The sequence below is a fragment of the Thermobia domestica genome, chromosome 18 (genome assembly GCF_964235325.1).
Source record: "Thermobia domestica chromosome 18, izTheDome1.hap1.1, whole genome shotgun sequence".
NCBI lineage: Eukaryota > Metazoa > Arthropoda > Insecta > Zygentoma > Lepismatidae > Thermobia > Thermobia domestica.
In genome coordinates, this window is record NC_137471.1 from 178,869,071 (window position 1) to 178,941,159 (window position 72,089).

The window sequence follows — 72,089 nt, forward strand, 5'->3', positions numbered from 1 at the left end:
ACTAACTACGCTTATTATTAAAAAGCACTTTTTCATAGACAATATACATATTGTCGAATGTCATTTTTATTCGCTATCAAAGTTACATAATGAAAATACTAAAAGTGATAAGGATAAGCACCAATGATGTTGGAGTTAGTTGAACTATTTCTTTATAGTGTAACTACCGCTTTACCTTCCTTTGTGCCTTGAACAGGCATTGCAAGTCACCACCGCACAGCGTTGCCAACACATTAAAAAAAGACAACCATAATAACAAGGGTTGCGTCAACTTATAGTGCATGGGGCCTTATTTCATTTCAGACAAGAGTGCCTGGGAAAAATTAAAATGGAACGGGAGTGAGGGGGGGATACACGCTCACAACTTCCGTTTGGTAGATGAAAATAATCTACAGTTAATGAGTGGTCTTATTTCTTCAGGTGACAAGGATACAGCTTTTGCTTGAGGTTGCCCGGACGGAGAAGAAATACTCGCACAATTTGACACATTCGTTAAGGAAGGGCTTGGAACATGTTGGACAACCACACGCGAAGAGGCTTCTTCGTAAATAATATTAGAATCGGCATAACCAGTTTCAGAGATATAATGTTCTGATGTAACTACCTTAGTTGAACAACCAGCTTGATCAAATGGAGAGTTGTTGCTTCAGATTGCTGGAGTTGATTCTAGAAGCTGGTCATCTGTGAATATGTCCTCATTCAGAGGCACTAACCCAAAAACCACAAACCCTTTCTTGATATTCTGTGGAGTGAATGCCTTGTCATAAGCCTTGTAATCGTTATTTACGTCGTGGTTCGGAACAACCTTTATTTCTCATATATTCCCCCTTTTCTTAGTTATGTTTCCCAGTCACGCCATGACGTATACGACTACTGCCCATGCCTACAGTTCCATTTACGATGACTGGGGATATGGTAAATGAAAATGTAAGCAACGTAAAGTTTGTTGTTTAGCTCCACATACAAAGAAAATTAAGTACTAAACATGTAACAAATGATAAAGTCACTTTTCGATAAAAGAAATATAATGTTACTATGAGAGCACAAATACTACATGCTTTTATATTTCCAATATGTTCACCATTAACAATTTAATACTATTGATACGATGGTGGCTTGGCTTTAATAATAAACGACGTGGTGGCTTAAATGTTAGTAAACTCACGTGTTTCTTCGGCTAGCATGTCGATGTTGCGCCTCCGCTGTCCTGTATTCGAATATATGCGTAGTTTTGAAGTTGAAGTCCTAAGGTTGACTTTCGACCGCTGCTTCCTCAGTGAGAGTTCCAAATAGATGTGATGATTGTGAGTCCTGTTCCCTAAGGTTGTTATCGACCATCAGACAATTTCACTCATGTAAATATTATATCAGACAATTTCACTCATGTAACTATTGCATCGGACAATTTCACTCATGTGAATATTACCATACGAAAATACGAACTGCCACTGTCATATCCAGAAAAATTCGTTTATTCTGGCTTAACACTGAGCGCGTCGACAGAACATTTATACGTATACAACTATCTAGTAGTATTATAGTTATAGGCAGCTTAAGCGCTGCTCTTAGAAAAAAAGAGAAGGCGCGCCGTGCGCGAGTAAGTGTCGACGAGTCCTCCGTCGATTGTACGCCGAGCAACTGCGCCTTTTCAATTTGCTGTTGCGTATATGTCCTCCGGGCTGAGACCCTCCGGTGATGACGTATGATGACAAGTTTACACTCTTTGGCTGAAGAAGTGCGGACATTTTAAATAATCAAATCAACGTTGAGCAATGACAAGAAGTAAAGTGTTTTTGCGACTTTCCCGTTCCTTTCGGGACTGAGAGCGTTCACAAAGGAAATCACTGTCTCTGCAACGTATGTCCATACATGGTTACGAAATCTAACGGAAGTCTACTAACACAGATGAAAAGACATTCCAAAGCGATGACAAAATGTTTCTAGAACACTTCGAAATATACGAGGGTTGGTTATTAAAATTCAGGACGGGTCCATTTTTCCTATATTTCTTTTAAATTTGTCAAAAATGAGCTGTAGGGCGGTGACAACCTATTGGGGCCCGAGCAAATTGTTTCAATTTGTGAAGAGATCCCTGGCCGTTGAAGGGTTAATAGTCCATACTGGAATGTCACTTAATGGTCATTGTATTTTGGGAACGTCCTGTATATAAATCAACTGTCACTGGAAATTCTCCATAAAGATTCAGTATATCGGGACTACACTGTGTACAATAAACTTCACTGGTTCACGAAGTGTTAATAGAAAATCACTATATTATGGAACATTCTGTATATAAATTGAAAATCGTTGGGGACTCACTATGAAAATTCGACATATTAGGACTGCACTGTATATTTTGCACTTCACTTATTAACTGTGAGATTGTTCACCCTGTATGACAACAAGCCACCTTTGTTAAAGCCACCTATTATGTTCTTTAAAGTCACCTTTGATTTATATGAAGCCACCTTTAAGTCCGAATTAAGCCACCTTTTGTTTAAACAAAGCCACCATTAATAAATTGTTCATTTTTTTCAGTTTATAGTCTCTTTTATTTATTTATCTATTTACTTCCAATAACTGGTTTCTCACCATAATTAAATGTACTTTAGTTTACTTTTCAATTATTTTTTACTAAACCCATGATATATTCAAACATGTTAAACCAAATAAATGTGCAAGTAAACATTAATATTGAAAATACTTAACTACTAAACAATAATGACAATGTGTATATCAATTTCGAAAGTGTAGCCTAACAACGTAAAGAACGGTAATATCGGAATTCCTAATATGTAGTTTGTGTAGTGTAATGTGTATATATGCACCTTTTTACAACAAACTTAATTAATATTTAACTTTTCTAAAATAACATCAGAATGACTATATCAACTAATATGTATATTGATACATGTAAAGTATTAATAATCCCAAAAGAATTTTCAAAACAAGAATTCACAAAATAGTTATAATGTCAATCACATATTCATTATTCAAAATACTATATTTTCAATTTACTAAAAATCAAAATTACTAAAAGAAATTCAAAATCAAATATACTATCAAGTTTCAATAATCGTATTGCTCAAACAACAAACAAGAGATTCATCGAATTGTTTCAAATAAATTTAGAATCACATATCAACTCACTTTTTTTTAATTATCAGCATTACTCACAACAAACGTAAACTTTTATTTTACTTATTTATTTATTGCAATAAGTATGCGGGCATCAACACTAGTGCACGGACCTTGTGTAACATTGGCGAACATATAACTTTTGGCTGATAAATCATTTTCTACTCTCATTTTCAACAGACATCTTACTGGCAATGGCGAAATCAAATCTACCAACACATTGACGGGCATTAATCGCAAACACATGTAACAAGAGGGATATACAATCCACCTCTAAACGCATTAAACACTTAGAAAAGACATTCCCTACTCGTCTAGGAACAAGCTAGGTATTCGGGAAATAATAAGGAGTATCCATCTCCGAACGTGAGTCGCCCTTTAATGGCCTTTGACATCACGTCAAAATACGCGTACATAATAGCAATAAATTCATACGAGGATGCCGCTCTATACAGCCTTTGGCATCTCAAAAATAGCCCTAACTTACTCGTAATGCTCGATTGCCATTCGGTTGAAAAACGTATACAGCTCAAAAAGCCTTCACATTCAGTCATTTTGTTCGCTCGATAACCATTATAAGTATCAACGTGACTAACAGATTTAACCCTGATTGCCTCAGCATACTATAAACAATGGAATCTATTAATTACTTTTAAATCGTACAACAAACCAAGTTCTTTCCATTATTATTATTATTATTATTATTTTCAAATTCTCAACCCTCAAAATTCAATCTAAATTTTCATTACAATCGTGTGAGTTTATTGACAAGTGCTGATTCGAAACGGTATTTTCTCTCCTTGCAAGCTTTCGAACATAAGAATAATCGGTTAAACAACAAAATAATTCGGTAAGCGTGATCACTTTATCCAAATAAACCATGTACCGAAAGCTTCAACTAATACTTTCCTCATATCGAAATGAATAAAACTCTAATAAAGTGAATTGAACTAAATTTTTCCACCTGTATGAATTATTGAAGACAAAAGAAAACAAAATTAGGTATTCTCTCCTTTGTGTGAGTCGTTGAGCAATAGATAAACTTGTGAAAATTATAAAAGCAAACTTTTTTTAATATGTTTTCCACATTAAAACTACATCTTCATTTCTAAATGTCTGTTTTCCAGAATAATAATTAAAATTATACGAATATACTATGTAAATATAGTACGATATATGAACAAAGTTCAAATTCTAGTAATACTTTCTCACTAAATATGCAAAATCTATTCATAAAACTGGTAAAGTTCAAACTGAACAAAATCTACTTATATACTAACATTTTTACGTATTGTATCATAATATACAAAACAATTAAAATATCAATCTCTATACTTACGTTACATAACATAATCAAAATCTTTTAAACATTTCAATATATAAATGAGTTAAACAGCGGTTAAGCCTGTCGAGGCGCCATCCTGCGTGCCATTAATTGACAAAGCAGGTCGTAAGTCATAAATTAAACAAAAATAGGTTAATGAGTTGATCCCGAAGATCAATGAGCGCTGACTTACTATTTTCCTCTTACAGCTCGAAGTGTGCGGGATCGCCAACCTTCCCGACGATTTGGATAAAATCGCTTCTGCACGAAATCCTAATTCCTCCCAGCAGAATGCTTCAAGCATTGCAGCTATGTCATAATCGGGTAAAATTTTCCAACCCCAATTGGGCTGCCAGTATCTAGACCTGCAGAAGGTATTGAAAAAAAATATATGAAAAGGACAAGAAGAATACCCTGGGGAGGGGAAGTTCGATACTACAGCCCTGCACCTCAATATCATCAATCACTCAATAATTATTAATTGTTTTAGGCCCGCTCATACCTACAAAATTAGTAGGTTTACAATTGCATCCATTAAAAGAACGCCAGCAGATTCGAAATGTGCGGCCTACTGGCAAAAATGCACTTATCAACATCAGTAATATCGTCACATCCGGGAGTAAATCACATCCGAGAATAGATCATTACATTGGACCGTATCACTTACGATCGAGAGTCATATTCGTTATTCAATTAATTTCTCCTTATAACATTTATTATTCACATTTCCTCGATTTCTAAAATATGCTCATTTCAAAAATTTAAAACAATGTTTATCAAATTTTGTCCAAAATCAAACCGATAATGTTAATGAATTCAAAATCGATGATGAATTTAATTATCAAATTTCCATAATGTTTATAACTTGTTCATTAAACATTAATACAATTTAGCATCTACTGTTACGCAATAAAGTTGATGTATTCTCGTAACTTTAATTCTGAAAAAAACATTGCTTGAAATCCCAACTTAACGTCTTAAGTTTACTTATTTATTTTATTTTAACCTGGCTATAACAATTTATTAACAAAAATTTTGTGATGGACGTTTAATGGCAACTAACTGGGTTATGGGAACCTGCAAAACTGAGCTAAAATAATTCATATTGCGGTTGTCTTTAAAAAGACAATTTACACAGCATAAGAGGGATAAATTCACCTCAAAACATGGGCGTTTCTAGAAATATCTTCTGAGCATTCACAACATCGAACATAAAGGGGATATACATATCAACCTTATGGACCATTGTTATTTAATAATATAAACACACAAAAATATAGGCTTCTTGCCTCTTTCAGCACCCTTGGCTGGGAACTTAACAACGAGGGAAACATCAATCTCGAAAAACACAGATGCGGCCTTTCATTGCCCTTTGCATCGTGTACACTTCGCAATATACATAATTCATGGTCCTCAATACAAGCGTCTGCCTCTCTATAGGCCTTATACGCTATGATCGCTCTGTATGCGAATATCATTGCTAACATCCTGAAATTCAACATCGGTGTCGCTCTTCAATTAGCCTTTGACACCGGCATTAACCCTCAACATGGAAGCTACTTATTAGCCCCTTTTAATCCATTCCTGCCCAATTATAGTTCTTAAATTACAACTGGCCTGTTGCCTTGCATATCCCAGTTACTCACTGCCACTATACGTTCTCTCTCTTTTTTTTTCAAAACGTTTCAAACTGAACAAAACTGATTTCGAAAACATTTCACTAAGCTAAAAGTGGTTTCTGATGCAAACTTGAACAAATAACGAGAATACTTCAACATTGAATTCTTTATGATGCAAAACATTATTCACTTTTAATAAAATATTTCACTTTTAAATATACCAAATATCAAATACCTAAACAATCAAAAGTCGAAATAGAATTTTGAAGTGTGTGTATATAATTGCCAAACTCACACACTAGCTGAGGCCCAATCGGACGCTACCCCGATTTCGTCACTGTAATTTTGAATAAAAATAGTGACGCCTCTAAGGGTTGAATTATAATTTTCAACCTTTTACCTCTTCTTAACTTGTAGATCGATTATTTCTAAATTCAATTAAATTTGAAACTTCATTAACATCATGGCAAATACCCACTGACTTTACATAACGAACATTATATGTGAATGGATTCATAAACAGATTTGTTAAATTCGACAATATTTTCAATTACTTTCAAAATCATAGTAAATAATACTTAGTTTTCAATGTTTCGACGCCTAACCAATTTTATGTTACAAATTCAATATGTTCTTACGCTTACTTAATAAGAAAGTCAGATGCAGATTCATTAACCAAGGAACACTTTTTTTTTCAAAAATCCAAATTTCATAATTAATTGTGGTATTCATCAGTATTTCTCTAATTGAATTTTCAGATATCTCTAATTGCCTAACATTTTTCTAAATGCCTAATGGTATGGGGACAGCTAAATGTTTATATAAACATACAAGGTAAATGAATAAAAACTCGAAAAATAGAATGGTAAAATTTTATTAATGACACTTGGTTCCCAAGACTGGAGGCACCTAAAAAGAAATAAGACATACAAAACATAAACATCCTAACAAAATTTGATACAGAAGTTCTGTATCCAAAACAGGATAGCCATAATTTTCAAAAGTGGTGGGGCCTTGTTAAAATTTCAAAGTCCGAGATCGCGATCTAAATTGATTACCTATTTAAAATTTCCAATACTGTCATTCCTCTGCTTTTCACATTCGTCTCTCATCTCCAAAAACTGTAAAGAAACAATAAAACATGATATTTAAATGAACGTACCTGATTATAAATGGATACTGGTGGTTCCTCTAGATGGGCGCGTCGGTGACGTTATGCACACACTTGAGGCTGAAAAACAAATTCCTAACTTTCGAAATTCGATGGGGAATTGTTAAAATAAATAGATATCAATCTTTATTTTCATTCTCTATAAAAGCTTAAAAGTCATATTCGGTATTTGGTTTTTCGTCTCTTCCGGGATTTAGTCTAAATTTGGGCAAAGTTCACGCCTTAATCGCGCTAAAATTTTAATTTTCCACCGATGTCGATTACACTTGTATGCCTTTAATTTCATACGCTTACGAGTACTTTTCCAGTTAGTTTTTCTGATTTGCAAGGCATACAAGTGGTATCCTTCCTACAACGTGTGTACTAAATTTCCACGCAATGATACGTCTTCGTTTACGGTGATCGGATTTGCGATGCATCACGATGCCTTGCATAGATTGCTCTTCGCGTTTGCGTTTCTTAAAATTCCTCTGAATCGGTGTTTTCAGAATTTGCATATTTAGTTCAAAATAATCTCGCCTACATTTTAACTTTGATTTATATCTAGTTCGTCTACGGTCACGTTTAACTTGTTTCGGATTACGCTTAATAGAGCACTTTTCATTTATTCGCAACTCACTATCCAACATACGTTTGACATTTGTTCCCCTGCATTGCGCGTACATTCTAAGATTAAGTTGACGAATATTAGAGTTGCCAAGAGCGATCAGCTATTTCGCCTTCCGACTACTTGCACAATCGAGTTTTTCCTTTTTACACGTTCGCAATGGTGGGACACTAATTTTAAAATTTGCATGCGCGAAAGAATCAAAGTTACTACACTCATGACACACTTGTCTATCGCTACTTTTACGTCTATGAACCTTGACCTTGCTAGCTATGCGTCGTGACATCCTTTTATTTCGAGCTACTATGCTGTGGAAAAATTGCCTGACCATTTCGAACTGCCTTATCTTTTCTTTGTGTCTTATTCTTACATTTTAATTTCTTCGCTAGTGTATGTTTACTCTTCGGCCTACATTCTTGTCTGGTTACGGGTAGTAGTCCTGACCAATTAATCACGCAAGAACTATTGACTACGTAAAACACAACTCTCTTTGCAGGCTTACATTTTAAACTCTTTACTTGAAGTCGTTGACCTATGCCACTATGCTCAAAGTCGATACGGACAGAATCGAATTGCAATATAAAGACGTAACTAATACTGAACGACATGTACGGTACTACAGACGCATATGTAGTTGTGAAATCGCGCAAAGCAACTTGCTCGCGATACAAATGCAACAGCATCAAATTCTCAATATCGCACAAAAATAATAACTCTCAAGCCTTCCCTGGCTTCTCCGAGAGCAGGGGTACGCGCTACCACTGCGCTACCATTCATTTCATACAATTCATCGGCATCTCTCGCCGGCACTGCAACTACATTTAAAACATGTCTGTCTACGGATACTCGCATCAAGCCATTTATAATTACTGTCTCGGTATTGCCTATTTCTTTTCCCTGAATGCTAACATCCTCTTGGTTTACTCTACATGTATTTACCATCGACTTTCCTTCAAGCATTTTACACGACACATCAAGTTCCTGTTCGAACTTACAAAACAATTCATCCGCAACTACACAAAGTTGTTTACCAAAGTCATAGTCAATAGTCTCACTAACATTGCTTTTCCTTGCTACTATTCCCGGTGAAAACGAACAAATATCTTCAAATACGACATGATTATCAAGTAACTCAAAATTCTCCTCCGTAACCTGCGCTTGTACGTATTCAAAGGTTTTTTCGATCTCTAATGAGCCTTGCACTTCGTATGCTACACTTGGAATTACGCTGACACTAGCCTGATGTACTATTAAAGGTGGTAATTCGCAACTAACACATTCAGATCGGATATTATTGATGCAAATTTCCTTCATTTCATAGCTAATTAAAGGTGTCGGTACTTCAAACGCTTCCTGATGGATGTCAACTATGCTTACTTCTTGAAATTCTACTTTGATCTCACTAACACTAGACTGATGTAAAACTAATGGTGGTGGTTCAATAACTACAGGTGTAGAAATCTGATATCGTTCTGTACATTCATTTTCTACAATGGTGACGTTAGCTCGCGCCTGCTCTACATGATTTTCCACTAAATTATTTTGACTTTCTAAACATTCAAATTCGATTGGCCTGATTTCACAGCTATCCGGCTGTTTGACACTCGACGGTGGTAACTGAATTTCAGCGGGAGGTAAAATATCATATGTTTCCTGACATAAATTGTCTACTATAACTATACGTGCATACTGTGGTTCAACTTTCGACGATGATTTTAATTCCACGCATTTTTCAAAATTTACATATTCAAAATCATGAAACGCGTGTTTATTCCAGGTTTTCAATTTACTTAAAGCTATGTAACGAGTAGGTGATGCTGACCTGCACAACAGCTGCTTGCCTGAATCTACTTCGGATGTATCAGCTGATTTCTTATTCTTAGCTTTGTGTTTCCTACGTTTGCCGGGTTCACTTTCGAGTTCTCTTACAATTTGTTCATGCAAGTATTCATCATACCTTGAGTCTCCTGTTTTCTGATACTTTTCTAAAATAGATTGCAACTCTTGCATTATACGTCTACCTATGACTATAATTGGTCGTCTGTCATCTGTGCGCACTTCTGCCGTAACGTCAAATGTAAATGGCCAAGTTTTTACGGTGAAAGTAACTTCTTTCGGAATGTTCAAATTTTTATCTCTATCTGGTGAATCAAAACATTCTAATTGATTAACCCTACGCCAAGTAATATAATTTGTTTCTTCACTCTTATCTAAATATATGTCGAAAAAATGTCCGTCTATAGTTACTTTAAACGGCCTCATCATGTTTTTTTTTTTTTTTTTAAACAAGAGCTCGAAACAAAACTCTGGAATATTCTAAGTGTTTAACATTAATTTCCACAAAGTATTGTTTTCTAAGTTTCGTCTAATCTGTGCTAACTGGTCCTTTGACCATGTTTGAAGTTGTTCTAAAATACTAAAATCCATGTTTACTAAAGTCACAAGTATTCAACTCACATTATAAAACATGCAAAAATAAACACTTGAGTTCACCGACAAAATGTAAACAAACACCTTTCTGAAACTATTTCATCATTTCAATTACACAAAATTGTTATTTTGTTTTAAAATTTCATTTTGTAAAATGTTTCGATACACAGTTAACATAAACAAACAAATTATTATTCATTCATTATTCTCTAAGGTGCATATGTGACTATGAGTGTGTATGTGTGTTCGGCTAGAATCAGCTGTTCTGTGCTTTCGTACTGTGAAAAGTTAGCGGAAGAAAAATTCGCGAATGGACAAAACGTTTTAATCTCGCCCGAAACAAATTATGCTACTAATATTTCTGTGGTAGTTGAATTTACTTTCTGTTTTCAAACACTACCTTTTATTTTTTTTCCTCTTGCTCTTTTCTTTTCACGAGTTAAAATGATCTGCGCATGATTCTACGCCCAGTTGCCTGCTTGCAACTACGTGATTCAAATATTTACTATTATCGTATTTTAATAAATGAACTTTGAAATAATTAAATGCAGTTCTATCCGAAGATTAAAGTGTGTCTTGTCACGGTTCAGCCATTTAGGGTGTAATCGTTATTTACGTCGTGGTTCGGAACAACCTTTATTTCTCATATATTCCCCCTTTTCTTAGTTATGTTTCCCAGTCACGCCATGACGTATACGACTACTGCCCATGCCTACAGTTCCACTTACGATGACTGGGGATATGGTAAATGAAAATGTAAGCAACGTAAAGTTTGTTGTTTAGCTCCACATACAAAGAAAATTAAGTACTAAACATGTAACAAATGATAAAGTCACTTTTCGATAAAAGAAATATAATGTTACTATGAGAGCACAAATACTACATGCTTTTATATTTCCAATATGTTCACCATTAACAATTTAATACTATTGATACGATGGTGGCTTGGCTTTAATAATAAACGACGTGGTGGCTTAAATGTTAGTAAACTCACGTGTTTCTTCGGCTAGCCTGTCGATGTTGCGCCTCCGCTGTCCTGTATTCGAATATATGCGTAGTTTTGAAGTTGAAGTCCTATGGTTGACTCTCGACCGCTGCTTCCTCAGTGAGAGTTCCAAATAGATGTGATGTTTGTGAGTCCTGTTCCCTAAGGTTGTTATCGACCATCAGACAATTTCACTCATGTAAATATTATATCAGACAATTTCACTCATGTAACTATTGCATCGGACAACTTCACTCATGTGAATATTACCATACGAAAATACGAACTGCCACTGTCATATCCAGAAAACTTCGTTTATTCTGGCTTAACACTGAGCGCGTCGACAGAACATTTATACGTATACAACTATCTAGTAGTATTATAGTTATAGGCAGCTTAAGCGCTGCTCTTAGGAAAAAAAAGAGAAGGCGCGCCATGCGCGAGTAAGTGTCGACGAGTCCTCCGTCGATTGTACGCCGAGCAACTGCGCCTTTTCAATTTGCTGTTGCGTATATGTCCTCCGGGCTGAGACCCTCCGGTGATGACGTATGATGACAAGTTTACACTCTTTGGCTGAAGAAGTGCGGACATTTTAAATAATCAAATCAACGTTGAGCAATGACAAGAAGTAAAGTGTTTTTGCGACTTTCCCGTTCCTTTCGGGCGTTCACAAAGGAAATCTCTGTCTCTGCAACGTATGTCCATACATGGTTACGAAATCTAACGGAAGTCTACTAACACAGATGAGAAGACATTCCAAAGCGATGACAAAAAGTTTCTAGAACACTTGGAAATATACGAGGGTTGGTTATTAAAATTCAGGACGGGTCCATTTTTCCTATATTTCTTTTAAATTCGTCAAAAATGAGCTGTAGGGCGGTGACAGCCTTACCAGCAAGTTCAGCCACATCATATATCGTGATTCTCTTATATGCAGAGGAAGATGTCCCGGGAGAGGTAGAAGACATTGAAAGCATAAACTCGTCTGCTACTTTTTTGTAAAAGGTTTTAAACGGTCCAAATATTGTTCTGTCCATAGGCTGCATTTTGTGTGTTGTGTGTGTGTGGAATGTAATTAATATCATTCCAGCATCTTTTGCTCTAGATATTACAGAAACTGAAAGCTGGTTTCGTGGTTGTCTAGAAAAACAATAACTGGATTTTCTTTCGTCGGCTTTTCATGATCAATAAAGTGATTCAGAAACTTGAGGAAAATATCACCGTTTGACCACTCAGATACATTTGCTGCTCCAATAGCTCCCGTAGGTGCTCCTCATCATTGTCGATTCAACGAAGTTGATCCTGTATAATACAAATAAGGGTGAACACTATTTTCTATAGCATTAACGCATGCGATCATTGTGGTGTTGGGCCCTCTTTCACCTGATGTGATGCTACCAAGCTGTTTTTCTGCTCTGGGTACAACAATTTTGGGTGGGTTGTGTACAGTTGAAAGTCCTGTCTCATCAACGTTGTAGATTCAACTAGGAGAAAACTTCTTACGTTGCAAAACTTCTTTGTAAATGGCGAAGAACGTCCTAACATTTTCTCTTGTAAACGACAGCGTTTTAGCAACACTTGTTGGTTCTGGTTTTGAACAGCGATATTTTAGTAGAATGCCTCTCTTGAAAGCGTCGCAGCCAACCTTCACCAGCTTCTTTATTTTCTTCCCATTTGGTCAGAATTTCTTATTATTGCATTTCGCAAATTGAAATGCTAACTTCTTTATTTTTTCTCTCGTTAAGCCAAACGTGCACTTACTTTAAGTACTCCACTAACTCTAATTCTTCATCCGCAGTAAAAAGTTTCTTGCAGTTATATTTGGGTTATTATACGAACTTATTCAACCTTACAGCTTTGGACACTTCGACGTGGCGGAAAACGGATGTCTTCGGAAAGTCATATTTTTTGGCAGCAGATCTTATTCTTAACTTCAAATCAAGTACTTCTTGGACGCCTGCTACTACTGAATCATTCTGAGGGCCAGGGCGTTTAAAACCAGTAGAACTTCAAGGAATTTTCCAAATCTGTAAATGAAAACAATAATATAACATTCGTGCTGTACCTTGGGACATGTCCCAAGGTACTCTGTTCTATGGTACATCACCCAGTCTTATTTTACGTTTCTGCTTTTAACATTCCCAACGATACGACTGAAGATTGGTTGATCTTACAGTTTACAGAAGAATCATTTATTATAGGTAGGGCTATAGTACAAAATAAAGAAAAACAATGAATTTAGGAAAAATATTTAAAAAAGTATATATTCAGAAAATACCAACCTGAATTCGTCAAAAAATCGTTTTTCTTCCTCTGTTCGTGCACAACAAATCATTTCATTTTCATTTCATTTCATTTTATTTATCCTCCATTCTGTACAAACTTGGAAATAATTTTCCGATATACATGGGTTTCTTCATGGTTAATTGCTGCAGTACATATATATTAGACGCATTTGTTAAACATAATTCATACATTTATACATTACAGTAATTTGAAATATCATTAAGTGGTAGAGCGTTCACCTCTGGTGCTTGGGGTCCCTGGTTCGATCCCAGCCCCCGCCAAGTGAACTTTGTGGTGGACAAACACCGTGTGCGTGGGTTTTCTCGGGATTCTCCCGTTTCCTCCCACTTTCTTCATTCCACCATTTCATTCATTACTCATCATCACCGTCTCCTTTAGCCTAACCGGCATAACCGTGGGACGTAAAACTCAAAGATTTCATTTCATTTCATTTTTGAAATATCATTATACCAATACTACAGCATACCTTATACATAAATGAACCTATTTTGTTACTTTGCTACTACTATTTACATTGTGGCTATTTAATTGATTACATTCATCTGTTTTATAGAAGCAATGTGACAATAGGTATTCTTTTAATTTTCTTTTGAATGTAACATTAGACTTGATTACCTTTAATTTGTTTGGTAACTTATTGTATAGCATAATACCAGCATATTTTACTCCCTTTTCGTACATTGCTGTTCTATGGTTTGGTGGATGAAAATGAGTCTTATTTCTTGTGTTGTATCCATGCACGTCACTGTTTGTTGAGTACTCATTTATGTTGGATCTTACAAATTGTATTAAGCAATATATATACAAACATGGTAAAGGTAGTATAGCTAGTTCTTTAAAATATTTCCTACAGGACTCTCGGGGTTCTACACCAGCTAGGATTCGTACAACTCCTTTTTGAAGAACAAAAATATCTCTACTTTTTACAGTATTTCCCCAAAATATTAATCCATATCTTAATATAGATTCAAATGAGCAGTAATATAATATTTTTGCTGTATTTCGTTTTATAGTATTTTTGATGGTTTGTACGTTAAAACACATTTTTCTTAACCTATTTGCAATTTTTTTCTATATGAAAATCCCATTTTAAATCTGCTGATATATGTACACCTAAAAATTTTACAGAACTAACTTGTTTTATTTCGTTTTATCCTATTTTCATGTACAAACTTTCTATGTATGAAATGGCGCATGTCAAGATCAGTGATATCAGCAGGAAGACAAACATAAATATTTCTTAATGTAGAAAATATCTCAATATGTCAAACGTCCCAAGGTACAGCATCTTCCCCTATACTGTAATAAAAAAAAAAAAAACGAATTTAACTTTGAAATTATACTATAGTAATAAAATTCAATTTTCTTTGTGATTGTACAGAAATTCCCAGAAACTTCAAATTCTTGGGAATCTTCCCGGGAATATTCCCGAAAAATATCTTCCCTGGAATTTACCCATCACTAGCACCAACTAATGTTCCTGAGGAAAGCGGCACAGTGACGATCCGCCCTATCCAGAGTCGTTTTGAAGTATGATTAAAGTCACACTAAAATCTGACTACTACAGGAACCTTATGTTAGTCGAATTCTTTAGTATGGTGCTAATCAAGCGCCAAAATGAGTCTGCATACGACCCGATATGTTTAACTTCTGGTGTGCTGTTATTCCCCCCCCCTGTGTATTCAAGGGTTAATATTAACCTATAAAAGATGAAGAATTTGTATAATTACGCTAGAAGTATAGTTGTCCTCTAATTTTATGTTATAATAGTATTCGAATTTATTTATCTTTGTCCCAATTAGGAAGCTTGCTTTCTTCTAACCACATTGGCTATTCTGTGCTATTGAGTTTAGTCACTTTCTGGTTGGATGTTGGCAGCAATAGATACTAATTAATTGCTCGTTTAGCATTTGAGCGTTGAACTGTAACACGTCACTGTTGATTAAAATAATAATAATAATAATAATAATAATAATAATAATAATAATAATAATAATAATAATAATGATAACTTTTAGGCTAGATTTGGATCTGTCAAAGTGCGTAACCTACGAGAGTGAAAACTGCCCCTAATGTAGAGCGTGGGGTTTTACAGTATATCAAAGTGGTGCTGGTTTTTACATTTGTCCCCCAAATTTTGGAACATTTTCATATAAAATTCAATGCTTTGCATGAAAAGACGGTGTATGTTTAGTACAAGGGGTCCAGAAGCACGTAAAAAACAGAAAATTTACGGGAGAAATGAGTGATGCAAGTACTTAGACGTTACATAACGTAACCAAGTGTAACGTAACCTAACATAAACTAACGTAAGCTAACCTGAAAAAATCTAAACTAATAATATTAGTAGAAATAAGCGAAATTATATAATTTTTTGGAAATTTATGCGATACTCCTACACTAATATAACATAAACTAAACTAACCTAACGAAACCCAAACTAGCCTAACCTAACTTAAACTAACTAACCCTATCCTAAACTAACCGAATGTGAACAGAAAATACCAAAATTGTAACATTTTTTAGAGAAAAGAGCTGGACCCCTTCTGTTAAATATAGGCCCCAGACATTTACGAAGAAAAAAAAATGTGCAAGCGATAGAACTAAATACAAAGTAATAGCTACATATGTATTTTATGTTTACAATTGTAAAATCATTACAAGTGTTTCATGATGAATAAACTGAGTGAGTGCATATGAAAAAATGAATACGTACTAGAAACTGTTTTCTACCGTGCTGCACTCTTGTAAAGTGTACACAAGCTGTATTCTATGCTTACAAGTGCAGCGCTACTACTGTAAAACCATGATAAGTGCTGTTGAAACTCTTATCAATTCAAATATCCACTGGTTTCCACTACCCTTGCTTACTTGTATACCCAGCTTCGTGGCAACCTTAGGGCGCACCCGATCGCAACGCTCGGAACCACAGCTGCGCCCTACACGGACTCGGTTAGATGTCATTCGCACGTTTTAGTGGCCACCTAGACAGATTATTATATGTATACATACATATATATATATATATATATATATATATATATATATATACATATATATATATATATATATATATATATATATATATATATATATATATATATATATATATATATATATATATATATATATTGTACTGGAGGTGTTATCCCATACATCCGCATGGTATATTTATCCACAAATCGCATAAGAATTGTAATTTTATCAAAATTGCTTATGATGGCCCACTTGGATTTTATTTATGTAATGTGAGATGTTTTCATGTCTGTCAGTTTAAGTGATTTAGGAAATAACAAGGGAATTAGTGAAAAATCCCATTTTTCAACAATTATTAAAGTGGTGCGCCCAAACTAAACCTGTACGATCAAGGGTTTCCCTGTGCTATCCTATTTATTTTAACCATTCATTAAAAAGAAAGGAAAAAATCTAGTCAGAAATCCACTCTTGCTTATCTTCTTAATGGAGATTGCATGTTTGGTTCATATTGGACTTTCGGATTGTAGAGCTTCACCATGCGAAAATCGAGGAAAAAGGTACAAAAAGTACTAAATTTGGGTAGATTGCATTTTTTACGTTGGACTAGGTTAGTTTAAGTTACAAATCAGTTACTTTGAAAAGACAGGCGAGCAAACAGTTACACTTTGCAATAGAAAATCGGCTATGTTCAGCACAACGGGTCTAAAACCAGGGGGAAAAAAAGGAAAATTATAGAAGAAATGAGTTAAAAAAAGCAATAGTAACTAATTTATGTCACTTTAGGAATATGATGAAAATGCATTTTGCATCTACGTACTAGAAGACGTCAAGGAAATATGAATACGATTTAAGTAGTTGATCGTTCTAAGATAAGGCGGGCTCGTGTATCGCATGTGATTTTTCAAACTTTGTACACAGTTACGTTGGTAATGAAGACTAAATAATAAGGTTGTACATAGACACGGACTATTGATAAGAGGACGTAATGTGGACAGTGCACTAGAGATTTGACAGTAAAGATAATGCAAGTAGTTAACACGAACTTTCTAAACTGAACCAAACAAACCTATCCGAATCTAACGTAACCTAAATAGCACAGTATGAACATAACTTATCGAAATTATACCATTTTTTACCTAACGTAATCTGACCTCAACTAACCTAAGTAAAGTAAACTAAGGTAAACAAACTCAACCTGATATAAACTACCCTAATATGAACAGAAATCTGCACGATTGAAATTTTTTTAAACGAACGCAATTTAACTTAACCTAATATAACATAACCTGAACTAAAGTAAACTAACCTAATGTAAACAAAAGATCATGTTTTTTGCTGTATTTTTTTAAGAAAAATGGCTGCGTCGCTTCTGCTTAACATACGCCTAGCAAATTACCACTTACAAGTAAATACTACAATTGGATGAATAATACATACAGTTAAAAGAAACCAACCTGTGCTAGGTGGTCATTAAATGGCACGAATAATTAAATAGCTACATTCTTTAGGCTGTCATTAAATGGCTACATTACCGAGTCACGGCAGTGCGAAGCTTGTAAACTTACATGATATAGCAGGCGTGCGTTCGGAAAGAACAGCCTCGTCACTTACGGTAGACTTTGGCAGTGATAGGAATATCAATAGCACATTTCATGGTTTCTTTCTAGTCACGCTTCACTTCTTGACAGTACTACTGTCTTTCAGACGATTTCAGCAACTCACCCTCGTCATTTTTGTATTAATGTATAAAAGTAAAACACGTTATGTCACAGTCTTGACGTGCTCATCATTTACACACTGCCTTTCCCTCCATTAAATCATAAAATGTGTAGTTCCGCTCGAAATGGTCCCATCCTTCTCCACATACGGTGCTGCTTAGAACGTGAAAAACAGCCTATAAAAAAAAAACTTTCTTATCTTCAATTTCTCATTCTCTTTGACTTTCAATCAATTACCCTGACAAATGAAAACAAATTTTCCAATTCAGCCAGTGAATTTCTTAAAATTTTTCCGACGATACAACACTTAACCCCATACTGACTTTGAAAAGGTGACTATAAACACAAGCTGCGGAAGGTTAACATAAAGATATCAATGCATTAAACAAGAACGAACTTCTGCTTGGTAGCCACTGCAAAGCTCAAATTTTATCAAACTGAGTCACGGTAGGAACGTCGTAACAGGGATGTATCCATAGCGAGAGGCTGTGTGAGCGACGCTTGATATACGAAGTAACGAGAATTTTGAAAAGCACTTCACAAGGCATAAAAGCACGTCTCTTGCCGGTGACACAGCTTGTGTATACTTCTTCAATCACTTTCTGCACTGTTTACAAGTATCACATCTCATCATTCTCTTTTTATGCAGTATATCATAGCAAAGAGCACACATTTATTTTAGTATTTCTACCTAATTATACATGTGAGAGGAAATAATTCCATATATTTTCATTACTTACACAACACTATTGTGAAACAAGGTAATAAATTTCTTTCAGAGAGTTTGCCCTCGTAAACTGTGATAGTTGCCTCTTCTACCATCTCTGCTTTAGTGGTTAATTTCCATCACTGGCATGTCTTCTCTTTTTTGCTGACGTATTATTGCTTTATCCTGCAGCTTCCTCTGCTCTTTATTTACACTTCGTGGTTTTAGCAGACACCCAGCACATTTTGGTTAGGGTTTTTTAAGTCGTTTCTGGTATATCGTGTTGCCATATTTGTACATTCAATAGCTGAGGCCTCATTAACTGAATTTTCACCTAGGAATGCAACCCCTTGCTTATGAAATTATATTTCTACATCCTAAAATTATGTTGTGTAAATTAAAGACTAAACACAGCTTTGCATAAATTATAGTTCGACAACAGAAATGGTCTTATAGATTAAATTTCCAAAATTACTACCAGACTTCCGTGCATAATTTCTAATAAGTGACTTGTGTATAACATCTATTTAAATACAGTAAATGAATAAACCAAATAACAGCAATAATTAATATAGCTGAAGGTCTAACCAAAGTGATATAAAGATGAAAAAGAAATATAATAGAGTAGTAAGTGCAGCATTATTTAAAAAAATAAAAAAATGAAACTTTAATAAGCAAGTATAAAACAGAAACCACCGTATGTAGTATCCATTAACGAAATCTTATAAGGCGCATGATTACACTAATATGAAGTTTCTGTCTTTGTCCCCCAGAGGAGTACAATGGTGTTGATTTACATATTATATATAAAATTTAAACAATCTTTCTTTATTTCCTTTTTTTTCTTGATTGGGTGAAATAAGACACAAAGGCTTACGTAACTGTGCTTCTCTCAACTCGAATTTAGATATTGTTACTCGAATTAATTCTTGAGTAGGTTAGGATTCATCTCTTGAAATTTATTTTTACGCTATATATGTTACTACTATGTTCCTAGGGTACCGCGAGTATTTTACTAATGTGACTTAGTTTTACAGAGATTTCCAGCAGCCAATATGAAGTGAATATTTTATTGGTGTCAGTGGTGAATATTTTCTCCCATCCTTAATACTGAAGATAAAAGCTCGAAATTTTGTTCATATATTTTGAACACATCTTGCTGTTTTCCAGTTGATTTTGAAAGCTGTGGGTTAGCACAGGAAAAGTCGAGATTGCCTCAGTTTTTTTAAAAAAAAAATTTAAATACTGTTTTCTGTAAAAATTTGCCTCCTCAAGGACTTCATAGGATAATGGAAATGGTTGATAGGCTGTTGTATTCTGAAGAGAATGAAGTACATGCCATGATACTAGAATAAATAGTAGCTGCTTGACTGAAGATCTATAATATATATATATATATAAAGCCATAATTTAATTTTTTTTAAAATACATACTCATAACCTTGCTGCTGAATAAATCATAGTTCTATTTGAAATATTCTTTGGCAGCAGAAAGTTTTATATGAAACCGCCTTACAAGTTTTCAGTTTAAAAGGAAATTCTCAGTACTTATCAAGTTTTATATCTTACCTCTCACCTCTTTTTTTTTTTTTTTTTTTTTTTTTAATCCTGATTCCAATTCACAATAGAAAATGAGAAAAACATATGCAATTCTCGTAAATAAATGGTAAAAGGTAATTTAATGAAAATGAATCGTTCTCAATTTTAGATACTTAATTCCAAAACAAGTTGAGATAGTTAAACTTTTCATTAGAGCATTTTTACTATTATCTTTACTTGCCAAATGGTTACCCTAAAACACAATGAAATAACATAGCTAAACAAACCCTTCCAAAATCATCATTTTTACTTAGGAAATTATAAACGCTTTCAACAATTTCACTTATTTGTAATACTTGTTTGAATAGCGAAAATGTGAAATCAATAAGGAATTTTCCGATCATATTGTGATTCCACATAAGGAAAATTCAAACTCCAGACGTCTCATAATTCTTACTGTCTCGTACTACGATTTTATGACTGTTCTTGATAACTCTTACATTTTGCACGCACACATTACGTTACGTACTCAAAAGGGAAATACCCGAACAACGTTTAGGGAGGTGGAAGTGAACCAATGGATTTAGGTCGTCCGAGCACCAGCGGAACCTGTCTTGAGGTTCAGTTGCTGAAATAATTATAGAAGACACTCTTAGAGGGTTAAAACATTTTATCATGGATGCCACTGTAATTTGTTACTATTTGCAATACAAATTTGACACTTACAATAATTAATCGTAATAAATCCAAGATTCACGTGGGTACTAACATCTTTTAATTCTATAATTCCAACGACTATCATTCATTTTGATGCGATCACCTTAATCCTTATTTTTTTTTTCTTTCGTATCTATAGATCTGAGTTTGCTGCTAATGAAGACAACGTTTCCATTAGGGAAACTAAGATTCATCTGGTAGTATCCGTTTACTTTAATTTCCTTATTTCTACAGTTGAGGTATGGCATATCATGCTCAAATACATTTATATAAAGCTTTGGCTAACACTCTTAACTTGTTATACAAACCTGCGATATAATTGTATATATATACATTATTTGTTAAAAGGGGCCGCGGTGGGTCAGTGGTAGAGCGTTTACTTCTGGTGCTAGGGGTCTCGGGTTCAAACCCTGCTCCCGCCAAGTGAACTTTGTGGTGGACAAACACCGTGTGCGTCGGTTTTCTCGGGGTTCTCCCGTTTCCTCCCACTTTCTTCATTCCACCATTTCATTCATTACTCATTATCACCGTCTCCTTTAGCCTAACCGGCATAACCGTGGGACGTAAAACTAAAATTTCATTTCATTTCATTTCATTATTTGTTAGAAACAATAAGGTTGGCTTTATTATACTCAAAGCCAAAATATCAATTCAAGAATTGAAAAAGTGTCAATTCCATATGCTGAATGCAAAATATTACTTTTATTATAACCTATCTGGAAATTACATAAATCCATTGATTACATGCAATTTCGTGATTATGTTTTAATTTTTCTCGTGATATTTATTTAGTGTTGTTTTAGTGTACTTTTCTTTTATTTTTCTAGCTTCTTTGGAGAGTAGTGCGTTTTCTTTAATTAAATTGGAAAGAGAACTTGGATGTTTCTAATCTTGATTTGAGTAGTAAATATTATAATATAGTTTCGTCTTGTGCGTGGCGCACTTATAATGAAAGTACTTTTTATCCTTTGTCATGATGGAGAAAAAAACTGGTACAAAATGCGAAGTATCTCCTGTGGAATCTATTTTCATAAAAGCTGAACCTAGCCATTCTTATTTCGTTGAAGGTGATCAACTGACACAAGCGAAAAAAGAATTGAAGTTACCAGTACTCACCCAAGAAAATGGAACTTTGTTGGAAACATCACAGTGTACATTAACTTGTAATTCAGATTATTTATTTAAGCAAGAGCCTGACTCTCAAGACGAGGATGCACTTTTTACAACATGCGATGAGAAACTGAAGAACGAAAGATCTGAAACGCTTCCAGATACATCTGAACCCTTCTCAAGAAATGTGGAATATATAATACCTAACCGAAATTGTAGTAAAAACTACAGGTAAAATTTCAGTTTTTACCAAGTTCTAGTTATTGATTATAATGGTTCGTTTTCATGTTAAAAGGATTTTTTTTTCTCCTTTAAATTCAATTATTTCTTTATATACTTCATAAACCTAATGAAAATGTATGGAGTTCACAAGATATTTCACGCACCACGTGTTGCCGTTCGCAATCACTTCTTTTTTTAAAAAAAAAAAAACGTCCTTTCTCATTCTTTTCTCTAATTTGATTTTATGTTAGATAGTGGGTTATTTTAGTGGTATTCCGTGTGCAATTTAATGGTAGAGTATTGTGGATGGTATCATTTTGTTCCTTTAAGGTAGGGAATGAGAAAAGTGATGGTGGACATGTCAGACCCGCTACTGGGAGAGGGTGGGGGGAAATAATGAATCATCGTTCGCTTAACTACTTATAATGTCGCTCCTAATTATTCGATTTTAACTTCCTTTTTTAAAAAAGAAAGAGATAAGTACGTTCTATATATTATGTTAGTAGCATGTTTTACGTAAATGTAGACGTATTGGTTAAAATTTCACAGCAAAACTTTTCCTAAGAAAAAGTATTTCATTTCACAAATCAATCATTTTTTTTGTATTATTTATTTACGCCAAATAGCTAAATTTATAAAAAGAGCATGGAATGTGGACACATATTTATTTTCAAAATCGTTGTTATATGAAACGTAAGAAAAGAACTGGATACAAAATCCAATATTTCACTTAAGCAATTAATATTTTTTTTATTATCATTACAACTATTCCTACAATTATATTATGTAATCCATATTAATGTTAATTCTGTAGATGTCCATAAGTATTTTAGAGTGCATGTATTATTACTTGCAAACAGTGCATGTAATATGACTTTTGTATCAGCCTCTTGTTCTGTTGTTACTAGAGAGTCGACACATTGGTTAGTAGTAAGAGCCTGATTCCGATAGGATACTAACATATTTTTGCCATTAGTCGAGATGGTTTTCATTAGAGAAGTACTGGAAACCTCCCTTTGTCTGTCCTTGCTTTGTCAGGAGAAAGAAGTTTTTAAAATGATTTTTTAAGTTATGTTTATGCGGGATTATATCTTGCTCATAACAGAAGCACTACCTTATTTTATTCGATCTTTTATTACTTTTTAATAGAATTATCTACGTATGTGTCAAAGAAAACATGAGTCTCAGAAAAAACAGCATATTTTGAAAAATGCAGAACTAATTTGTCAATTGTCTCCTTTTCTGCTTCCAGTTTGTGGATTTCTGTCATTCCTTCAACAACTTCGACTGAATATATTTTTCCTTCACCTTGAGTTGAACTAGCCAGATTTATATTGAAGCTCTAGTAACAACACAAGAAAGGTGATACAGAAATCATATTACATACACCCTTCGCAAGTTTAAATAGAGCACAATTCTAAGAATATTTGCTGATACTGATATTCTAGTACTAGTTGTTGTCTCAGGAGCTAAAACACGCGAGCGTTCTGTTTGTATGATATATATATTAAGGTTAAGTCACAAAGGAGCCGATGCATTGATTAGGTTGTATTCTCTCTCAGGGACAGACATCACAAATCGTTTTATTATAAAACGAAACAATCTTCTTTCATCCATTTATGGACGCCGATGAGACAGTTCTTGCCGCTTTGTCATCACTGGGAAAAGATACTTTTAATAAAGGAAAGTTCCGAGTTCTGGAGGCATTTATACACAGTATATTTAAGAATCCTAAAGATAACATCCCTGAAACAATTGCAGTGCTGGCTTTTCATTGAATCTCAAGTCTATGGACCAAGCATGTCTCCAACACAAGATACTCTGAGTCCGGCCAAAAAAGCACATTTTGAAGCCATAATATGGCGTATCCTGAATTACCTACAGTAATTGACTGGGGTTGGACTGCTAATGGCAAAGGGCAAAACGAACCAATAATGTGTGATAATCCTTGTGGAACTAAAGAGCTTCCCTCAGCGATGAGCTTGAATCATGGTTATGAGATGGGTGCCTCGAAGCGGACTACGAAGCGCAGATAGGGAATATGTTACTAGGATAATGCGAAGGAAATAATCTCGCGAAACAAGAAATTAACTGAGCATTGTCATAGTTCGATAAAGCGAATAATTTTTATGTGACTTCTTATTCTGTTCTTTCATGAACCGGCACGTTTCTCTTTCAACCTGCTGCCTATCTCTTGAACAGCGTAAAATCCCTGCGACGTAAAGGAATGGATATCATGAAGTGTTTGTTTCTTTCCTTTGTCCCCCTTTTAACCATTTCTTGTTTCTTCTTAGTGGATTCTGAATGTGGTATCATAGTGTAGTGTAGTATATATTAAACTATTAACAAGAATTAATGTTATGAAGATTGAGGTAAGAATGACTTCTTATTCTGAAAGTGTCCCGATGACTAACGTGTGGATTCAAACCAGAAGAAGAGTATCGTTTATTTCTCAGTAAATGAATATAATAAGAAAACACATAATTGGAGTACTTATTCCATGATAATTAGAATATATTTCTAAAATATTTATGAACATTCACAGAATTAGTATTAATATGGATCACGTAATATAATAAATTGTAGGAATAGTTGTAATGATAATTTAAAAGAAGAAATATTAATTGCTTAAGTGAAATATTAGATTTCGTATACAGTTCTTTTTCTTACGTTTTACATAACAACGATTTTGAAAGTAAATATGTATTCGTATTTGGTTCTCTTTTTATAAACTTAGCTATTTGGCATAAATGAATAATACAAAAATGATTATTTTGTTCATCCAAATATTTTTTTCTTAGGGAAAATCCTTTTTTTGACATTTTAATCAAAACGGCTCCATTTGCTAATAACATGATGTGCAGAACGTACTTAGAGCTTTCTTTTTCAAAAAAAGAAAAATAAAATCGAATAATAAGCAACGAAGTTATATGGTGTTAAGCGAACGATCATTCATCATTCAGCACTTCCTTCCCTCTCCTAGTCGCGGATCTGACATGTCCACCATCACTCTTCTTATTCCCTACCTTATAAGGAACAAAGTGATACCATCCACAATACTCTACCATTAGATTGCAGACGGGATGAAAAAAGTGACCACTAGAAACCTGAGTAGAAGTATCTTCTACAGCATTAGTGTCTTCTTTTGGCATAGTATCAAATTTCTGCTCACATTCTACTTCATCTTCTGTAGTTTTGCTGAAAGGGTTTTCTTTATGGCCATTACTTTCCGTAGCAACTTCTCTTATAAAGTTTATTCTTCTTAGTTGTGAACACGATCATTTTATTTTCCGTTTTTCCAGATTTCATTTTCAATTCATATATAAAATTTTCCACTTTTTCTAAAATCTTGCTCTTACTTGTGATATCTGTCCTAACTTCAGTAACATATTCATTTATCCATCTGCTTCCTCTTTCTGCTCAATTTCGTTTCTGTCTGCATAGTTTTCATCTCTTCTTTTAATTCAAGATGTTCTTCTGTTTGTGCTTTACAGTCATAAAATTTCTGGAAATTTATTTTAAATTCATTATCGTACGTACTTATATCACAATCTCTTGGAAATGACTATTTTATTATTGTTCTGAAATTTAGATTTGTATACGTTTATTTTTTTCACTTTGGATTTCGTCATTTCCATTAATGTCACTTCCGAAATAAAAACAACTTTAAACGTAGCCTCATCCTCATTTTGTCCTCGTTCATCTTTTCTTCTCTATTTTTTGTTTTTTCCATTCAGTCCTCTAACATTTTTCTTTTGCATTTGGTTCTGTGGTTATGGTGGCTCAGTGGTAGATCGTTCATCTCTGATTCATGGGATCCTTGGTTCGATCCCTACTTGCGCCAAGTGTACTTTGTTCCGGACTAACAGGGTGTGTGGGTTTGCTTGGCGTTCTCCCGTTTCCTTTCATTTTCTTCATATAACATTTAATTCGTTTCCTATCTTCATGTCTCGTTAAGCTAACCGACATAAACCTGGGATGTAAAACTTACTATTTTTTATTTTATTTTCTCTCATTTCATGCTACTTACTGTGTACTTCACCATACATTTTCATTTAGTTTTTCTTTACTATATTGTGTTCTAGAACAGTGTATACAATAGCAACCGGTAATGGACGTACTTAAAATATCGCAAAATTGTTAGTGAACATATTTCCTTGTCATGACATGAAAATATCTGATGAACATTTTTTTTTTTTTTTTTTTTTTGTAATTTGTTGATTACCATTTATTTGCTCCAAAAAATATGAGTGCAATTATTTGTTTCCTTTCGACTTTTTATTTTTACTAGTTAAATCTATTTTAGGCGGCTTCAGGAAAGTGCTTTTGATAAGTCTAGGTAGGTATTGCTTGTAATTTATTATGTGAATAACTTGCCATTCCCGCAGAAAATCGGATTTATTGTAAACACTATCCTTTATTGATATTTTGCTATTTACCTTAGTTATAACATACAAAAATTGATCTTTTTCTGTATATTTACGAGCGCTATATAATGGAGTTTCTTCTTCTATACAGCAGGAGCATGTAGCAACATGTAATTCATATCTAGATTCTGTGGCTGCATATTTAGATTTTCATTCTTTTAACATTTTTTTTTATTCATATCTGTAACTTAGAATCCTTTTCACCATTTGCACAATTTGCTGTTCGTCATTTCTTTTCTGGAAATAGTGTATAGGTCAATACATCTATTTGATGAATAGCTCATGAAAATTATGTTATTTTGCTCTGCTTTTGAATAGCTTTCCATTCTCTCCCATTACAATTATGCAAAACGTGAAATTGGAGATAGGCTGTGTGGATAAAAATAGGAGGTTTGCCAGACCAATCTTTATTAATCTAAATTTTATCTATCCGAGTATACTTCGATAAATTATAACAGCGTAAATACGTAAAATTTGAACATTTATCTGGAAGGTCACATTGAAAATAGTAATTTTACGTATATTATGTGTGTCAAATATATATGTTATTGTGTAGTTTTTTCTATAAGCTTTATTAGATATTAAAAATACATTTCAACAAGCTTTCTGTCGTGCCTAATAAGGTAGTTTAAGGATGATTTCTGCAATTAGCTGCAGACGAGCTACTGAAATAATTTTCTCTTAGTTCCTTTTGTCTGTTTAGTTACTTACCTTAAAGATTTGTTTTCATTTAATATGCCACTTTGTATCAACCAATGATAATAGTACTCTTTTATTAACATTATATATGATATTGAGCGTATATTTCTTTTTCAGGACTAAAGACATACCCTGTGATGTAAACAGTGGAGCAGTTCACAAAAATTCTAGCATAAATAGTTCATTGAGCGAAAACCCTAATTTGATAAAAAACACATCGGATAATATATTTGGGAAATCTTCCTCTTCCCTTCAGTGCAATAAAGAAATAGCATTACATCGTAAATTAAAGGAAAAATATAGTGATGAACACTCTACCGTTAACTGTGACAGCTCGTTTACTAAAGAACACGTATTAACTCAAAGAGGGGACACATTATACTCGTGTCCTGGGTGTGAAAAAACGTTCAGAAAAAAATCTAGGTTCAAGCAACACATGATGATCCATACTGGGGAAAAACCATGTACTTGCCATGAGTGTGGGAGGGCATTTACTCGGATAACTGATTTGAAAAGGCATATGGTAATTCATACAGGAGAAAAATTATACTGCTGTTCTGAGTGTGGTAAAGGTTTCACAAGGAAATCTACATTACGCGAGCATATTCTATTACATACAGGGGAAAAGCCATTTCTCTGCTCTGAGTGTGGACAAGCATTAACTACAAGATCTATGTTGAAGGCCCACGTACGAGTTCATACAGGAGAGAAAGCCTACTTTTGTTCTGTATGTGGAAAAACATTTATTCACCAAAGCAATTTGAGAAAGCACATGTACACTCATACAGCTGGGAAAAGATATAAGTGTCCGTTGTGTGAAAACCAATTTTCAAGGAAATTTGATTTGAAAAGGCATACGTTAATCCACTTAGGGGAAAAACCTCACCTATGTTCTAAATGTGGAAAGTCATTTACTCAGAAATCTTCCTTAAATGTGCACGAATTAACTCATAAGAGATAGTTTAGAATTTTATTATCATAGCAAAGTGATAGTGAAATTAAAATCCAAATTAACCCTTGTATGCATATGCAGTCCCCTCTCAGGACTGTGGGGTTTTATTTTCAAAGTTATTACAGATCTATTCAATCAATAAGTCTTGTTGTTTGTGTATTCTTTTATGCATTCATGAGTAGCTTTAGAATACTTTTTGCATTACCTGTAAAACAGCAATATTTGATTTTATTTAGTAACCCCTTAAATGGTTATGTAGGGCCTGGGAGACCCTATTGAAATAAATAATGGCGTACGAATTATTTGACACACTTTTGTAAGTAAAATTCGTTCTAAATGAAGGTGTTATTTAGTTACTTCTTTTTATTATTATTGTGCTTATTTGCAGTTAGTCTTATTTATAGTTGCTTATTTTATGTACAGTAGATGGTGCTGCAATTCATATGCAAGTTGCTATCAATCATTTGTATATTAGGTTTTTTCTACCAACCATTTGCTTAGAGTTTTTTTGCTAACTTATATATAATCTTCCACTTGCTTTTATATTTTCACGAGGTGCGATCTCCAACGCCCTGTTACATTGGTCTGCAATTTGTGTTAGTTCTCAGTTTCAGAACAAAATAGCATGTACGCCTAGTGGAAGATCAACTACCAAGGGAGTGTATGAAGATGATTTTGCCCGCTTTGTAAATGAGTGCCATGATGATAGTGTACCGTCAAACAGTAGTACTGAGGAGTCTGAAGGAGAAGAACCCAATAATACAGTTCATCAAGGAAGTGTAAATGAATATTTCGATACGTCATTACGCTCTGAAAGCACCAGTAAGAATGAATGAAGCTAATTATGATGATTCATCTATTAGTGATTCCTATACACTTTTTAGTCCAAACGACACAATTTGTAAAAACTAAAAGAAGATCCTAGATCATCACGGACTCCAGCACAAAATATAATGAATTTTTCTCCAGGTATTTCAAACAAGGTAAAAACAATACGTGCAAAGATGCGTTTGACTGTTTCATTTAAAAGGAAATCATTAATGAAATTTTACACTATAGAAAACTCGAGGGAAGAAGGGTAGCCACATTGAAACGAAAAGCGTGGAGAAATGATAGTCTGGACGGAATGAATGCTTTTCTTGGCATTTAGTTACCAGCAGGGATGTGCCAATCAGGGAACTGTTCCTCTCTATGAAGTCAAACCAATGTTCAAAGCCACTATGTCTGTCAACAGGTTTGAAGATATAAAGAAAGCCTTACGATTTGACGATAAACGTACAGGTCAAATCCGTCTTGAAAATGATAAACTGGCATGTATTTGTTTTGTGTGGGAAATATTTCTGTGAAACTAGAAAAGTGATTGTTCCGTGTGAAGAACTTACTGTAGATCAACAGATAGTGCCATTTGGAGGTAGATGTGGGTTCGTTCAATACACATCGCGGAAACCTTGAAAGAACGTAATAAAATATTTTGGTTATACGACGCTCAATCATCATATATTTTTGGTTTTGTTTACACAGGAAGAAAACCGAAAGAAACCAGTTGAAATGTAATCTGGGAATGACTGTGGTCAAAGAGCTCTGCAAAACCGTTTCTGGAACTTCATGAATTATTACTATAGATAATTTCTTTAATAGTGTTGATGTGGCTAAAAAAAAATGAAATCTTTGAGTTTTACGTCCCACGATTATGACGGTTAGGCTAAGGGAGACGGTGATGATGAGTAATGAATGAAACGGTGGAATGAAGAAAGTGGGAGGAAACGGGAGAACCCCGAGAAAACCCACGCACACGGTGTTTGTCCACCACAAAGTTCACTTGGCGGGGGCTGGGATCGAACCCGGGACCCCAAGCACCAGAGGTGAACGCTCTACCACTGAGCCACCGCGGCCCCGTTGATGTGGCTGAGTATAAGCTACAATAGTGACTTACGATTATGGGAACACTAAGGTAAAACAAATATGATATTCCAATTGAAATGAGAGCCTCATCTCGTAGAGGAGCAGATTCATCAATGTGTGCATTCAAGCTAAATGTCACTATGGTCAGCTAAGTGCAAAAGAGAAAGAAGGCAGTGTTTCTGTTAAGCACCATGCATCACGATAAGGCAGTTGGTGAGGCATGTGGCGTTTTTTATGTACTCATATATACAGTCAGAAAAGATAAACAAATTAGATTTCTTGATTTATTTACAAGAGTCAGGCATTTGATTCTTATCCCCAAAAGCGTTCAGTAAAATACAAATTTTTGGATTATTCTTCCTGTTTATTGATAAGGTAAATCGCTGAGCCTAGATTACAAAGCTTATGCTTATATTCAATACTAAAATGCAACACAACAGAACAACACAATACTAACGTGTTCAGAAGCGTTTTTCCTTATTTCCCTAAAATTAAATTGCAAGATATAGTAAATCAGTGGTTGAGCGCTTACTTCTGGTGCATGGGGTTCTCGGTTTCTATCTTCTGGCAAGTAATTTTTCGGTGTCCAACATAGTGTCCGTGGGTTTCCTCTTGATAATCCTGTTTCCTCCGATATTCCTAATCTTGAAAATCTTCCATAATGCATTTGTGTTATCGATCCATCTCCTTTAGAGTAAAAGTTATGAGATGTTTAGTATTGAAACAAAATTCATATTTTATCAAAAATGAGAACTGGAAAAGTTGACTTTTCCTTGTAAATTGTAATATATTTTCAGTATTGAAAATCTGACATTTGCTCAAAGTTCGATTTAAAGTATTTGTTCTTCCTTCTGAATGATCTGTACATTGATATAATTTTCTATTATGTAATTTAACCTAAGCAGGAAACTGAGAGTGTACTTCAAAACGATAATAGATTTTGTATGAGCACAAGTCAGAGAGTATGAGGAAAGGAAAAGTGCAGTCCGAATTTTACTCACTACTAACTGGATGTGGCGATCCTTTTGTGTTTGCAGAGATCTATATATTTGCAAATTTGGATATCTTTTAAAAATGTCCATGCAATTACGACACCAGCGAAATGTCTTGCGATAGGAAAAGAGTTGTTTCGGAAAGTCTGCAACTTTTCTCTGCAATAGCTTTTTGAAACAATTTTTAACACAAAACTTTACGAAAAGCGATAAATGATTACAAATTCGCAAAATTGGACTTAACTTTGACTCGTTTCATTTATTTATTTCGTTTCCGTTTCGATTAGGGTGACCAAACGCACTGATCTTTGCAGTACACTACTGTTTTTCAAAGAGATGCCCTGCGTGTTACGAACACGCTTAGAAAGTACAAAAATGTGCTTTTTTAAAATGTTTTGATCTAACTTTAACGTTTCAATCTGATTCTCAACTTTCAAATCGTAAGTAGACTGATGCTGATTGCACGTCATCATTGACCAGTCAACCTCTGCCATCACCTATATAATAAAAGCTTGTGTTTTTTTCTCATACCTTACCCTAAAGACAAAAAGTATGTTCCCAATTTTCAAAACGTTGGACGACTTGGAATTCACCTGGCTGATTGCCCAAGAACAACTATATTGAAACTAATTTGTTAACATTTTTGGAAGTAGTTTGCAAGGTGACCGGTAAATAGCCATCAAGATGAAACACAAATGTTATGCTTTAACATACTTAGATTTTCTTTGTCATTAAAGCTAGTCCTTTACGATACTTCATCAAATTGATTTAAATTGTTTCATTAATCTTCTATTTGTCATTCATGACAGTTTTGTAATTATGATTAATTTCATCAATATTTTTTGTTGAGTACATTTTATAATTTATTTTTTGACTAAAATTAATTATTGACTTAAGGTTAATGTAAAATGAAATAAGAACATGAATATTTCCGACACAATATGATATCATATACAATTATTTTATATTTGTGTCCTACTTTTCCCTTGTCAGAACCTGGTCACCCTAGTTTTGATCACTATTCACATTTATTTTCCAGTACATTACTCGCCTAACTCATAGCTTTACTTCGTTACAAACTAAACTTATGCTAATACTTCAGTTGAAAATTATACTATTCTATAAAAGTAATAGCTACGAAGCAAATACAACTAGCATACAATATCAAGTAGAGCAAAAATCACGAATATATTTACACTAAATAAACGCAAAACCTAATATACAATACGTAAAGTAAAAATAATGTTCAATTCTAATCTGCAACGTATATTTGACAATGTTCTTGACACGTTTTTCTACCAGTTCCGTGTACTTAATATTTTGATCTTCGCTGCTGCAAGACTTCCTAGAATCTAGTATACAAGAGTCTGACAGTTGTCGCTCTCAATCCTATGGATGCATGTGGTCCGAATTAATTGTATCACTTGTGTTTTGTTGTCGAAAGTCCTTTTCGTTAGTTTCCTCTTCCAATATAAACAAAGTGTTGTTAGTGTTAATTATTTTTGAATTAGAAGGCCTGAGACTAATCATTTTTGTAAACCAGTTATTTTTTATAAGACCCGCGACATGACACATTATCATTTGGTTAAAGGAAAGTTAAATTTAGTCATAAGAAATAGTCAAAGCAGCAGAAATGATTTTCTGTTTAATATCCTTAATCATTTTTTGGTGCATTGAACAATTTCAAATTGCAATTCAAAATTTCATAGGATAACACTTTAAAGGAAAAAAAAAAAAAAAAAAAAAAAAGAAGTGGACCAAATTCTTCGTTAATTCTTTGCGCTTTCCCAATTACAGTTTCACATCTCCGTATCGAAAAGAATCACATAGTTACAACATTCCTTTACCACGCACCATACATTTACACAAACTCACATTGTTTCCCTTGTGTTTCATCATCACATTACTTTTTTTTTTTTAGAAGGGATTTCCTTGTAAGTCGTCGAGATTTCGATCTTCTAACTAATGTCATGATTAGTGATAGGCAGTGGAAATATTCCCGGTGGAAAGGGAAAAAATGGGAATTTTCACTGGCATATAAATACCCGAGAAGGAATTTACTTCTGTTTCTTTACTTTCTTTTCCAAATTATAAGAACGAAGTGACTAATTACTTTATTATCAGTTAGATTTAGGTTTTAAATAATTTGGAGGTTCAAAAAATAGTAATTTGTTGATTGTATTTTATATAACTAATTACATGATTTTTAAAATTCCATTTCCATTTACACTAGAAAGTAACAACGTAATAATTTGTAAAGTTTGTAAGTAATCTAGTAATTCAGTAGATAGAGAATTGAAATACTGTCAATACACTCCGAACTACAGTCAGCAATAGATGTCGATCTGTCTGCTGTCCCTGATTCGAATTTCGCTCTGTGAGAAAGAATCGAATATTGAATAAAGAAATCTCTGTAGTTACATATACGTACAATTATAAAATGTAATGTTTACATAAAAAAATTAGGGTTGCTTCTCAGGATATTTAATAAGTATCTTTGTTTCCGGACCTGTGTTAAGTAGGATTTGTTTGCTTCGTTTTATGGTATATTCATTTACCAAGCTTTGTTGATGGATTCTTGTAATATTGTTCCAAATAGCATATCTTCTTAAATTAGAGATTTATAGTACACAGTAAGAACACAGCAACAAAGCACAGTGTACCTCAAATCAACTTTTCGTATATATGCCATCCCATACAATGCCAACCTTACGAAATTTTCATGTTTTCTGGCAGTTACCAACCTAATTTGTTTATAACGTCTGAGAATTTCTATGATTATAATATTAGTAGTAGGGTCAAGTTTACAAAACCCACGTACATATACATTTATAACTGTTTCAGCAGTGTAAAAGTATGTAGATTTTCTATACCAAATGTTTCCCTAGTACATGTTTACTTAGTAAGACATATAGTAAGTAAGCACATGTTTAAGCGTAGTTTTTAAATAGAATAAAATAATAATAAAAAACATAATACGGTTCAGAATATACACTTTAAAGAATCCTCTGGAGACAACAGTATTAAGTATACTGTGATAAAAACGAATATTATTTTCAAATCACTATATAGCAATAGAATGAAATTTTCTTTCCGTTTGTACATAAATTCCTGGAATATTTCCATTTTTGGGAATATTCCCGGAAAATATCTTCCCTGGAATTTATCCATCACTAATCATGACCTAATTTAAATCCCAACTCTATACATTCACAGCCACTTGACGTAAGCTTAATATGTTATTCTTTGGTTAAGGTTTTAATTTTTCTATCGGTTTTTGCTGATATGTTCTTTTTTTCTTGTGCGGCTATCTAATATACTTTGTTCCTGCATTTCTTGTTTTGTGTTAGGTTTCGACACTTTAGTTTGGTTTACATATTTCCACATGAGGTTTCCCTTAGAGAAATACCCTCATTATAAAGAGCAAGAATGCTGCCTTGTATCCAATATTTACGCGTTGCTTACACAAATACAATAACTAATCATTCAAAACACAACACGTGAATCAGCATCATCTTTTCCTCCTTCAGTGATAACTTAGTTAAAGAAATGGACGAAGGAATAATAACCTCTCTCACACACACACAAAGGTGCTGAGCGACTTGTTAAGCAAAATAACCATTATTGGGATGCCAGAGCCATCCGTTGGTAGAAAGAAGGATGGTACCAAAACAAAATGCCCTTGCTGAACCCATAAAGGTGTGTGGGGATCACGAATTTGGTTTGAGCGAGGATATAATTTACATGAACATACTTTTTGTTTTCATATCAAATATCATAATTTTATTAAATGGATCAGCTAAACGTTAGGAAACAAATTTTCATGTAACAATAACATGTTAATTATACTTAAAGCCGTCTTATACCTAGAATCATTGTTCTCGTTCCCCACACAGCAAGGAATATTTCCTCAACCAAAGAAAATATTTTCCTTGATTTGCAAAAGGTTTTCCTTCTCTGGAGATTTCCATTCTGGTTTCCCTAATGTATTCCGAATATTTCCCGAAAATATTTTCTCACAAATGTTTGTAAAACATTTTAGAAATTACCGAGAGTACATTTTGAGAATGCTTGCCACAAAGTAAATCCAGGAAAATATTCACAAAATATATTAGAAATATTGTTTTGGATGTATTGTAATATGTTTTCACTGTTCAGAGGGGAAATATTTTCGAAATGATACTAAAAATATTTTCCATATATGATACGGAAAACCATGAAATGAAATATATTCCATATATTTAAAAAAATGTTTTCTAATACGTTATTAACAATATTTTCTATGTTTACGAGAAAACATATTGAATATATATTTTTAAAAACGTTTAGAATATTTTAAAAATAAATTCTTTCGTAATATAAGAAATATTTTTTAGAAATATTTTAAAAAGGTTTACTTAATTTTTTACAAAAGTATTTTGGTAATCTGCTCATATAACTTAAATGAAGCATTTCCGACCAATATTTTAGTATTATTTCCAGAATATTTTATCGAATTTTGAATATAAAACTTTAAAACAAGGAAAGGAAAATATATTAAAAATGAATAGAAAATGTTTTCCGTTATGTTTTGGAAAATATATTGTGTTTTTATTGAACCACATTTTCTGATATATTATAGAAACATTTTTACATTGTTTTCAGAATATACTCTTTCGTTACTGGAGAAAATATATTCCTTGTTATACCTGAGAAGTATTCCAAATATTTACCAGAAACATTTTCAAAAAATGTTTGGAAAACATTTTATGAAGTACAGGAAATACATTTTTAGAACGATAGCAGGAAAAAAATGTAGCGAAAATTTTCACAAATTGTACTAGAAATATTGTGTTGAATGTAATGTAATATGTTTTTAATGTTGAGAGAGAAAATATTTTGGAAGCAATACTAAAAATGTTTTACATACATGATATAGAAAACAAAATAGGTTCCAAATTGACTCTCCATAGGACGTTTAGTCTTGGAGCCACTTTTCATACCGATTTGCGTTAAAGCAACGCAAAAGTACTGTTTCATTTGACCGGCTTTTAAGTCACGCAGAGGTTGGTATAGTTCTGTTCACGACATAAAATGGGCTATTTATGTATGCTGTGATATTTTCAGTTGAAACATGGGCTGATCCTGAAATACGAATTTAATTATTAGTGGAGATTGAGATACAATATAAAGGAATGTTCCTTGCCGGCCTGGCATCATTGGAATTTTCGTATGTTTCTCGTGCGTGTGTATTTTTTCAAATTTTAAAAATTTTATTCTAAGTTTTATGCAGGATTTATACTGTAGCCTACCAATTATTATCCGGCGAAGTAAAGTACAGGAAAATAATGTATGAAGCTTAAATACTATCACGTTAAGTTGTGTGAAGCGAAGAGTTATCTAAAAGAAGGAATCATGTATTCTCCGACTTCTGATACGAGATCTATAGGGAAGTTAATGGATCGATTCAGAAGCTATGTAGATACTGAAAATACTTTTCCGAATAGACCTATAGCCACAAAGCTAAATTTTGACGACACATTCGACCTCTTAAATACAAGGAAAGGGGAAGTGATGGCCAAAGACAATTACGGAAAAAGAAAAAGGAAGAACCATCAGCAGAGGAAGGTAGATATCGACGTTGGAGATATTTTCGATAAAGTATCTTGTGAGCATAAAGTGTAAAGTTAATGTAAACTGAAATGAGTGTGCAATGAGTCTGAGAAAGCAAACTATAGATTAGTCTATTCCGTGCAGTTTTACTATCCGGATCCATAGTGTATGCAGTAGTAGGAGTAGCAGTAGAAAGGTTAGAAGCTCCCCCCCCCCCAGGGATTCGTTGGGTTCTGTTCTCAACATAAAATGGGCAAATTAAACACTTTCCAAAATTTTTCTGTACATTTTACAATCTGTGGATCCGTATAGTAAAACTGCACCGTCTTTTCTGTTCTAATTTAAGGTTCCTGATTGTAAGGGCCAGGCTTGGGTAATAAAATGTGGGGTCAATTACATAAGGCGAGAATAAAATTAATCGTAATGTACAGAATAAATCTGGGATATAGTATAGGCCCTACAACAGGTCCTCATCATTTTCCGAGGACTCAGTAAGTTCAGTATTTTACGGATTATTCATTGAGGACCTAGCAACTTGAAAATGGGGTAACAAAGCGATTTTCATTTACTTATCGACTGAAACTTGTACATGACATACCACCATTTCTATACGTGGTGCAAGAGTTTGAACTATCCTCGAGTACGGTGCACTTTATGTGCGCCTCTGTAGTGCCCTTGTACTTTATATTTCACTATGTGTGTGTGGAGGGAGAAGGGACTTGAACGCATATTGCATGTCTTGTGCTCGTGGATAGTTCTTACTGTTGCATTACGTACAAACGTGATGGTATTTCATGTAGAAGTTGTAATAGCACACATAAGAAACGCAGATCACGGTGTACTCATACTGCATGTTCCAGTGTGAGTACAACATGATCTGGGTTTATTATGTGTTCTATTACCACTTGTACATGACATACCACCATTTCTGTACGTGGTGCAAGAGTAAGAACTATCCTCGAGTACGGAACACGATGAGGAGCTGTTGTATACTATTACCTAAATCTGCTTAACACTGAAAGATCTGGTAAATTTCCTTTTTTTTTTGGGGGGGGGGGGGAGGATAAACTAACCCAAAATAGAGATGAGTTGTCAGAATACAGCAGCAGTAATGTATTAACGTATACTGCGCTATTCTATTTTAGGTCAGATACTGCCAATATTTATGTTAACTTATTTAATCGGAAAATTCACTCTTTACTAGCTTAGAGAGTATTTTCAAAGTGAAGAGCTACATTTCTCGAAGCAGATTCAGTCTAGGAAGGCTTTAGCTTTGTGCGAATAAATATAGTGTCGTAGAGTTCGGATATACACCATGCTACAGTTCAAAATGACCCGTGCTATGTGGGAACTAGCAAGCACTAGTGCTGTCTGAATCAGAACGGTAAAGGTAGAGGAGGCAGCAAAGTGCAGGTGCGACTGCGAGTAAAGAGTGATATTGAAAAATAGAACAATTTACATATTTCTCCTGTACATTTTAATGGTTTATTCTCGCATATAAGAAGCAATTAAGAAGTTGTCTTTTACTGGAACATTGCCTTCATAACTTGAGTTCATGGTGGCTTCTTTGTGCAGTATGTAAATACAAGCGTATACTTTGAATCAGGGTGGATTGATTTAAATCAGTCTGATTTAAATCACTTGATTTTTTAAATAAAAATCGTTGATTTAAATCAAATTCCGAAATAATTTAAAGTGAAAATAAGTAAAGTCCCGTTTCTGTTCTGTTATTCCGATTTTATGGAAGATGATAATCATAATACAATGAGACTCAAATGTACAGTATGTACAGCTTTGAAAACAAGTGTCATGCAGAGGATGATTAGGGAAAATCCCGTTTTGAACGGGTAACAGGGCAATCCTGTTTTCTTCTCTTCGTAACATAGGGTTTATATTGTAAATCGTTAGCTATTCCAACGGGGAAATCACCATCGACATTTAAGACGAAGATTCTTTTGTGTGTGCGTCTATATATTTGTTCCCAGATAATACGGCGTATTTAGAAGTGTCCTATCCCTCTCCGATTTTTTTTTTTTTTTTTTTTTTTTTGTTGTTGTTTTGTTTAGACTTTATAACTTTAGGCAAAATTTATGTATTTCGTGCCGCAAGCTAGTTACAATTTCCTTTAAAATATGCCCCTGCCAAATATCAGTGACTTTTGAGGAAAAAAGTGTCACTTTAATAAACGTTGCTGTACTTTTTCCTTAACGCTTAAACTTTTAAATTATATCACCTATTTTTAGGTGATAGGATAAAATCTTTATTATTCGATTAAAAAAGTACCAATAAAGCTTTTTACTTTGTTTTTTCAAGATTGAAGGAATTGTACAGCACGTTACATATGCTTTCACTTATCTCTGCGACGAGACATAGGATGTGAGGACGTCATAAATTAAAAAAAAAAAGATTTTTTGTGTCTATTTTTATTATTTTTTGGCGGGCCTACATTTTGCATTCAGAATACTGAAATTCTGCACACTCGTTCAGTGCACCCTTAGTATTTTTCAGATGATTTCAGATCTCTGCGTGAAAACAGGAGGGTCCAGAGGGGCGAAAATGTAAAAAAAAAAAAAAAAAGGATATTTTTAACAAAAAGTAGCTTTCTTCGCGATTTACCCGCCTAAGATGGAGATATATGAATGGTACCATCTGAAAGGCTGTTCTGTTCCGAAGAGAATGATGTACGAACCATGATCTTAGGATAAATAGGGATGTTTCAGTAAACTGTTACCTGAGATCATGTTTTATACGGAAATCTGGGGTATTCGGGGATATTATTTTTCGCGGGCTTACTTTTGTATCTTGAAGTTTGAAATTTTGGACACTCATTCACTTCACCCCTTAGTATTTTTTAGATTTGTTTCAGATTGTTGCCTTTAAACACAGGCGGTACAGAGGGGTAAAAAAAAAAAAAAGGGGGATATTTCTTAACAGAAAATCCGTTTTTTCGTGATTTTCCAGCCCCAGATAGCCTACACGATGGACACATTTGAATGGTACCGTTTAAAACTGTTTTATTCTAGGATAAATAAGATGTCTGAGGAATTTTTTATATTACACCCGTGTCATCTGGGGTATGGTGAGGATGTTCTTAGCTCATTGTTAAATATTTTTCCCGCCCTTATTATTCAAGATAGAAGCTTGAAATTTTATACACATTTAGTACACCCTTAGTGTTTAACAGTTGATTTTGAGATCTGTGCGTTAACACAAGGGAGTCCAGAGGGGATCAAAATTTGAAAAAAAAAAATCAGAAAAAATCCCGACATCTCTCAAAATTTTCCGCTTCAGGGACATGATAGGGAAAATGTGAGTGTTACCGTTTTAAAGGCTGTTCTATTCTGAAGAGAATGAGGTATGAACCATCATCCTAGGATAAATAGGGATGATGCTTGACTAAAAGTCTATAATTTACCAAAAAAAAAAAAAAAAAGCCATAATTTAAAGCTAAGAAACATTGTTTGGGATTGATATAGGTTAACGATTGGGGATTATTTCAAAATTCAACCCCAATACTTTCACTTAAATTGCATAATTGGCATTTAATACTAATTTGTAATGCTTTTTCTTCAGTTCGCGAGTTGTATTATTCGAGGAGAAAGATTTGATTTAAATCAAAAAAATCATCAAAAATGATTTTTTTTAAAAAAAATCATGATTTTTTCCACCCGCTTTGAATTACGTTTTAAAACTTACACGTCAGATTACGATTTTCATCTGATTATTTCATCCATATTCACATTCCTTATATTTTGATTACTTATATACATTCTTGAACAGAGTCAAATTTTAACTTTCCGGGATGAGTGCTGTAGTAATTTATGGCAGAACGAGCGGATGTATTTTTTGTAACAGTAGAGGTTATACAATTTGATTTTAATTTGTATTGTAATGTATTTGTTTTAGTTTACATTTACGTGGGAATGTACTATTTTAGGTCCGTAGAGATTTGCAAAATTTACAAAAGGAGTACTACTTTTATTTCAGGAGAGCAGTGTATAATTAACAGGGTTGGCTGGTTTAAACCAGCTGGTTTTTTTTAAAAAAACAACTGGTTTAAACCAAGAAAAAAAAAAACGAAAAATGCTTTAAATCGTGTGAACTTCATGGTGACGTTTCCACATATCAAATCATCCGCATTACTTTTATCTACTTTCCACCCTTTAATCAAGGGGTCCCGTGTTTAATTCTCGGTCGAACCACAACCCATCTTTCAAGTGTAAACCAAGTAGCGATTCGAGGTGTCCCTCTAAGCAGGAGTCCTCTCCGTGATAAACTTGGTATTTCATAAGGATGTTAAGCCTAAACATACGAAATGAAACCAAATGATATATTTCTACTTGAATGAATGCCTGTTGTTTTATAAAGAAGCCAAGGTTGCTTAAATATATTGATAGAAATTGCCCAATTTATCAAGTGCCTACGTAGCTTCCAACATCAGCTTGGATTTGACTTGGTTTTAATTTTATTGAATGATATATACATACCAAATTTTTAATTTAATACCTCAATTTTAGCGTAGTGATTATGATCCGTTGACCTTAAAATTTTACATACAGATACATGTAAAGTAATAACAGAATTTTCCTAATGGCTAAGGCGGGAGTTTCCCGATTTATATATAATTCTAGGTATAATGTTTTTACTTGTGTAACTGTTTGTCTTTTTGTCCTTCTGAAATTACTCTTGACAATTATATTAACAAGTAGGACCATGTAAAGATCAGTACCACGTATTTTTATCAGAAGTCCTTCGTGAGTGAGTCGGCAATCGCATTTGTGACCAATTAGTCCCGGTTTCGTGTCCAAATAGACAATTTCTCTTGGATGTAAGTCGAGAAGCGGTTTGGATTCCGCTTTAAGCTTGTGACCCCTTCCAGCATAACCTTGTTGTTGCATAATAACACCAAGGGGAAACAAACTAATTTCTGTCCATATTTAATATGAATACATAGAGTAAATTATTTAAACCAAAAAACTGGTTTAAACAAACGAACAAAAAAAAAGTTTAAACCTCCCCCCCCCAAAAAGTTTTTTTCAATAAAAACCATGGTTTTGGCCAACCCTGGTAATTAATAACAATATATGATGATTTTAGTCTTTACGTAATCATTAGCTTACGCGCATACGCACCCTCGCTGACGCACTTATTCCTTACGGACGCAACTTCACGCTGCCCCATTCCTTGTTGCGCTCCTGTCCTGACTCGGTTATGTAGCATTTGTAGTTTTTAGGGGCAACCACATACCCATGTTGGTTGGTGTTTATATCACAACCGTTTCAATGGCATTCCTTTGAACGCATATTTACACCCGTAACAAGTAAGCCTTTCTAAAGTGTCTTTCGCCCAGTAATATAACTCTTCCCGTAAGAAATACTTTAGTTGCTGAGACTGAATTTACTGATCAAAGATTTGAAATGTAATGAATTTGAGTATGTGGAGCTAGGACAGTACTTTATACTTTTACTTGTTATCTGGCGTATATTGTCTTTCACTTTGAGTTCTGTTACTATGCTGAATAAAATTAACAAGTCAAAATACAGATATAGGCGTAGTAACAATGCAGAACGGGCTGTTCTTTTTATTTATTTATATATATATTTATATATATATATATATATATATATATATATATATATATATATATATATACAAGAAAGGGAATTTCCATAAGTGATGACAAGTTATTGTTGTGTTTGATCTAGTTACGCATCGTGGTTTTAGTTGTTAATTATAGAAACGAGCGTAGCGAATCTTCTACAATTCGACTCGATCGGCATTTGTTTATTTGTTTTTCGTTTGTTCTGTTAATTATCGTAAAAGTTAAGATGAAAACGCTGCGTGTGTCTTTCTTCAACTGGCGGAAATAATTTTATTGCTTGGGGTTGTAAAACTTCAAATGAAACGTTTGTTTTATATCTTAACGCTTATGCCATATAGTCTAAAGAAGACGTGGGGATCACGGTGGTTCATTTGTAGAATGCTTACTTCTGGTGCGTTGGGTAAGCAGGTCACAATATTTCCTTGAGAATTCTTACATATTTATATAGAAAGCAAATTTAGGGAAATGATAATATTTATTTTTATTATTATATTTTCAGTTTTAGCTGAAAGGTTAGAAACAGCGGAAATGGAACTAGCTAGTTGTCATGCGATGAACAAAGTGCTGGAATGCAACATGAGGGATCTTAAGACGTCGAAAGAAGAAATGGAATGTAAGCTGAAGCAAGAAAGACAAGCTCTAAAAATAGAAAGGGATCATGATAAAGAAAAGGTGAGTGAACTATGTATGTTGAGATAACGTTCCATAGTTATACTCTTTATGCTAAACGAGATGGATGAAGAATGAACGTAAATAATTAAGAAATTACATTTTTGTACTCTCCCGCAGGGAATCGAACGTGAGACTACGTGCCCGAAATGCACACACACTAGTAACTAGATCAGCGGGCAGTACTATGTATTTTTAGATTACGATATTCATTTCTTCTTTTTTTATTAGAACAAGTGTAATTTGTCAGTTAATTACGTTACACAGACACAGTTTATTCAACTGAGTGTGAAATTGGGGGGTGGAGGGACTGTAGGCACGGTATTAAATAGTAGATCTCTCAATGCACCTAGTTCGATCCTAGAGTATGTGAGTTTATGATGGACAACGTGATGAGCGTGAGTTTTCTTTTTCCCTCCACATTTTCTTTTCACCATTTCTTTCATCAGCATCCCTAGTTCGATCCTAGGCTGTGCGAGTTTATGATGAACAACGTGATGAGCGTGAGCCGCAGCTTGAGGCGTGAGCGTGAGCTTTGGCTAAAAGTGTAATAATTGGTTTCTTTCTTTACCAAAGTTTTACATTTAATTAACATAATAATGCCGAGTGAGCGTTAGCGAGTGGAGACGGGTTAGTGCCCCGCAGGGCACGTTGTTTTCTGTTTTTATTACAGCTAAATGGGAAGACGTTCCTGTGTTCTAGAAGATTGCTGCCTTCTTGGTTATGTCACTAACCGTATGTCTTGGTTATGTCAGTAAACAATATAACTTTCTCCACGTTTCTTTGTATTAGTATATATCAGGGTTGGCAAAAACCATGGTTTTTATTGAAAAAAAAAACGGTTTTTTGGTTTAAACCAGGTTTGTTTGGTTTAAATAATTTGCTCTATATATTCATATCATATATGGACAGAAATAAGTTTTTTTTTCATCCTGATGTTATTATGCAACAACCGGGTTATGCTGGAAGGAGTCACATAAGCTTAAAGCGGAATAAAAACCGCTTCTCGAGTTACATCCGAGAGAAATTGTCCTCCATTTGAACTCGGAACCAGGACTAATTGGCCACAAATGCGATACGTCTGCCGACTCACTCACGAAGGAATCCTGATAAAAATACGTTGAACTGATCTTTACATTCTTCTTGATATAATTGTCAAGAGTAATTTCGGAAGAGCAAAAAGATAAACAGTTGCACAAGTAAAACTATTATAGAGAATTACATATGGACAATTTCTAAGTACTACGGAGTACAGAACTACCTTAGTTCAAGTTAGTTAACAATGACTTTTATTGGTCCAAATTAAAGAAATACAACGACTTAATTTGCATATCAGTAAGAAAAGTGAGTAAAGATACGAATTATTTGAGTCCACTTTGGCTCAGACTCATTTATACATAAATAGATACCAAAAATAGTTCTCATTTCACTAAATGCCTCTCGTGGGGTCTGTATGACCCCCCCCCACCCACACACACACACACAAAGTACGGCATTTCGAAGTATTTTATCAATAGTAAACATTGAAACGAAACAATATTTAGAATTTTTCTTTGATTGCAATTACATAACAATAATAACAACTACAAAAAAATCACAAACATTTATAAACTTTAAAAAAAAAACAAAATTGCTTTTGTAGTATAATCTTTTTGAGTAATGAATGGGGAATTCAGGTCTGAATATAACACGAATAATATATGGGAGTGAAACGTGATAACCCACAAATGTGTGTTCATCAAGATTTTACAAACACTTACGCTTTTACGAACATTTTTCGTTTTTTGGTTTAAACCAGTTGGTTTTTTTTGAAAAAACCAGCTGGTTTAAACCAGCCAACCCTGGTATATATATAGGGTGTAAAAAAATTTAAAGCATCAAACCTACAGAGGTGATTTGTCACATCAGAGCAAAGGAATAGTTCATATGGGCCTGTGGTAAAAAGTCCATACTTTCGAAGCTATAGACTGTCGAAGACATAAGAAAATAAACTTTAAAAATCTATAGCTTCAGTGTGGGACCGAGCGCAGTCAAGGAAGACATCACTTAAGAACTAGTATGTGCCCTATTCAGATACCCATGTTTCAGAATTCTGCGGTGCTTGCGTATCAATGGACAGTTTATGAGCACTTCAACTTTTCTGAGTAATCCTCAACTGGCTCTATAAAAATTAATGTGTAAGTGCCGCAAGATTCTGAAATATGGATATTTGGATAGGGCACGTACTAGCTCTTAAGTAATGTGTTGACTCGACTGGGATCGGTCTCACAGTAGTGGAACTCTGGACCTCTAAATTTCCTTTTCGCACGTTTTCGGCAGCCTGTAACTATAGACGTTTGACCACGGGTTCATATGAAATTTTTTTTTCTTTTCGTGTGCAGAGTAAGAATTAAATGATAACTTAGCTGCTGATAGTCGAATTTCGGTTAAAACTACGCTAGAAGTCGTGTAGCCGAATAGTAACCGAGTAGTACTCAGTGATACTACACTTTGCCTTTTCCTGGATTACTATAGTACGGAAGGTATAACGTCGTTGCTTTCCCGTGAAAAGTTGTAGTGACGTTTATGGGGAGTTGCCAGCTTGGTTACTCGTGGCTCGCTCAGCGCAGTGAATGGTGGCTGGTGATTTGCTATCCTCTTACCACACCCCCAGTGACGAGCAGGTCCAAGTGCGGGAAGCCAATGACGCTATACCTTCTGACTTTTAGTTACCAAGAAAATTGTCAAAAGGTGTTAACCAACTTACTTGGTTACATTAAGCAAAAGGAATAACAGCTGTACAGTTTTGCGGTAAAAATAGCCGTCTCGTCTTTGTAATTGCTCATTGCACTTAATTATTCCCGGTACTTGGGCTGTTATAGACAATTAGTTATTTTAACCCCTCTTCCTTGGTTGCAGGACTCAGTTATTCAGGATAAATTAACACGTCTCAATTGATCTTTCTTTTCGAGTATCGAAATGCTTATATAATATTAAATTAGCTGCAATATGGGATATTTCGAAGTAAATTTTTCTGGTCACAGTATGAAACATCCTCAGATATGCTAGTTGTCATTGTCGTGTATGCGATGCACTAACCAATTAAAGTAGTGTATACTAATTACGGCTCTCGATAAATATATTCATCTTTATTAAAAATTAGTTGCTATATAGATGTATATGTAGTATATAAGCGAATTTTAAAGGGAAATGTAGACATAGTAACTCCCACAGGATTTTTTTACAGGGGGAAGTGGGCAAAATGACCGACATACAAGCAAAGACGCGGATACAAATACCTAGAACCACATAATATTTAATGTAAAAAAACAATTATTACAACTCACTGCTAACTTCACTAACTGTTGTGTGTGAATAAAAAAAAATTAGCATATTTTAATACTAATTAGGAAAATCCATTGCTAAAGCAAGTGCTCCCTGCAGCGGGCGGCTATGGTTACAGAATACAGTTTTAGTGTTATTGATACTTCGTAAGTGAAATCCTCATTTAGTTGGGCGAGGAATCTAGAATACAATAGTGCTATGATAAAGAAAAGAGTAAGTTTTTATATTTTAGGTATGTTTTGTATTTGTAACCTGTTCTTCTTTCAGCTATGGAGACAGATAGTTATAATTCTTGTTGTGGTATGTACACTCATGACAAAAATTATTGTCGCATGTCTATAAATATGTTGTAGGAATATAATTTGATAACGAATTCGTCCGGTATTTCTTATAATGTTAGTATGTGTATAATCGGGAAAGACGATGTATGTGGCAAATTTCATGTCAAAAGAGCAGTAAATAAGAACAATAAAACGAAAATAAAACTTTCTTGTCCATTTAGCAACATTTTGTTTTACTCATTCTAATTTTCGGGTTTGTAATTCTTTTCTTCTGAAATTTACTACGAATATACATTTCCCGATTATACATGTAGTATCAGTATTAATAGTACCCTGCAAAATCATTATCAAATTATATTCTTACAAGACAGTTATAGATATGCGACAATCATTTTGGACATGAGTGTACATAGGGATATATATAAAATATATTTTATTATAGTTTGGTTTGCGCATGCGTATTTTTTGGTACATAAATTAACAAATGAACGTAAGTTTATCTCGAAAGTCGAAGTTTGCGTCGAGCACTTCCGGTTCGAATTTTAAAATTCTATTTTACGGTTGGTAAGACCTAGTTACGCACTTCTCGAAAAAAAAATTGTATTGCTTGTGTGTGCAACCGTCTTGTCGCAAAAAATTCGAGAAACCGTCAAATTTTCAAAAATCACCTTTCTCGAAATCACCATAATTTAAAATCCTGAAATGTTGTCAAATTGTTCAACTTTACATGAATAATAAACACCCCAAATAGCATTGTCGACCAATGCTTCATGAATGAACTACAGCCTCTTGAAGTTAGCGAAGTTTCATTAACTTCAATATCACCGTTGGTAACACTGAAAACAATGAATGTGCAACAATTTGATGATGTTTGTGGTTCACATTCATTAAATAAAGAATAAAAGTTTTTCCTGGCTCCTTTTTATTATTTTGATCAAAAAGGCTCTCTCAAGTAATAGGATGAGCCTCCCCTTCTCCGTTTTCTTAAACCGATGTAACCTGAGGTGTAAATTACGATTACGAAACAAAGTTTCACTGATTTTTTCCACTCTGAAGTAATTACTTGCTTACTTAGTGTCTTCTTCGCTAATAGCATGTAACCATGGCAGATGCTCCAATAGGTGTAGGTGCACTCACAACTCGTAGCACGTTGTCGATAGTCACAAAACACTTATATTCTCTTCTCTTATTCTCTTCTGGAAACCTGTACCCTGTTGAAGGTGCATGTGGAAACAAAGAAAAAATAATGAAATGAAATCTTGGGAGTTTTACGTCCCACGTTTATGCCGGTTAGGCTAAAGGAGACAGTGATTATGAGAAATCAGTGAAATGGCGGAATGAAGAAAGTGGGAGGAAACGGGAGAACCCCGAAAAACCCACCAGCACGGTGTTTGTCCACCACAAAGTCCACACGGCGCGAGCTGGGATCGAACCAAGGACCCCAAGCACCGGAGGTGAACGCTCTACCACTGAGCCACCGCGCCTCCTGAAAACACAAAGAACACTGCAATTTCATGTAATATTTGATTTATTGATAATATTTCTGCTATCCATCACTGGTTATTATATATGTATGTAACAAAAGTTAATTTTTGCAAATTTCTTAAATCTACACTTTGAATTGCAGAAGCTCGATTTTGGGGAAAGCATGAAGTTAGTCCATAGTGACCCGTTACTGCCATAAAAGCCAAAGATGACTTCGGTAAATACCAGTTACCGGTCGCACACTTTCCCCCCTTTTTTTTTTTTAATTGTCGAATTCGGTTTTTGGCAACAAGACGAGAGTAATACCCGGAGTTGGTACTTGCACTATACTCACGAATTTTTCTGCTGGTTTAATACTGTGAATCTGTTTTTCGTTTTCCCGTGTTGCCACATTCTTATCCCCCCTCTCCCCAATACGTCGCAGAGACCCTTACCACGGCCGGTTTCACTAAAAAGCCACTGCTTTATCGGACCTGTCTGCATCTTGGACATCTGAAAGCAATTTTTAAAGTGGAATGCAGCACCATCAGAAATCACTGAAACGGTTTATTAAATTGTAGACACTTATTTTCACGTACTCGAACCTTTTTCTATAACGCATATTTTCGCTTTTCTTCGAGTATTTTTAGAATCTTATTCATGGCTATGAGTACGAGCCGAATCGTGTGTTTTGTCATCGCTTATTATGGCAAAACTGTCAGTTGTTTCATAATAATATATCACTCCCGTAAAAGAGATTTGCTCGTTTCTCCAGTGATCACTCTGAACTTCCCTTTGCAGAATAACAGTCCAATTTAAGCGAAGTCCACATGCAGTAAAATAGAATTTTTATCTTGAAATTTTACACGGTGCTTTGCGGTAGCATTTTTTTTCACTTTCATTGTTGCAAACTGTGACTTCAAAGTTAACGAAAGTTCGCTAACTTAAAAAGGCTGTAGTTCATTCATGAAGCATTGGTCGAGAATGCTATTTGGTGTGTTTATTATTCATGTACAGTTGAACCATCTGACAAAATTTAAGAATTTGAAATTATGATGTTTTCGAGAAAATGACGATTTTGAAAATTTGACGATTTCTCGAATTTTTTGCGATAAAACGGTTGCACACAGAAGCGATACTTTTTTTTGGGGGGGAAGGAGCGGGTAACTAGGTCTTACCAACCGTGAAAACAGAATTTAAAATTCGAACCGGAAGTCTCGAAAAAAAGCATAAACTTCGACTTTTCACATAAACTTACGTTCATTTGTTAATTTATGTACTTAAAGATACGCATGCGCAAACCAAACTATAATAAAATATAGTTTATTCATATCCCTATGTGCATACCACAACAAGAATTATAACTCTATATGTCTCCATTGCTGAATTGTGAGGCTCCGAATTTGACCATTTTCCACGTTTTCTACAATTCATGAATTGTACTCCCCGTCCTTGATGGCCCATTACTTGGTGGGAATTTTTTTTTCGACAAAAAAAAGCCCCTTAAAAACATGTCTAGTTCTATTAAAAAAAAGTTTGAACCATATCTGAGATGGCGATGGTACAATTTTATTATTTATTTATTTATTTATTTTTGCCTCAATTGGAACTCAGATATCTAATTTAAGTTAAAAACAATGTACATTTCTCATTAATTTTTAGTTACTATAAAGATGTGACTTAAAATTTGTAAAATACTGTACATATTTTAATTTTTTGCATTTTCTTTTTCTATAATAGATTATTAAAACACATGGTACAAAACGTAAGAAATGTTTATTAAGCACTGACCTGTTCCAAGAGATCAGAAAAAATGATTACGAGCTGGTTTTGGAATGAACATAGCTGTTCTTTATGCTATGTATTGGGTAGTTCAGGAAGTGAGTATTTATTGAATGTTTTATTATTATTATTCGATATGCCCATTAAACCATATAGTTGAGACTATTGTATTGATAGAAAGTTGAGACACTATAATATTAATAAATTTTCATAGAAATAGGCACTAACTATACATTTAAATAGGAAGAATGGGTCAAATGGAATTTACTGTAGGCAGCCAATGACACCCCAAAATAAACAAACTTCTGTTCTTTATAATATATTGCAGAATAATGCTGGATTTGGCCCATAATTCCGTCATGGAATGTTAATGTCATGGTAATTGTAACATAAGACAAAGCAAATTATTCAATAGGTATATTAGATTTCACTGTTGTTTCCTTTCCAATTATCTGTGTTGCAAATACGTAGTAATAAGCAGTAATGCAGTGTAATGAATTGCTATGAAGTTATGAATATCCTTTACGTTAGAGGTATTGTAAAGATAACTTCACAGAAGTTTACTTTGGGGATGCCTACAGCAAATTTTATTTTAGCCCAATATAGATTCATGCTGAAAAAAATTTCTGCAGGTCATTGTCTCCGATTTTCCTGAAATTAGGATATATCATTCTAAAAACAAAATAATTAGACCCATTTTTTTCTGCACTATACACACACACACACACACACAAAAATAGAACTAAATTAAGCATTTGTTGCAACTGAGACTTTCAGTGACTGTTTGCCATGGCATTTTAAAGAAAATGTGGATCAAATTTAACCTTTCCGAACTTCTTAATTTTACGTTGTGCAGTTATTTTTTGAGTTTTAGTGATATTAATGCCTATTTTTAAGGCTTTTAGTACGTAATCATCCGGTTTCTATTTTTGAAGTACATTATAACCCATTTAAGTAGATTAACCTATTTAGATATACGGCTTTGCGTCCAAACGTCTCGCGCCCAAACGTCCTGCTCCGGTATCACAGGGTGGTATAGGAGCAGAGGGCTGGTGTTATTTATCATTAGCCTTTAAGATATATCTATAAGTGAGCATAGTGAGAAGGATCACATATACTTCTACCTTATTAATTTATACAGTATGGCGCTAAATTCGGTGTACAAAAGCAGAGGGGTGATTCCTGAGAGTTAAAAAAAAAAAAAATCCAATAAACATAGGGCGGAAACTCCATCGTTTATGTATTATAGGCTGCTGAAATCATGAAAAAATGAACTTTAAAGGTTCATAGCTCCAAAACTATGGGACCTACCTTGGTCCGGTCAAGACTTCCCTATCCAAAAATGCGTGTTTCAGAATCCTAAGGTGCTTCCACAACAATGTTTATAGAGGGAGTTTGACTATGGGCCTATGATATAAAGTACTCTCCAACTACCTCCATAAAAATTGTTGCTTGAGTACCTTAGGATTCTAAAACATGTATTTTTGGATAAAGCACATATTAGTTCCTAAGTGAAGTCTTGACCCGACTTTGGTAGGTCCCATAGTTTTGGAGCTATGGACCTTTAGAATTGATTTTTTCATGTTTTCGGCAGCCTATAACACGTGAACGATGGGCTTCTTGCCCTAAGTTTATTGGAACTTTTGTTTGTTTTACTCTCAGGAAACACTCCTCTGCTTTTGTACGACGAATTTAGCGCCATACTGTAGGTATCGTTAAAAAAAAATGTAAATATTAAGCTAGGCTTAATCTGCACTTTTTTAAAAAAGTTTATATCTCTATTACTTTATGGCAGGCATGCATATAGCGGAGTTGGGATTTGGGCACCAGAGTCCAGCGGGCAAGCTCTGTGTCGGTTTTCTACATTATTTATTTACAAATACTGAACAAAAATTCAGAATAAATTAAATCTTTTAAAATTTTTTTTCTTTTTAACTCTTTTTAAAGCGAGCTTATCTTCTTTATCTTTTAAGTCGAAGCAGGAAATATAAACCACCGAACGATTTCTGTGTATGAACTCTGTCAAACTCGTAACCCAGCTGAGTTACTTTCCTTCCTTCGCTCAGTAATACTCATGCATCTACAGTTTCCATTTTCATCCTAAGTTAAGTTTATTGTGTTCTGTAATATCATTATTTTAAGTTTGGATCATAGTTTCAATTCTATATTTACACTATAACTTTATTCAGCGTACCAAATTTGAGTGATAGTTATTAAGATATTTACTATATAACTTCCAAAAGTATAGGAAACAATGTTTTAGTATTTTGGATAGCCTGAGATAAGATAAAAAACCCGCATAAAACGCTTCGTTTGACTTAACCTTGATTCTGAGATATCTTTCGTTTTTAAATTTTGTCACACATGCTACAAATAGTAATTTTACAACAATTGGTTTATTTTAGGAGTCCACTGTGTTTGGAGGCTATCAATCGAGATGATTTCAAGGTACGCCGCACACAGGTACTACATAGACGGTACCAAATTTGACCGTAAGTAAGGATGAATCCCAGAAAAAGGAAGAAAGTGTTGTGACTCACCTAGCATTTCAGTGTCTTCCTATGTGATAAACTATCATCAGCCTCCCATCATTAGCGCGCGGCTTGCTCAATTTGCAGATTCGACGAAAAACGTTTTATATATAGAGTGTTTGGCATAGAGACATTTAGTATAGGAAGCCCAAAGTTCATAGCGTCAACATAACACCAATTTAAAAATATAGACTGAAGATCTAATTAATTCTTATTGACTGTGATTTTTTTATTGGCGTAGCTCGCTTCGTGTGATGTGTATGGTACTCATTTAAGCTAATTTGCGGGTATATTATGCTTAGTTTTAATTTATGGCAGTTAAATCACACTTCAGATTCTAAAGTAATGTATAATATACCTATTTCGTACCGCTAAATATATTCTTAGATGAAGGTGACAGAGAACTTTTCAAGAAATAGTTTAACTTATTTTGTGTGTGTTGAGGGGGGGGGGGGACGTAAGTAAACGCATGATTCTGCTGTTTGGTTTTCGGTGATTGGTACAGTCATCTTCTGAACTACAATACTAGGGTGTGGGGAAGAGTTTGTAAGGTGCAACTCTGTTCGAACTTTTCTTACAAAGTAAGTGTGCATTTTTTTTATTTAATTAAAACTTGTTAAAATTGATACACTGATGAGGTGTATATACATTTCAAACTTATAATGTACGGTATGCAATTAGTAGGCTTAAATTAATATAGACTTTTTGTTTATGTATTCACATTGAATATATTGTGTACTACAAATGTATACTTAATGTAAAATTTAATACATTATTACTGTAATTATTCTCAATAAATCTACAGGATTTTATTTTATGTATTGTCTTTTAAAGGTTTATTCCTTTATTTGGCTTTCGGTTTATGTAATTATAAGTAATGTAGGATGGTGGAATTTTGATCATTTTAAGGATAATTTCTTTATTATATACGATAACTCAAAGAAATAATCGATTGTATATCGCATTAAATATTTACATGATATAAAATAAGTTATTTTCCCCATTTATCATGTATAAATCTTACCACCAGTGGGGTTCTGTAGTATAGACACTGGTTGCCCAAGTACTTCACAAGTTGCGGTATAGTCAATGCGGTCTGGTTGCTTGAGCACTCTTCAGGAGTGGTAGAATGAATGACTATTCGGAAACAGTGAGTAGCCTAGTGGTTAATGCATCGACACGGTAAGTTAAAGTTACAGGTTCAAATCTTAGTCCAGTCTTGCATTTTCTTTCCTTTTGTAATTATGTACTTTAGCTTAGTAGACCTGATTTCTTTATACTCGAGTTATTTCATCATGACTTTCAACACAAGGACGACATGAACCACTCACATGTTGATAACTGGGATGTCTTCCTTGTGCCCTGTCATTTATTCTACGCACGACAATAGCTGTTTTAGTGTTGTGTAAAACATACAACGAAGAGCACAATTAAGACACCTCGACTGTGAACATCTGAGTGGTCCACGTCGTCCTTGTGTTAAGAGTCATGGTGCAATAAAATGGTTTCATGGTGATATGATCACGTTTTATAGTGATTCTTTATAAGAAAAACTCATTATATACACGTGTTTGTAAGTTTCGTATATTTTTAATACTTCTGTAAGAAACTGTACTATAGCATTTTTTTTAGTTCCATTAAGAATACTTTTCACAAAATGCATGTGATTTGTTCCGATTGTTATTGTTCCTCCATATCATTTTTCAATGAATATTGGCATAGATATAGAATGTGTGTCCGAGATAATTTAGTTTTCTTCACTTGTATTGCACAGTGCCCCCTGTGGTGTCGCCTTGTAATATTAAGGGATCCCGGGTACATGACAAAATATTTAGAAAATATTTTCTGTACATAGAAAATATTCAGAGAATATAAGGTAGACAAATCAAAAACATTTTCAAATTACTTTTCTTGGTGTTTTGTAGCAGTAGCAAATGTTAAGAAAATATTAAAGTAGTTTCAGACGAATTTGTGCTAACAAAGAAAATATTTACGATTTATTTTTCAAATAGCAATTGATATGTTTTTGATTTGTTATTGTATGTAGTTTCAGAACGTACTTAAAGTATTTTCTAACATTTTCTGGTTTTCGCAGAGAAATATTTTAAATTCTTTCTGAATATTTTTCCGTCATTACTACCATAACACCGACAGTTCGAAATACATTTCTTTCTTCAACCTATAAGTTAGAATACGAGAATTTATTTCAACAAATTTACGTGATGATAGAAGTTTCCGTATGTTCTAAACCGGTTCCAACATACACAAACTTCTACCACTCCATCAATTTGTACAAATGAAATCCAGATATTTTAACTTACAAGAGTTGAAAAACTGTTCAGTATTGAAGAAAGAAATGTATTGCAAACTGTAGGTGTTATCATGGTAATGACGAAAAAATATTCAGAAAGAATTTAAAATATTCTATGTGAAAACCAGAATTCGTTAGAAAGTATTTTAAGTACGTTCTGAAACTAAATACAATAACAAATCAAAAACATATCAATTGCTATTTGAAAAATGAATCGTAAATATTTTCTTTCTTAGCACAAATTCATATCTGAAACTAGTTTAATATTTTCTCAACATTTTCTACTGTTACAAAACACCAAGGAAAATAATTTGAAAATGTTTTTGATATGTCTACCTTATATTCTCTGAATATTTTCTGTCTTGTACAGAAAATATTCTCTAAATATTTTGTCATGTACAGAAAATGTTCTCTAAATATTTTGTCATGTACAGAAAATATTCTCTAAATATTTTCTGTCATGCACAGAAAATGTTCAGTAAATATTTTCTGTGATGTACGGAAAATATTCATTAAATATTTTTTGTCATGTATAGAAAATATTTTTTGGTATGAGTGGAAAATATTTTAAAATTATTATTTTACAGAACATTAATTTTTGTTAAAAATGGATTAGAAATCTTCAGAAAACATTTCAACTAAGTACCCAATACATTGTAAAAATATTTAGAAAAAATTTCTTTATTTTAGACAAATGATTTTCAGTGTTATTGGCAAATGATTTTAAAATATTCCATGCGAAACATTTTAAAAACCATTCCGTTAACATTGTATAAAACGTTTCAAATACATTTTCAGTAATGTGTGGAAATGGTACAGAAAACATTTTTTGGAAAACTTTTCTAACGGCGTATAAAATATTTCTACAACGTTTTTGAGTATATTGCGAAAATATTTTCAGTATTATTTGGAAAATGTTTTCAACAACATATAGAATATATTTCCTTAAGGGAAGTAGGATACATTTTCTGAAGGAAAATGATGGTACGTTTTAGAAACGTTTTGAAAATATTTCATTGCTGTGTGGGTCGTATATTGAATTTTGACGTACCCTAACTTTTCCTTCAAATTCATAGCGCATTTCATGAACACTCGATCAGACATAACAGCAGTTTAAGTATTTTTTCTTTAATTGTGTGGAAGTGTGATATCTGGTAAATGTTAAAGAAATGAGCTTCTTTTTCCAGTAAATTGGCACAGTCCGTGATATAAACGGATATTAATCAATTTTATGTAAAATGTATTTCTATTTACTTACAAACACATATTCAGAGTCTGTACAATTATTATTTTTTTTTTTTTTTGGTACTATTACGTCTATGTATTATTTGTCACAAAATAAAATGCATGGTTTTTAAAGGGATAGTAACTTCTGACCTTCTAAGCAATGAAAAATAGTACAAAATCAGTTCACTTATTAGCGTAAATGACTTTGTTAAAACTTTTGAAGCCGTGGATCCTGGTAAAATAACAACATATATTACCTCTCCAAATGAACTTTTCAAAAAATCGTAACAAATAACATTAACAAACAGGAAAACAGAGAAACTGTAATGTTTAAGTTCTCGAACACACAAACAAAAAAATCACTTGCGCCTTTAAAGTTTATAACAGGATTGCAAGTAGTGAGTATATATCCCAGTGGATAACGTTCTTAATTGCCAATTACCAGATCCTTGTTCTAGTCTTCATAGAATGCACATCTTTTTTTTTCCGTTTCGTAAAAGGAACAACTATTTAATGTAGTATTATAGTTTTAGATATCATTTCATTTGTTAGGTTTTATCTTATGTTCTAAGGTAATAATAAGGCTACAAGTATGATTCTGGATCAAAGGTAAAGCTTCTAGATTTATTTTCATTATTAAAATATAGAAATATACTTACACCCGAAACTAAATATAGACGTAATTGAAAGGAAAGTATCAAATGTCTACCATCTGACTGATCTAGTATTTGTATCCTGCCAGTCCTAAAGTCTGTTTCATCATAACTCTCGTAAAACTTATTTGATTTTAATAAAACTTGGTATATGACTTTACTCTTTGAAGCTAACTTTATTGTTTAATATTGCTAGTATTATCAAATATGAGAGAGCAATATGAAATAAAATACTCTCCATGGTGTAGTTTTTCACATATACAAAATCGTTTTCTGATAGGAATTACGGAAACGTGATTTGAGTTCCACGAAACGTAGCACGTATTTTCATTAGAGTATTCCAATCATCCCCAAATGTTGGTGTTGAAACAGATGAGTAATAATTAGTTTTAAGAACTAAGTTCCCAACATTGAAGTTTCATTATTGAAATTAATCATACTAATTGTTTTTGTTTTTTTAGAATTTTACACTAATGAATCAATTTTCAAGTAGTGCGGAGTATATACATTCTTTTAGGCTTAACAGTCAGTAAACTTCTTGGTTAAAAAAAAGACAAAAAAAATCAAGGCATTCACCCACTTCTTGTCAGGTGTAGGACAATAACCAAAACATTTAACAGTGTGGATCAATTACTCACCATTAGCTGCAAGATTAATAATGTCACATTTTTCAGCGTCAGTCGAATGTAAAATCTGAAGGTTACCAGGCGTTCACTTTAGCAATGTCCTGTATTTTAATACTCAAACGAAATGTGTAAGTGCCCCATTTTAAGCAAAACCTAGTAGCTTCAACTAAGTTACATTTAAAAATAAATGATGAGAGCAATTTAATATTTTCATTAAACTGATTTTGTATGTAGCTATTTTTGTAATAATACTCATTGGGAATATTTAGGCTATGCAGGCCTCTTTGCTGTTCTAGTGAGTAGCATATTTGACTGGTGCAGTGGTCCTGAGTTTGATTTCCGAAGGGCAACACAGAAAGTTAATTTTACATTCATTTACTTGCACTAACCTTCCATGTCTTATGGTCTAAGGGCCATACACATGGAACATTAAACTAAGGTACCTTTTTTTCATTTCATGCCATCCCTAGAACTTTTAAACGATCTTGAGTGCTGGAAACTTTTTAATGGGTTATTTATATATTTTGAAACTTAGAAACATTGCTGGTAACTAACGCAATCTGGGAATCTGAGGCTGACAGATCCCTTCCCGATTCATTATGATCCGTTTAAGAAAGTAAAATCCTAGTCACATTAAAACGAGAATAGTTTTATGCATTTCGATGACAACAACGAAACCACACAGAAAATACTCCATTGGTTGATTATTTGTTTATTATTTGTTTGCGCTGAACTTAAGCGTGCAGACAGACTATGCTTCAAATCATGATTATCCTTACCTTGTGTAATTCTAACTTTATTCCAGCCTTAACGACACGAATTCCCAGGTATTGAAAAGAGTGGTTTCTAGAGAAATCGTCGTTTACAGGGAGTAATCTACACCCCCCTAACACCCCTCCAAATTTCTTTACACACACCCCTGGGTGGAAAAGGAATACTCCCCCAAATCCAATTGTATCAATCAGTATCATATAGGTTGTTTATTACATCAAGTTAAAAAAGGTTTAGGGTTTAGGAAAGAAGGCAATATTTATTTATTTCACTTCAAAATACGAAGCGACTTCGTTCTCATGTACGGCTTCGAGAACCACATGACCACATTGTTTCGGGCGGTGTTTCCATCGAAACAACTGACAAAACAGACCGCTGATACCTACCCTCCTGGGCTTCGCGGTCGTTTCCGAGAAAAGAGATTGATAGACAGATGCAGATTACTGAAATTGGCAACGTCTTGAGCGGTCATTCACCTACCTCCTCCTCAATAAGGAAAAAAGTGACAATATAGTAATAAGGCTACACCAGACTCAGTTGGTAAGTGCTACACTGGAACAGGCTCGCAACCAGAAGGGGGCTAAGGAGGGCCTGGCCCTTCCTAAATGTTTCATGTCCAGTCCAGAGCTCAATACAAAAGCACAATTTAGATATTTATAAGAGAAGTTTTAATGAGTTGACCCCTACTAACATATTCATGGACCCCAAAGCTCTGTGGCTGGTTTCGAGCCTGCTCTGCAAGTGGTGTATCAACGAACGGACGTTACAAGGGTGTAGTCAAGACGTTTTTAGAAATGAAGAGATAGATCGAAGTAAGAATTATATATTTTTTTAGACTGAGTCTCTTGTTATGCAGGAACACATTTGGCGCTAGCTTAATTTTTGTAAAGTATATTTTTATTCACGTAAATTCATTGAGCGGAACAGGGCTCATAGCGAGTCACTTTTTTAAACTAAAATTTACATTTTTTTTCAAGTTGGTCACTAAAAGTTACTTTTTTTCAAATTTGTCATTAAAAGTTACTTTTTTGCAAGGTAAAGTGACTTTTTCGTGTGATTTATGTTTTGCATTGGCAGTTTTCTAAGAAAAATATTAAAACAAATGGAAAAAGGCAGAAATTTGTTACTCATTACTCTTCTGAAAACTTCAGAACTTACTGCCACATGTAAAAGAGTCAGCTTTATTCTCACTTCAGCTTTTATTCTTTCTAAAGCACAGTAGACGGTTGATGGATGCTTAAGCTCTCAAGGTGGGGTTGAGAACTATTCTGTGTCTATTCTTTCTTCTATCATAATAATCTTTTAGTTTTCTCTTGTAATAGTTAACGCTCCGTTCAACGTTGTGTGTGTGTGTTTGCGTGGTTCATCATGTTCGTCTTGTGTTATGCTTCTTGTATGTTCTTAGGAGTAGGTGATGAATTTGAATATTTCACATTTTTGAGCACTCTTAATGTAAAGTTAAATATAATATCTGGGATGAAGAAATTCGGAAATAGACCAGAACTGGTTCCACTTACTCAGAAGCTCTTTACACCTGCTAAGTCTGCTTACCGTAACTACAAAGCATGCTTTGAAAACCTAAAAAAGGAGGAAGCTCAAAAAGAAATAAAGAAGAAACAAACGAACAAACAAAGAGAGAGGTGATGGAGAAATTGACAAAGGGAAAAAGAGTCATGATTAGATTTTGGTCACTTTTTTGTGTGTTTTTGGTCATTTTTGGTCACTTTTCAACTATTTACAACAGACCAGACCACTATGTGCCCTGGGATTATTAAAATTAGGGTATGTTAAAGAAGACAAAACAGAAAGATACAAAATATTTGTAAATTGAAAAACTGGATTTCTGGAAAACAACTAAATCAATGAATAATTTTCTTATGAAAGATATTCAGAGCCAATAATGTAGCCAGGAAGGGGCAGGAACGGGGATTAAGAGATCAAATAATATTACAATTAACGTTAACAACAGGATTAAAATATTAAATGAAACGAAATTGGAACTATGTACAGTATTAATTACTAGACGAATGTGATTTCAGCGTGGGACGAGGGAATTTTTTCCCAATTAATATTTTTTTTGAAAAAAAAATCACCCACTAAAACTTGCTGGGGTGAATTAATTGAAATAATAGCAGAATTTTGCGAAATAATTAGACTACAATAATTCGTATGTAATCAATTCACATGTAATTACTAGGTAAAATAGTGGAGGTTTATTCCTAATAGAGTGGAACCACTTTTAACGGGCTTCTTTCAATAGTGGACATCTTCATAAGAGGACAAACTTTCTTATTCTGCCATGCCATAAATATGTATGATGTGCTGTTATGAGAGAGAATCCTTCCTTTTAGGGTCACCTCTCATTTACGGACAAATAATCGGTTCCACCGATGTCCGTTTTGTATTACTTAGTTTAATAATAATACTAAATGCTCAAATGTGTGAACTTACTTTATTGAACCTACCACTGCAAAGAGTTGATATTATTATTATTAATAATAATAATAATAATGCAATAGTTGCGTAACAAAATATACTGTTTTCTTGTTTGAATTTGTTTAAAAATTATATCACTATTCTGAGAGCACACCCCCCTTTTATTTTGAACACCCCCTAAGTAAAAATTTCTGGCGTACTTACTGGTCGTTCATAACATGAAACTTTGTTATTGTTATGAATAATGAAATACAGTCCGTAGTATTAAATATATTTTTAATAATTAAACACAGAAAAATGCAAGTGAACAATTCTTTCATATGATTTTAAAATGAAACTTTGGGTGTTTTCCCATTTGGCCTTTTCCCGTTTCGCCTTGTTCCTGTTTTCATTACTTCAGGCAATGATGCTAAGATAGTGTATGCTAATTTGATTGTAAGGCGAAACAGGAAATCCCGTTTGCCATTTCCATTTTGCCTTACACCAGGGAAATTTTGTATCATTTTTTAAAACATCTGTAAGGCTAGTGGTATTTACTTTTGAGAGAATAGAACAGCGTATAATCAAAGTAAGTATTCAGAATACTGTGTTATTTACATCACTGTTTAAAAAATTTCTTCTGTAGCCTTGTATTTGTACCTCAAATATGAAGAAGACAGCGGGGGAAGAACGAACATCAACAATCAGTAAGACATATAGGTAAGTAAATATAATAGTTGTAATAAGAAATAAGAAATTTTGACACTGAAGCTTCTCTGCACGTTTCTAATATTTATCTTGCAACTTCTCCAAAAGTTATTTTAGAACTTTAGATGTGGAATCTTTTTAAATGGCATTTTAGCTAGCACACAAATACATAGTCCCTTTTTTATTTATAGTGTAACAAAATTAACCCAGGGATGCAAATACTGTGGTGAGTGGTTCATCGGCGAATACTTAATATCATACCAAATGTAAATAAATGATTTATATTTAGGGATGTTGGTTAGTCGCTTTCATCTTGAGCTAGTGAACTTTTGTTGCTTATTTGTATCCCTGAATTAACCGGTCGTAGTTAAGCAATATCCCGTTTGTCTTTACTTTCTCGAGGAAAAGTATGATTTTCTTCTGTTGATGTTTAAAATTAATTTATGTTCTTCTCTCCAGAAAGGAGATTGCTAACGGAAATTACTGTAGCGAAGTTGCATCTGTTATCCCTATCTTTGGTGCCGTCAAACACTATCTAACGTACGAGCATGAACCGGCCACCACTACCGCAAAGATTGAATAAATGGAAGATGGAAGGATCGTGGAGCGAAACGCACGACGACAAAAACTTTTATTGATGGATGAAGGCGTTGGCAATAGTAGAATTTTTGTATATTTTAGTAGTCAAAAAAATAATGTATCATTCCCTACTTTCATCTTCTTGCATTTTTTTCAATCGTGAAAATCTGATATATCAATAGTAGAAGTAAGATTTTTAATATTAAAGCATTTTCTTTAGAATGTATGTGTTATTTATTCTAGTCTTTCTATTTCCAATAGGTTTTCGGAACTGTTGGAACTTTGGAAATTCTGTGCCAGTGCAACAGGCTTGTGATGGAGGGACACATCTGTTACTGTTACTGTTCTGTTGACGATATAGTGTCGTAACATGTAATATGAGAAATTTTACTTCTGTCTTATTTTCCTCGTCATCTTTTAAGATTGTTTTCTATATGCCACCCGGATATTTCCTTGAAAGAAATGTCCAAATGTTCTATTTCTATCAGAGACTACGTACATTGCTACGTAAAAGAATTTAGGCAAAGTATATTTCCCTTGTGACGAGATGACGGAAACTTAAGTTTCTAGATTCATTTTTTGGATTTAGTTTTTGGAAGGCAGTCCCATTACTTCGACCAGAAGTGTACCGTAAGACAGGGTTACTTTGCAGAAAATATAAAAAGAGTTTCACAGTCTTCTCTCGGTAAAACCATGAACTGCCACCGTAAGATAGAACATCGAACTGTGTTTTTGGCTATAATGTTGGGGGTTAACAACAGCTCTAATTACCCGGAGGGTTTGTTGATGTAGAGGTATGGAAAACAGTCACCGTAAAGGCCGCAAAATTTGAAAGATATCACTTGCAAGAATTTACGTAAGAGTTAAGTTAGTTTCGTAAAACACTACTGTGTATAATGGGACTTTTATGCAATAGTTGAAACTTAAATGTGAAACGTTTTAAAATCATAAAAAAGTAAATCAGTTTCAGCCTCTACTCGGGGTTACTTTGCACCTGTCCAAAATACCGCTTAGAGAGGAAATTATTACTACTGCAACCTCCTGCATTCTAAATTTAAGTAAATTTTCTATTTAGATAGGTGCAGGAATGAATTTTTTGTTGGAAAATGCATTAGGAACAGTGGCGGGTCCAGACAAGTATTTTCAGATGGTTGCTCTCACAAAGGTTTCGTTTTCTTTAGAAATCACTAGGCTTTTGGGAAGGCTTGAAGCTTATACGCAAGGAGTGACTAACATTAGATCTTTTAGAAAAGAAATCATGTATTTTGGAGGGCTTTAGCTTGAAAGTCCCAAACCGCGTAAATCCTGCAGTGATTACGGTTGGAATGATATCCTTGGACATAATTAATAACCGAGGCAAATCAGTTCACAGAGATTTTTTTATGTTCCTAAGTTGTCGTTTTTTTCGGTTATATGTTAAACTATTAGAATGTGGTTCCTGTGCCGGTGCCGGAACATACTTAACTTTATTTACAAATTTTGGTAATTCATACTAAGTATCGATATCGGTACCCTCATTCTAATATCAATATTTATAGACTGCATACAGTTTTGTGCAGAAAGGAAAATATTTAAATGATGAAGGAAAAAAATTGCACAGAAACGTTATGTTTGTATGTTGAAAATACCTTTTTGGGTTGAACATGTTGAGTTTTTAGATACAGCTATGAAGTTACTTTGCACAAAATTTATATTTCAATAATTATGGTCATAGTGAATGTTTACTAATGAACTTGCATTGTTTTTCGTATACATCTAGCTATTATATGTTTAAAATACTGTGTTCTAAATCATTGTTTTTTTGTTACATGTGATTTTCTTTAAAATTCCATAAATCTTGTGCAAAAAACCCCGTCTTACCGCATCATAATCGTTGTACCCTATTATAGACAACACTATATTCAACAAAATGAAACTAACTACATTAGTTAACAGGAAGTTGAATATTATGTTCGACTGAGATCTTCTGCAGTGAAAGTGTACGAACATCTGGACTCCGATCCTATTTGGAGGCAGTAAAATCCGATTTCTCTGTAAATTTGGGGTAGGGATCATTCAGATGTAGACAGGGATTTATTTGTAGCCAGGGAAGCCTGGGAATTTCCCCCCTTCTAAGTTTTGGTTTCCCTGTCTCTAGGTTTAATTCAATCTTCCCAGCCTGGGAAGATATTTTCCACCTTTCTTAGGCCATACAATCTAAGAAGTTTTGTTTTAAAGTACAATAATTCAACTCCTTGAAATTTGCATTACTTCTTTGTCGCCGTTTAACTTTCTTGCAGACAATTCTTTTCGCCAATTGGATTGTAGCAAATCCTTGGCCCCACTGAATGTTTCGAGCGTATGTTATCTGCTAGACAATTGCAATCTTATTTTCTGCTACTTCTCAAGAGAATTGTCTAAGGGTTTTGCCAGTGAGACTCCACAAAACTGACCAGTTTCTTCAAACTAACGTAAGTGTTCCATGGACATGCCGCCTTTTTCTTTCAACGCTTTCAGAACATTTACAGTTTTTCAATTTTGCTTATTATCTGTACAAGGGATGCAGACCTTTCTTGTAGAAACAGGCTAAGGATATGTAGATATTCTTGCGCATCTCCGACCATGGACGTTTCATGGACAAAATTCCACTTAGTGAGTTTTACGTACAGATCTGAAAATATTGCCCGCTGCTGAAAGCTTCTCTGCAAATTTGTAGAAGCTTCTCGAAAGTGTTCCACTAGCGCAGGGTAGGACTTCCGCAATGCTTCTACTGAACGGTATGAAGAGCCTAACCACCGTACATCAAAAGCTTTAGTAATACAGTAAAACCTGTCTTCAACGGACCCTTTATTAAACGGAAAACTATCTTAAACGGAAATATTTCACGGTCCCATGAATTTTGGAGAAAAAACTTTTAAAAAGTCCCTTCATTAAGCGGAAACTGTGTTACGCGGACAACGGAAAGAAAAATAAACATTTAACGGAAAATTCTGAGTCCCGGACTACAACGTTTAGAAGATGTTTAGACATTTTGTGAGACATATACATTATACTGTCTGCGATAAAATGTTCGTTCTTTTGTTAAATATTTGTGGACAGTGTAGACCTTCCCCGAACACTACTCATATTCACCCCCACAAATTGTCCTTAATCCCCGCAACTTAATCAAGAATCATACGGAATGTCGGAAAGAAGAAAACGAGATACAGGAAGAAGAAGAATACGATACTGAGTTCGAAGAAAAGTGTAGAATAAATACATATCAAGATGCTTTCAGAAATTTAAAGGAACTGCAAAAATTCGCATTACGGAAAAATAATTCTGATTCACTTAGTATAATTTCTGAGGCTAAAGTGTATGCGGAAAGTCAAGCAGCCAAGCAGCAATGTACACAGAAAACCCTGCTTGGCTATTAGAAAAATAAAGAAAACGTGTGCATAGTATAGGTATTCATTTTAATTTTTTTGTGTATTTATTCGTAGAAGAAAGAAGCACTGTAATCGAACAATGTACGTACAGCAATATATTTTCTCAGTATGCCCCTTTATAAGCATGTATTTAAAAAAACAGGAAAGGTCTACCTCCACTAAGCGGAAACCTGACTTTAACGGAAATTTTTGCAAGTCCCGCTCGATTCCGCTAAAGACAGGTTTCACTGTATTATAGAAGCGAATACTTAGTTCTCCTGATATTAATTCGATTTCTCTCCTGTTCTTCGGGGACATCGAGTAAACACTGTGCAATCCCTCTACAAGGCTTTGAAAATGAACCATATCTGAAATCGTATTTACAACGTTATGAACAGCCAGTTCCAGCTTATGACTCATGCAGTGAAACACGAATAAATTGGTGTCTAATTCTTGCTGGAGTAGAGAAACAGCACCATTTATTGCACCTTGCATGTTATTTGCGTCATCAGTACAAATTGCTATGTCTTTCCCGTAATATCATTTTGGAGAGATTCATACTTTCACATATTGAAGAAACTACCAATTCACAAACCTCTCTGCCTGTTGTTACCTATAACTCAAATAAAAATAAAAATATATTGCTACACACCATATTAACTACAGTACGGATATACACAATGAGAACAGATTTATGAGACACCGTGAAGGATTCGTCCATCATTAGCGCGAAGGGTTCATCGGAATTCGCAAGATACTGGGTCATTTTTCGTTCATTTCTGTAGCTACAAAGTCAACGTAACATTAGAGTAGAGGTTTATTCCATTTATTTCTTACTATATAATAAGATGCACGGTAAACGACAGACGATTTCTGGCAATAACATAGCAGTTCTAAATATCACAGTTGTCTTTTTAACACAAATTTCATTCACAATTAATACGAAAGCCTCTTACTTTGTATGCCGGAAATACTTGTCCTTTAATCGTCAGGAGCTTTTCCTTTATTAAAATATAATCTAATATCCATCTCCTTATGTTCTCTTTAAGGTGCTTGTCAACGAAGAAACTACCAATTCACAACTGCAGTGACTGCTCACTGATAACTAAAAATATTTATTATTATTATTATTATTATTATTATTATTATTATTATTATTATTATTATTATTATTATTATTATTATTATTATTACTGTTCTACTCAGATGAAGTATAATAATCAGTGGTATCAGCTGCAAGATTTTTCTTCGGGAAACAATTATATAAACAACACCAGCATAGCTCGCGACAATAAACATTGAGTTAAAATTTTCCTCTGATGATTCAGCCAAAATTCTGCAGGAATTTTTAGAGCATAAGATGAAACCTAATATTGGCCCAAATCTATAAAATCTTGATATGGAAATCAATGTTCTTCCAGTTTCTTCTGCAGAGTGTGAGAGAGGCTTTTCAAGCTTAAACTTCCAGCATACTGATACTAGAAACCATTTATCTATAAAAACCCTTATTCTTTCTTTATTTATTTAATTCTTTCTTTATTTATTCTTTTCATAAACGTCAATGGACCAGATATTACCTCGTTCAATGCGGAAAAGTATGTCATCAGCTGGATAAAAAAAAATGGACATCATGACATCATGCTACTACCAACAAACCAACTGTGAAAAAGACGGTATTCGATGTAAAACAACCTCGTATTGCTACACTATTCTAAAGTGAGGTGCGGTGTGAAAATATTGTTAATTTCTAAACACAGTGTTAGATAACATGCCGTAAATCATGCTTCAGCTTAACCCTGTCTTTGTTCAATTCTGGATTCATTTTAATGCCAGTATGTTTTGTTGGCCAAAAGTTTACTTTCAGCAGAACAGTGATAGGTGCACACACCCCTGAATCTAATTTTATTAAGTACAAGGAGCAAAACGGTACTAAAACTTATTTACGACTAGCAGCGTTCACCCCGCTTCGCTGCGGTCACCCTGGAACGCAATAAACTTTGTTACTTAGATAATTTTTACTTTTTCGCTTTCAAGTGATATGATAAAAACCATAGAAGATTGCAGTAAATGTTAACATTATATCGCCTGTCATTTATGTTAACCCGCCCCGCTTCGCTGCGGTCACCCCCGAACGCAATAAACTTTGTTACTTAGATAATTTTTACTTTTTCGCTTTCAAGTGATATGATAAAAACCATTATAACGCCTGTCATGTATGTTAACCCGCCGAGTGACACGGTCATGCGGGTTGCATATAAATACGTTTATTTTTATACCTATGATGAACTAACAAAGGATTTGTACGTAATGGACACCTGAATGGTCAATTATCTCAAGACACTGGTAATTGAAAATTAAAGTGATATGATAAAAACCATCTAGGGTCCAAATCCTAATAACCCCCCAAAAATAAAAGAAATTGGTTCAGCCGTATTAGCGTGATGAGCGGACAAAGGATTTGTACGTTCTCTTTTATATATATAGATAGATAGATAATGAGGACATTTAGTAGCGTCTTTCCCCTTCTATTTAATAAAATTAGGCTCAAGTAAATGTGCATCTATCACTGTTCTGCTCAAAGTAAACTCTTACCTTTTGTTGTGTTTATTGTTCGGGCGGGGAATTTGGTCTTTAAGGGCCAAATTAGAAAATACTAAAGAATTACTTGTCGTAGCAAAACCGTTTTACGTAGCAGTGTGATACTTGTTATGACAAGATGTGCAGATTGCAATACAACTATAGGGCTTTTACTGGATGCTCTACACTTCTCTCAGCAGTAGGACAAAAAAATGCAACTAACGCATGCAATCTAATCTACCTAACCAAATCTTATCTAACGTAGAAAATACCTATCTGTATTTATCATAAAATTGATTTTAAAAAAGTTTAGAAAATGATGAATTTGGGGGTCCCCTATCAAACTAGTACCATAAGTTCAAAGTAGGTAGGTTTAAAAATAACGTTGCCCAACCCCATTTTAAAGTTGTTCTGTTATACGGAACACAATCTTGCATAAATATTCCCCCCTTCTACAAAATCCACAAATAAATCACTGGATGTAGAAGACATATATATGAACATTTTACGACAAATTGCAATCAAATTATGCCAAATATTGTATATTAACAAATACAATAGGGGCCCACATGAGATTTGGCGCGGTCGGGCCCCCTCAGGATCGGCGCCCTTGTTTGGATGCTATCAACTTAGATGGTAGTCGTGGATCAAATTTTGTCATCTTACGGATTCCTCAGTCACCGAATCATGTCGTTAGGGTAGTTCGAAAATATTGTTTTTTTTTTTCTGGAACGCTATAGTGCGTAAAAGTTGGCATTGGCATAGATTCACACTTGGAATGTTCACTACGATTCACAGTGTGTGGAATAACGAACGCTGCGATGTCTTTTGTTGCGAAATATTCATCTTTTATGACACGTAAGCATTAAACTAATAATGGCACAGCAATAGTTATTCTGAACATCAATCGTGTTGCTGGAAGTCACTAACAGTTCAGATTTCTCATTCCGTTTTTCATTTAACATTCAGATCTCTCATTCTGTCGAAACACAATGTACCTGGTTTGAACCCATCTTGAACTTAGAGATCAGCAAAAAGAAAACAGTGTTGAGAGCATGTGTAGGAATTACACCCTATACCGCTAACGCTGGAGGTTGAATATGTATTTTTGGATTGCGTATTTATGACTTATTTTATGCTCATAATGAACACAACTCTTTCTCCGATTCGAAATAGCGCGCCTTGAATTTTAACTATTTTACGATTTATGACGACGAAACTGTGACGTTTTCTCAAGAAGTAATAACAAACTTATTTTATTTTGGTGAGATCACCATCATCATCATCATCAGGTATTTTGCCCTTCTTGGAAGATCACTTGCGGCAGCTGAGAACCCTCCATACTTTACAGGCCTCCACTAACCTTTCCCTCTTCACGTATGATCTTCCTGCTTTTATACCGTCCACTAATTGTGGTCTCTTTCGTCCCTTCCTCTCTTTTCTGTCACCATACCGCCTAGCATGTTCCTCATGATAAATTCTCTTCTTAGGCTATGTTCCAACCTGTTTAAATTCATCTTCTCAATCATATCTAAAAGTGTTCTATTCTCCTCCATTATTTATACATCCTGGATTTGGTTTCCATGTAATCCAACATTTTTGTTTCGTTCTTCCCCAAATTATTCGAAGGCTTGTGACTTCCAACATTTCGAAGGCTTCCAATCGTCTTACTTTGCACTTGTTTTCGCCAATGCAGTAAAACATTCCGCACGAATATTTTTTGTGATTTTTTCTTAATTCTTAATTCGAGATCTTACAAAAAAGACCTTTGTTCTCCCTTAAGTATTTGCCTCCATTCCTATGCTTGCTTTTACTTCACCTGACATTCTTCACATTATTAAGAATACTACCCAAGTTTCGTTAACTAATCACCTGTTCTACTTTTTCTCTCCCACTTTTATATTTTACGCATACCTCTTTGTTTAAATTATCGTGGCTTTTGTTTTTCTAACATTTCTCATTATCTTTTATTCTCCAAAGCCTATCCTCAAATTTTCTAACATCACATTGAATTTTTTTCATTTCAGACTCTGAAACAAGCACGTATCATCTGCAAATCTTATACGGGCAATCATTCTGCCTCCTATTCAATTGCGGTCTTCATCATGTAGGCTACTTTTCACTATCTCTTGCAGATAGATATTAAATAATATTGGCGAGAGAAAGCATCCTTGTCGAACTCCCCTTCCAACTGTACTCTTCTCTGTCAGTTTCTCCTCTATACTACCACTTACTTGTTGATTCATACATAAGTTTCGTATGAGCCTTCGATCTTTACAATCCCATTATTTTATAGAACTCTAAAAAAGTAATTCTTGACACAACTGCTCCTCCTCAACTTTTCCATCTGTTCCTCCATACAAATTTCTTTTTTGTATTCGGAGCAGAACTTTTGCTGCGTGAGGTATGAGATAATAGTTCTATAATCCTCAAATTTCTTTGGGATCGATTTTTGAACCATCGGTATCATTTTCGTCTTCAGAAATTATTTCGTCATCGCCTGTTTCATATACTTCTTTGCAAAGTCGAAACTGTTCATTCTTGTATTTGTCCCCCATATCTTAAAGAATTAGATTGGTATATTATATAACACCGTTAATTTTACATTCATAAAATGGGATATACCTTTCCCAAACTAATCTCGAAGAATACAAAATCCTTTATCATCCTTCCCTACTTCATTTTCTACTCCAACATTTAAGCGACACGGTCTATCCCTACGCTCATATAATTCTTCAACGTATTCTTTCCACTTTTCCATGACGTCACTGCTGTAACTGACTACCATTCCATTCTTATTTTCTATTGCCATCGTAATACATTATTATTTCCTTTGAAACTACACAGATTTTACCTCTGTCTACATCACCTCGTTTTTCCCAACTTTTGTAATTCTTCCGTGTCCTCGCATTCTTTTTGTTAAAATCTTCCTTTGATTTGTCTCTTTCCCTTCGTAACCCATTAACTTTCTGTAAATCTTTCTGTCCTCTTCTAGATCAACCTGTTTTCACGTTTTCATTTCCCTCATTTCCTGCAACATCTGTTCTCAAATTCATGGTTTATTAACCGTTTCGTGTTCGCAGTAACCTGCTACTTCTTCTGCTGCCTGCTGTATGAAAAGACCAATATGTTCCCATTGTCCCTAACTGCCTGCGCCAATCTTTTCTTCGTTTGAATATTTTATCTTCAAACATATCAGCGAAAATATTTCTTACTTCCTCGTCTTTCAACTTTTCAGCATTCAACACTTCCTTGAATACTTTTTGATGCCTATATTTTTAGTTGAATATCTTCCTCAGAAAGGACAAGATTATAATTAAAGAAAATATTTTCCCCGTGAAGAGTGTCTGCGTTCTTCAAGCTACTGTACTACGTGTTTTTAAACACAACATAGTCGATCTGATTTCTACGGTCGTTTATTGAGTGTTTTCATGTATAACTTCTTCTCTTGAGCTGATTGAACAAAGTTTTCAGAATTATTTGTGAATTCTGTCCACAGAAAATTGCCAGTCCGTTTCCAGTTGCATTTATTTCGCATTAACCATACTTTCCTACGATACTACCTTCCTGTTTTCTGCCGCAACTGCGTTGAAATTTTCCATTACAATTTCCTACGCACGCGTCTTCTCCTTGTCTATAATTTCTTCAATTGCCTTATAATTTTGCGCTGCTTCTTCTGTGTATGTGAAGTTGTCGATGTGTATGATTGTTCAGTAATAGATCCTCTTATCCCTTTAAATCTTATCATCATCACTCTGTCAACATATTCTACTTATTAGTGAATGTACTACGGACATGCAAAATACAAATGCTAATGCATTTTTCTTCACCATAGTACATCTCCTTCTTTCGGAGGGCCAAACAGAGGTACTTCAAACTTAGGCCTGTATCATACAGAATACTCTGGGAGTGCCAGTAATTTTATTTTTCAGAGCTTTCAAAGGTATACAATAACTTGTGTAAAAAGATTTTATTAACAGAGAAAATAACATAGAAAGTGGTAAATTTTCTATTGATAGGGTGCGCGTCACTAACACCCCTTCAGTGTCTG

The 72,089-nt window shown here is 34.1% G+C and overlaps 1 protein-coding gene and 1 long non-coding RNA gene across 6 annotated transcripts; both read left to right on the forward strand.

The window, feature by feature from the left end:
- Positions 1 to 15,206: 15,206 nt before the first annotated feature.
- On the forward strand, positions 15,207 to 28,774 carry LOC145675912 (uncharacterized). 4 transcript variants are annotated; one of them, XM_081746709.1, is made up of 3 exons: positions 15,207 to 15,318; positions 22,304 to 22,577; positions 27,812 to 28,774. In XM_081746709.1, exons 1-3 carry the CDS (start codon positions 15,291 to 15,293, stop codon positions 28,653 to 28,655), a joined length of 1,146 nt encoding a protein of 381 aa, XP_081602835.1. In that variant the 5' UTR covers positions 15,207 to 15,290; the 3' UTR covers positions 28,656 to 28,774. The 4 variants fall into 4 exon arrangements, with proteins under 4 accessions (XP_081602835.1, XP_081602832.1, XP_081602834.1 ...); XM_081746706.1 differs by lacking the exon at positions 15,207 to 15,318 and adding an exon at positions 15,412 to 15,505 and having other exon boundaries at positions 22,064 to 22,577; XM_081746708.1 differs by lacking the exon at positions 15,207 to 15,318 and adding an exon at positions 16,742 to 17,114 and having other exon boundaries at positions 22,064 to 22,577.
- A 7,795-nt stretch (positions 28,775 to 36,569) lies between these two features.
- On the forward strand, positions 36,570 to 52,834 carry LOC145674917 (uncharacterized). Of its 2 annotated transcripts, none has more exons than XR_014129070.1 (4): positions 36,570 to 37,147; positions 43,234 to 43,406; positions 50,213 to 50,352; positions 52,660 to 52,834. It is a non-coding gene; the product is annotated as an uncharacterized LOC145674917 (long non-coding RNA). The 2 variants fall into 2 exon arrangements; XR_014129071.1 differs by having other exon boundaries at positions 43,240 to 43,406.
- The last annotated feature ends 19,255 nt before the right edge of the window (positions 52,835 to 72,089 follow it).

Coding starts and splice junctions, on each gene's coding strand:
- LOC145675912 (XM_081746706.1), top strand. CDS start 22,210: ATGATGGAGAAAAAAACTGGTACAAAATGCGAAGTATCTCCTGTGGAA. Junction 22,578..27,811: donor AATTGTAGTAAAAACTACAG/GTAAAATTTCAG, acceptor TTTCTTTTTCAG/GACTAAAGACATACCCTGTG.